The 72,089-nt window shown below is 36.7% G+C and overlaps 1 protein-coding gene across 3 annotated transcripts; it reads right to left on the reverse strand.

Moving 5' to 3' along the window:
• Positions 1–34,732: 34,732 nt before the first annotated feature.
• On the reverse strand, positions 34,733–50,848 carry ARRDC3 (arrestin domain containing 3). 3 transcript variants are annotated; one of them, XM_001362664.5, is made up of 8 exons: positions 50,195–50,848; positions 46,012–46,093; positions 43,892–44,039; positions 42,801–42,903; positions 42,011–42,267; positions 41,275–41,437; positions 40,344–40,498; positions 34,733–37,654 (listed from the first exon to the last, which is right to left on the reverse strand). In XM_001362664.5, the coding sequence occupies exons 1-8, from the start codon at positions 50,472–50,474 to the stop codon at positions 37,598–37,600; spliced, it is 1,245 nt and encodes a 414-aa protein (XP_001362701.1). In that variant the 5' UTR covers positions 50,475–50,848; the 3' UTR covers positions 34,733–37,597. The 3 variants fall into 3 exon arrangements, with proteins under 3 accessions (XP_001362701.1, XP_056680614.1, XP_007487379.1); XM_056824636.1 differs by lacking the exon at positions 43,892–44,039 and having other exon boundaries at positions 50,195–50,239; XM_007487317.3 differs by lacking the exon at positions 34,733–37,654 and having other exon boundaries at positions 40,356–40,536.
• Positions 50,849–72,089: the final 21,241 nt, after the last annotated feature.

Consider the following 72,089-nt stretch of genomic DNA (forward strand, 5'->3'; position numbering starts at 1 on the left):
CCCGATGGCTACCCTCACAAGGTTTAGCCAGCCTGTTGAAGCCGTTGCCCGGGGTGTGGCTGCTGCCACATGCTAGCAGCTACTAGGAGCCACAAGTGAGAGCTGGGTGTCAGGTGAGGATCAGAGGTTGGAGAGCTGCCCTAGAAGGGCACGATAAGCCCTCCATACCAGAGATACTCCTCCTCCCTGAGCACCCCGTACACCCCAGTAATAGTAGTAGTAGTAATAATAGTAGTAGTAGTAGTAGTAGTAACAGCAGTAGTAGTGATGGTGGTAATTCTTCAAAGGCAATAAAATTAAGTCAATTAGGGTGTGTTGGTAGCTTTAGGCCATTTGAAATTAGACATATGATTAGCAAGATGGCAGATTATTCACACTCTGTATAATTCTTCAACCCTCCATAGTCCAAACAGAAGAAGTATACAACTGGTAAAGGTATTTGAGGCTAAATTCTCAAGATAATAAGAGAAAATCTTATTAGAAATCTTATTAATTACCACTGAAGAAATGCAAAATACTTAGAGATTTCTATCTGTAGTCTCATCCTTTCCCTCAAGATTTTGTGAAACCTAGCTCTAGGGGAGGAATTCCCTCCTCTAGCAGTGATTCAGATCAAACATTCTTACTTTTCTCCAAACCAACAAGAACAATGTCCAGCCCCAAGGAAGAAAGAAGGGGACCTGAGAGATGAATAGGTAAAAATGCTGGTAATTGTGGTTAATTTGGGTCAGAACAAAAGGCAACTAGGAGTGAGTGGTAACCAGTTCTCTCCTCTGGAGAATATTCTAACATGGTTTCAGTGGCTTTTCAGTTTTCAGTTTTCTCCCTCCCTCCACCTTTCAAGAAGTAGAAGGTGTTGACTCTACCCACAAGGAGAGCAATATTCTGAGGGAGGCCTGGAAAAACATTTGAAATCAGTCCTGCATCCCAGGTTAGATCACCTTAAATTCTCCATCCAAAGAGGGTGAGACAACCCAGTGGTCATTCTAGCTTTGGAGGTCAGCTGAATCAGTTATGATAGAGGGTACAGAAAGTGAGCATGAATGTGTATATATATATATATATATATATATATATATATTATATATATATATATATATATATATATATATATATATATATATATATATATATATATATGTTGGAGGGAAGTGAGGAGGGGAATGGGGTCCAGATGTGGGAGAGAGAAGACTAAAAAAATCTCAATTAAATCTCCAACAGACAAACCAACAGAAGTTCATAAATGTCTTCAAAAGAGAAACTGAAATATTACAAAATGAAGGAAAATGAAAAAAGAATGCCTGATAGAAGACAGAATTCTATTGATGACAACCCCTAAAAATCTTGGAACAGCAAAAAGAAATATCTGAATACCTAAAAGAGAAATAAAAAACTAAAATAATAAATTTGGGATGAATTTAGGAGATAAACTATAGGTGATAAATCTCAATACAAAAAATAGAGTACTCAGGTAATTATTGAAAAAATTGAATAAGGAAAAAACAAAGTAATGATAGAGAATCTAAAGAAGTGAGAAATTTAAACAGATTTGGAACACAAGAATACTGAAATGGAGGAAAATTTGCAAGAAAAGAGGCGAAAGACAACAATGTTAAAAAGATGCATAAATTCTATACACATCAAAGCCACTCTGAAACTTGGCTGCATAGAAATAACCACAGTATGATGGCATTTGATAAGAACATAACAAATAGTACAAAATACTGTCAATTTCTAAATGCAGTTAGTGAAGTACTGATAGAGAAAACCCAAAAATTACCACCAAAAATTATGTGATTGGTATATAACCACTTAGCAATAATTAGCTTTTTGAAAAAAAATCCTTACATTCCATCTTAGAATCAGTTCTGGGTATTGGTTCCAAGGTAGAAGAACAGTAAGGACTAGGCAATTGGGGTTAAATGACTTTCTCAGCATCACACAGCTAGGAAGTGTCTAAGGCCTTGTTCTTGACAAGTGATTAACCCAACTTCTTTCAGTTTCATACATTTCTTTGATGATGTCATCCATCATTACTTCTTTTGACTTCCTTATTAGCAAAGTTTTACAAGCCTCCTTGTATCTACCATACTCATTTTTATCACCCTTCGATTTGATGGTGATACTCAACTAATTCCTTAAAAAAAACTGTAATGCATTATGATTTATGATTATATAACAACACTAGATAAATACTAATATTAAAATTTAGGGCCATTGAAAGAAAATTTCAATTTTCCAAAGACAATTATCCTAACTTCCCTTTTCCTTTTTGTTCAAATCTGGCCTCACCTCATTATCTATTAACGGTGTCTGTTCAAGATATATTTAACACTTAGTAAGGTCTATAGGCTATTAATCTAATTGTATACCATAGTCTGGACAAAAGACATTCTTCATCCACTTGGTGATTCCTTTGAACATACAAGTAATAGTCAAATGACCACTTGTTAGATATGGTGTAGAGGAAATTCTTACTCAGAATGAGATGATTTCTTTCAATTCTGAGCCCATTATTCTGGGATTATATGTCAAAATATAGTAAGATGCCAAAAAAAGAGGGAGTTAGTTATAAGAAATCTGTAATAACTTAGTAAGCAACTACTGTGTATAATATTGATTTAGTCTTAGAGAAATTCAAAGTTTAGACATCATGTCCCTGATCTCATTAACTAGTTAGCTAGTAAAGAAAGGTTATATCTATGCAAAAATAATATATGATAAATTCATCTGTAATACAAAACAGTATTTTCTGAGGCATCAAGAAAAATTAATCATCATCATCATCATAGCTGGCATTTATATAGCACTTTAAGATTTATGTTATCTCATTTTATCCTCCTCAAACTCTGATAGATAGGTGTTATTATAAACCCCATTTTACAAATGAGGAAATTAAGACAGTAGGGGATTGTGACCCGTCTGGAGTAATAAAACTATTGTCTGAATCAGAATTTGAACTCAGGTCTTCCTGACTAGAGGTCTAAGATCAGAATTCTATCCATTTTTACCACCTGTTATTGACAAAGGGTAAGATGGCATTTGAATTAGACCTTTTGACAGTAAAGTACAGTTAGGAAATGAAATTTGTGAAAGAAAGGGAGAACACATTCCAGGAATTGGAAACAATATAAGAAAGCTCAAAGGGAGAAAAGTAAAGGACATATTTGGGGGATAGAAAGAAATTCAGTTTGGCTGGAGTATAGACTTTGTGAAGAAAGCAACATGAAAAAGGCAGGCTAACACTGAACTGTAATGGCCTCAAATCATAAGCAAAGGAATCTGATCTATATAGGCAATAGGTAGCCTCTGAAGATTTTTTGATGGGGGGTATGACATGATTTTAAGTGTATTTAACAATTCTAAAGACTGTTGGGCCCAATCAATTAGGGTGCTATTCACTTTCCCTCTCCACTGTTCTATGGCTCTATCAATGACTGTTCCATTCTGTAAGTTTAAAAAGTAATATACAATAATTCCAAGTATCATATTTAATAAGATTTATTAAAAATAACTAAAATAAAGAAAGCTAGAATAAAAAGGTAGATAACTCAGCTGCAGTCATGAGAGAAGAGAGAAAAGGGCAGAGTTCCCAAACTTAAAAAAATAAGCATAGGACACTATGTGAACGAAGGGAAAAAGATTCTGGGAGATGAAGTCCAAGGGTTCAAGATTTTCTAATTACACAATTCCTAGAGAAATGAGTCTCTAATAAGAAGCGTTAGGTTCCTTTACGCATTCTCATTTATTCATCATATCACCACTCCTGACAGCATACACACACAAACACACTTCATCACACCTGGGGGTAAAAATGGTTTATATCAAAGAGTAAGTTTTAGTCTTATTTAAAATTTCCCCAAAGGGTGAAATGGAATTTTTAAAATCTTTAATATGAATTGACAATCTGGTTTTATGAAACACCATATTGGCCTTTGTGCCTGACAGCCTGTATTCAAGAAATCCCTTTGCTGATCCTTGTCCCAGACGAAACCACGGACCCTCAAGAACCCTTTGATTACTCTAGATAGAATTAATAGATATAATCAAATCTTAAGTACCCCTTTGTCTTCCAAGTTTCTTACATTATATCTAAGAGAATTCTAGGTTTTCTAGTCCATCTAGAATCCTCCTTCCCTAGCCTTCATGTAGCCAATCAGTTGTCTTTCTTGTCCTATACTCCCTAAAATTTATATAAGACCCCAAGTTCTTCAGTTGGATGGAAAACTCCTATTCATGATACATTTTTCCTAGAGTCCCAGAGCTTGGCTCTCTGTGGTGTTGTGTACATGTATGACTCTGTGTGGTGGCCATAAGAGTATTGTCTCCCTTGTCCTTATTAAAGGTGTGTTCTTTGTACCTGCTTTAGTGGTTTTGTGTTCTTCCAGGTTAATAGAATCAAGTATGAGACAACCAATTATTTTCTACACATAAAAAAGAAAAGGCTCATTACCCAGAAGATACCCACATAGGCAATGACAAAAATATTAATAACAAGTAAAAATAATAAGTACCATTCCACTATTTGAAGAAGCTGAGGCTTAAAAATCAAATCTGGGGTTTAACTAAATAGACATTTTACCTTTTTTCCTAATTCTAAATTGTTCTTCTCAATTCTTCTCTTTTGTCTGCTGTCAAGCCAGGATAAGAATTGAGCACTCCCTCTTGTCTCCTGATGCAGCAAGTTCCCCTGCCACCAGGCAATTTCAGTTAAGAGAGCTAGGTTTTCCAACCCCTGGAACTCCAGGAGAGATGCATCCATCTCAGGAATGTCATTCAATCACCTGTATCAGGAAAGGAGAAACAAAGAGGAAACCAGGGTCTTTGGGCAGTTGTGTGCCTATTTAAACTACTCCTTACATAAAAATAAAATATTTCTACTGGAATTGGGGGAAGTGGAAGGGCTGCTCTTTCACTCCTCACAATATAAATTCAAATAGACTAGGCAGAATCTGTAGACAGGAAGAGAGTAGACAGATATATGATTGTGATGGAATACTAATGTGCCATAAGAATGACCAAGAGGATGGTTTCAGAAAAACCTAGGGAGATTTATATGAACTGATGTAAAGTGAAGTAAGCAGAACCAGTAGACCATGCACCAGGAATAGCAACATGGAAATGACAATCAACAGAGAAAGACTTAGCTACACTTAGCAATTCAGCCAAATTCCAAAGAATTAATGAGGAATGAAAGGAATGACCACCTAGTGTCAGTGTGTCAAAGGCCCATCCTTGGGAGAATGGGTATTCAACAGCCAGTGTTATAAGTGTTACAGCCAGCAAGCAGGTACAAAGAATAGGAGCACACAGACTCCTTTTATCCTAGTTCCTGATGCAAAGATGGTCCCCCTCTCTTGTTCATCATTGGCTAGTTACTTGAAAGTAACAATCAAAGCTAGCTAAAGAGAACACGAAATTTACAAATTATTATTTTGTATATTTATCATAGTTTTTATTCAATCAACTTTTAACCAATCAAAACAAGGACTATTTCAATCCTATCATTATATCTGTTACGGGGCTTAAGTTGGGAACACCAAACTTAACTTATTTTGGCTGAATCTTAGGTGAGGTGGTTTGACTTCTTCCTACTTAGGCTCCATTTTGCATCTTTGTGAAAGGAGTCCACAATATTATAGGTTCATATTTCTCACAATGAAAAATACTATCCACCTTCAAAGTGAAAACCAATGAACTCTGAGTACAGATTGAAACATACTTATTTGACTTTATTTTTCTGGCCCACTTTTTTTGTGTAATTTGGCTAATATGGAAATCCATTTACATGACCTCATGTTATATTTCTTGTCTTTTTAGTGGCAGTAGAAGGGCCTGGAGGGAGAGAATTTGGAACTGAATAAAAATATGAATGTTAAAATGAGTAAATAGATGTTCAAAAATAATTAAAATCCATGAAGTCATCAATTCTTCCTGCTCATTGGCCAGTAAGGCGTTGCTTTGCTATTGAAAAGGAGGAGCCTTTTTGTGCTGTCACACATGTCCCCAGAATCTCCTGGGGAAGGGGGTTCTAGAAGAGCTCTGATGTGTTCTCCTAGAATGTCCCCAGAAGTCCATTCCTACAAATGCTTTCTGAGGTGTAACTTCCAATTCAATCTGAACCATACTTGCATGTGTATTTCGTTTGAGGTGTGTGAAGAGGGTCAAGGTGAGGATAATTCATTCCAAGTTATTTTGCAAATTGCTCAGGCAGGTGCTTATGAGGGCCTGTACTAAGATGCTGTCTGCGTAGGAATAGAAAGTGTATAATGATTCCATTTGTACAGAGGAGGTAGAGTTAGTGAAATTATCAAGCTGAACTTTTCAAATGCAAAAAATTCGGGAGATTGTAATCACTAATTATCTCCAACACGTATTTGCCCTATTTTTCATTTCGAATGTTACAGTTAAAAGAACATTAGAAAGCAGTGAGACTAAGGTACCTCTCACCTTCCCTAATTTTAAAGATGAGGAAACAGATTCAGAGAAGTAAATTATTGACTATCACCAACTAAATGCATGGTAGAGATGTTACTCTTTGGTTTATACTGTAAAACTGAATGGAACATTTTGTACTGTTGCTTTGCATGTTAGCCTAGTGAAAAGCAAATAATTTTCTCCAGGGGTTAATTTACTCTAATTGAATCAACTAGCTACAGAAGGATATAGCACATGTGTTCAAAGTGTTTCCTTTAAAATATTCTGGTTTTCTTACTATTGTATCCTTATCTAAAATCTCGACAATCAATTTCCTTTCTACTATCTACATGTTAGCCAAAAAGAAAGTGTATCCATTTCCAGACTACAAGTATTCCATTATAGAAAAATGATGTATCATTTTGCACACATAGCCAATAGTTACTATAAAATAGAAGGAATAATCACTTTTTCTCCTTAGATCTCATTGACCTCATCTCGAAAATGAAGGAAAAGATTAAATTATTTCTCTCATCCATTCCATTTTATTCTTTTTCAACTACTGGGGTCCCAGAGTTATATAAGATCTAGGTCCTTGGAAGTCAGAGTCCATGAAGATCCTCACTGATTCTGTGATCAGTCATTACAAAACCCTAGTGGGAGAGTAACCCCTATAAACTTGACAGGCAGCATATTCTCAGCTCTCACTTAACTTATCCCTCGACTTCAGAGATATCTACTGAGGCACAAATCTTTTCCTCTTCTTTTCTCTTACAATAATTTCATTGAAATCTACCTCAGCTCTACCTCTCCAGAGCCATTACCTCCCTCTGCTCTCCCAATTCTATTCTACTGGATTAATTTATGGAATCCTTGTTTTTTGGTTAAAGCGTCCACACAAAATATAATATATACATTGTATAATAATAATTGTTCATCTTTAATTTTGAAGAGGACCAATGATATCCTGGGATGATGTCTTGACTTATTAAGTGAGACAGAATTGTACAAATTTATCAGCTTCACTCTCTTTTCCAGTGTCATGAAAGACAAATGACAAGACAAAAGTCAAGATGGTTAGCAGTGGCCCTAGATGCCATGGATGGCCTTGGCTTCTTTGATGTCTGACTAAGTTCTAAGCACTACACAGTGCCTACTTCAGTCACCTTCATGGTAATTGAAACAGACTGTTCTCATCTGCCCATTCCACTGGGAGAAGTTTTCAGATGCTTGGGGTAGACATCCCCCTAACTCACTGACAGGTTTGAAGCCATAGGTTACCTTCAACCTTATTTAGCCTGTCTGCTGATATGACTTCACTGGTGTATGGCTACTGGTGTGATTAGGTGAGACGCGGACACCAAACGTAGATGAGTAAGCCTGAAAAGGTTTGGTACCTCACATCAGAGGTGTTAGTCCTCCCCCCAACACCCCATACTATATCTATATCTAACTATCCACATGCACACATATGTGCACTACGTGACAGATCTATGATTTTGTTGCAATAGGAAACTTTTAAAAGAAGAAATTTCTTCTTCCTTTGTTGGAGTAGATAAGTTGACCAAAGAAGAGAATTAGATTGAGAGAAGGTCCTGGGACATAGTCTTGGGGAAGGTATGCTTTTAAGAGATGGGAAGAAGAAAGAGAGCTAGAAAAAGAGACAAAGTAAAAAATGGGAAAAACTAGTATAGTTCCTAACAGTAGGAAAGAGTGTCAAGAAGACAAAAGGGTTTGGTCAATAATATCAAATGACATAGAGAAGATAAGGAAGAAGAGAACTAAGACCCCTTCACACAAAGCATGAGGCATTTTAACAAAGGTGGGTGGATCATTTTTCACTGTACTAGACTCAGAGCCAACACCTAAATTTCAGTGGTTACCCGTATCCTACTAATCCATCCATATTTTTTTTTTACTTGTCCTATTCAAGTCATGTGTGCTCAATAACTCATATGTATTTAGCCTGTGACAGCCTGTGACAACTACAGAGGCATCTCACTACTCTTCAATGCTGGAAAGATCCTCGCCGGTGTTATACTCAACAGACTCTTGTCATCTGTTTCAGAGCAGAACCTGCCTGAATCACAATGTGGCTTCCAACCAGATCGCAGCACCATCGACATGGTCTTCACGGTGAGGCAAATGCAAGAAAAATGCCTTGAGCAGAACCTGAGTCTCTACATTGTCTTCATAGACCTGACAAAGGCGTTCGACACAGTGAACAGGGACGCATTGTGGGTGATCCTCAGCAAGCTCGGTTGCCCAGCAAAATTTGTCAAACTGATCCAGCTCTTTCATGTCAACATGACAGGGGAAGTCCTATCAAGTGGAGAGACTTCCGATCACTTCAACATCTCCAATGGCATGAAACAAGGCTGTGTCTTCGCTCCGGTACTATTCAACCTATACTTCACCCAGGTATTACGACATGCTGTGATGGATCTAGACCTGGGCGTCTACATCAAATACCGACTGGATGGCTCACTATTTGACCTTCGCCACCTGACTGCAAAAACAAAGACAACAGAGAGACTCATCCTGGAAGCTCTCTTCGCAGATGACTGTGCTCTCATGGCCCACCAAGAAAATCATCTCCAAACCATTGTGGACAGGTTCTCCACTGCAACAAAACTGTTTGGCCTGACTATCAGCCTCAGCAAAACAGAGGTGCTGTTCCAACCTGCACCAGGGAGGCCAACTAACCAGCCGTGCATTACAATCGACAGCACGCACCTTTCTAACATCAACACTTTCAAGTACCTGGGCAGCACCATCGCCAACGACGGGTCCCTAGACCACGAGATTAATGCCAGGATCCAAAAGGCCATCCAGGCACTCGGGCGGCTGCGCTCCAAAGTCCTCCAACACAGCGGTGTAAGCACTGCGACGAAGCTCAAAGTGTACAACGCAGTGGTCCTCAGCTCGCTCCTGTACGGTTGTGAGACATGGACACTGTACCAGAAGCACATGAAGCAGTTGGAGCAATTCCACCAACGCTCCCTCCGGTCAATCATGAGGATCCGATGGCAGGACCGAATCACCAATCAGGAAGTCCTCGACAGAGCCAACTCCACCAGCATCGAAGTCCTGGTCCTCAAAACCCAGCTACGATGGTCTGGACACGCCATCCGCATGGACCCACAGCGAATACCAAGACAGGTATTCTATGGTGAACTGTCAGCTGGACTCAGGAAACAAGGCCGACCAAAGAAAAGATTCAAGGATCCACCAAAGTCAAACTTGAAGTGGGCTGGCATTACACCAAAGCAACTAGAACTCGCTGCCTCTGACAGAAGCAGTTGGCGAACCCACATTCACCATGCCGCCACCACCTTTGAAGAAGAGCGACGTCGACGTCTTGCCGCTGCGCGTGAACGCCGACACCAGGCCACAGTCGCACCTCCCGTAACAACTGGCGTCCCAGGCCCCATGTGCCACAAACTTTGCGCCTCAGCCTTTGGACTTCAAAGCCACATGAGGGTACATCATAGATGAAACTGCACAAAGACAATAGTCATTCTCGGTCACTGAGAGACTACCACTGTTTAGCACTTTACTCTTAAAAACTAGATGTCATTGGACATCTAGCAATTAGTGAATGGCTAAACAAGTGGGGGCATATAGCTATATTGTAATACAGTACTACTGCATTGTAAGAAATGAAGAGCAAAGGGGCAGTATGGTGGCATAGTAAGTTGAGAGTCAAGCTTAGAGATGGGAGGGCCTGAGTTCAAATTTGACCTCAGACACTTCCTAGCTGTGCAACCCTCAGCAAGTCACAACCCATATTGCCTAGTCCTTACTGTTCTACCTTGGAACCAGAACACAGTATTGATTCTAAGATGGAAAGTAAGTGTTTCTTTTTTAAAAGCTAATTATTGCTAAGTGGTTATATAGAACTATGGGTTCTCGCTCTCTGACACTAGGTGGAATACAGCTGGTGAGTGATCTAGATAATGGTATAGCATTGAAGAGATAGATATACCACCACTCTATGGAGTACCCCAGAATTCCAACGGGCTCCTACTATAATCTGCTTGGCTCTGGGAGAGAGACAGAGAATCAACACTACCTCAATATCAGTATTTGGTGCATCATGACTTAGTCTCTCGGTAATACCACCTCAATATCTTCTTAGAACCAAAGCTTATAAGCCCTCAGTGATGCATTTACTTTTTCCTTCTAGTTAGCCAGAGGACCCAAATATATAAGAGGAAAAGCATTTAATGAAATAAAACATTCTTTCCATAAACACCATTTCCCATGAATACATGCACTGTCAATAGGGAAACTGAACATGCTTAGGGCTCATGCATTAAGAGTATGCATATATATGGAGAACATGTGTTCAGAGCACACAAATGAAAAGTACAAGATTACTAATGTTTATATTGCTCTCTGCTTGGCCCCATGTGTTGATTGTCTTGCCAGTGGTCTTGTACTGGTGCTGCTAATTGGGACTGTCTCCACCTACTAGATTGTGAATTCTCTCTCCAGAGTGACCCAAGTCAAGTTTGTTATTGTTGTTTGGTCATTTAAATCATACCCAACTCTTTGTGACCCATTTGGTGTTTTCTTGACAAAGATACTGTGGTGGTTTGCCATTTTCTTCTCCAGCTCATTTTACAGATGAGGAAACTGAGGCAAAGTGGGTTAAGTGACTTGCCCAGGTTCACAGAACTAAGGCCAGATTTGAATTTCTTGATTCCAGGTCCAATACTCTATCCACTCAGGCAAAAGCCCTCATTTGCTAATAAACAGCACATCCTTAGATCTTTAGTCATAGTGGGTTGAACCCAGATAGCAAAAATTAATTCTTTTCAATACCACAGTCTTTATCAAAGGCTTCTAGTTACAGAAAACTAATTCAGTGTTTGATATTTCCAAATATTATCTGGTTTAGGATGTAAATACATTTTAGCCAGAAGAAAAGAAAAGCTAAGGAGGTTAGGTAAGTATTCTTCATTCTCCCATCACAAATTCTTGCTTCATGTCTATCAATAGCGAAGCCTATTTGCTTTGGTCCCATATTTTTGTCAGTAGAAAAAACTCAGTTCCCTCCATTAGTTTATACCATGAATATTTTGAAGGATTGTTGAACTCAATTGTTTAGTGTACTTTCAGGGTATCGCATTGATGTCTTCAAGGATTGTTTCTTTTCTTTTTATTTTTTTCCAAGGATTATTTCTAATCATTCATTGAAGAGACCTTTGGTCCAGGACAAAAGGAATGAAGTAAACAGAGAAATAATGATTAAATTTCAAGTGAGAAGGCCTGTGTTCATGTCCTAGTTTTAGCACTTATTGGCAATATGTCCATGAGCAATTCATTTTCCTTCTAAACTATCATTTTCTTTTTTTTAAAAAGAGGAGGTAGGAATAAATACTCCTTTCAGCCCTGAAACTTTGGGTCAGAGTTTAGAAGCAGCCTTAGAGGTTATCTAGTCCAAACCATGCTTATTATAGCATGGGGGACTTTGAAGTCACTTCATAAGATCATAGTTCTTGTTCTAGAAGGGACCTTGAACATCATCTAGTCCAATCCTCATTTTACAGAAAGAAACTGAGTTTCAAAGGTGAAGTGACAACAGCAATCACTCAAGCCACCAAGGTAGTTAGTAGCAAAATCAAACAGTTAGCAAAGCAGCTATATAGTACAGTATATAGAGCCCTAGACCAGGAAGATCTGAGTTCAAATTTGGTCTCAAGAAAATAGCTGTGTGACCCTTGCAAGTCATTTAACTCTGTTTGACTGAATTTCCTCATCTGTAAAACAAGTTGGAGAAGGAAATGGCAAATCACTCCAGTATCTTTGCCAAGAAAACCCCCAATGTGGTCCAGAAGAGTTGACATGACTGAGCAAAATTCAAACCCCAAACTCCAACTCTTTTCCCCTAAATACAGGAGAATCCCCTCATTCCAAGCCATCTCCTGGCTCTCTGTCCTATTTGAATTGTAGACTTCGGACCCAGATGCAGAGTTTTGGAAGAATACTCCACCTATAAGTACAATGTTATTAATGTCTTGGCCCCTATAGCACACTATATTCCATACTTCACAGATCTGTGAATTTATTCATGTGGGTAGTCCCTCCACTGACCCAAGTCAAACTTCCTCTTTGATTTAGTTGGCTGGTCTTGTAAACAAAAAGTTCACCACTTGGTGATAATCCTACTGTTGAACCTCTCCAAACTGAGGCAGGCTGACCTTCAATTAATGGATTTATACAGTTTGGGACCTGAACAGAAAGACTTTCCAGCTGCAATAGTCTTCATTGGCTGAGCCTTTAAGATCAAAGGTCACCTGCATACCTGGATGAGGTTTTAGGGTATGAATTTTCTGAAGGACAATAACAACAAAAATAATTGGACATTTAAATGCCTCCCAGCCTCATTTCATTACACATCATATGTCTTATGGACTGTGTGTTCCAGTCAAATTGGCCCAATAGCTAGTTGTTTGCCAGCGTTGGCATTCTGTCTCCCACATCTCTGCAGGGGCTGACTCCATTGGTTGAAATGTTCTCTCTCCTCACCTCATTTCTTGGAATCCTTGGATTCCAGTAAAGCTTAGTTCATTAGTTACTTCCTCCCAGAAGTCCTTCCTGATCCTCTTAGTTGCTGGTGCTGCTCTTTCTTCTCAAATTATGATGTAAACATACTTTTCTTTTTACAGGTTCTTCCTTTCTCCTAGTAGAATGAAGCTAAGCTTCTTGAAAGCAGAGACTTGTTTGGGGGGAATTGTTTTGTCTTGTCTTTCTCTCTGCAGGGTTTAACAAAGTGTTCTATACACAGTAGTTGCTTAATAAATGTTCACTGGACTGAATTCTCAAATCTGTCTTGTTTTTCCACTCTACTCATTTCAGGCTTTTTCCACTGTTGATTTTGTTGTTGTTGTTCCTTTGTTTTGTTTTAATCAAGTAGGGAGATAACTACTTGTGCTCAAGTGAGCACATTCAAAAGGTATCTGTAAGGGTGGAGGATTGCAATTACCCTAACCCCACTTAACATTGATATTTTTAATCATGTGAGAACATATAAAGCATCTAATTGATGAACCAGGGATATGAACTGTGAATAAGTGAGTCCCAGGAGTGAATAAGACAAGTCCCAGAGAAGGAATCATTTGGTGGGAGGGGAATAGGACCCCCAGCATTGACCTTGGCCTAAGTCTCCTCACTTCCATACTCAACTCTTGGCCAGAGAAAGACCTCATGGATTTTTTTTTTAACTCTTACTTTCTGTCTTAGTAACAACTCGAGGCTAGGCAGAATTGCGGTCAAATTTGAACCCAGGTCATCCTGATTTCAAGCCTGGCACTCTCTCCATTGACTCTCTTGACTGTCCCTTCATGTATTTTAGAAGAGTGGAAGATGGAAGTGGAAGAAGAAGACTTTTTCATTCATATCCTAGTAGTATCCCCACAAGACAGCAAAGACCAATTACACTCTTTACATTGGGAGAAAATGACAGACTGGACACAGAAGAAAGGCAGATTTCATGTTCTACAAGGAGTTCAGCAAACAGACTATAATGTAGGTAATGGGAAAATCTCAGACTGCAGGTGCTGTGAATGACCCCTTTCTCACGTGTGCTGTCAGCATGAGCCTACTTTTCCCTTGACTCTTGTCACAGATTTTGGGGGTAATGCTTTGTACTCAATGTTCCTATTATGTCACCTTAGCAAATACCCCTTTCTACAAATTAATTAGATATCAAATGAAAATCAAGGCAAGAAGCACACAAGTTGGGATTCCTGAGCATTAGCTCTCTCCCTACTCTTTAAAGCTACCCCTCGAGCCCTGAGGGGAGATGGAACAACTTTGCTTTGGGTATCTTTTCTGACCTTTCTTCAATCACCTTTGCTAACTCTTTATGTAGGTCATGCCCATTAATAGTGGGTGGTCCCCCAGAGTCTATTCTTGGTCCTCTGTTTCTTCTTCCTCTTTACTCTCTCCCTTACAGATCTCAGCAGCTGAAGTAAACTGAATTATCATCTCTGTTCAGATGATTCTCAGAACCACTTATCTAGTTCTAATCTTTCTCCTGGACTCTAGTTTGGCCTTAATCTTTTATTAGCTATAAGACCTGAATAAGTCACTTGACCTTTGTCTACCTTGATTTCCTCAACTTTATTATTTTTTTTTTAATTAAACCCTTCCCTTCCCTCTTGGAATCAATACTGGGTATTGGTTCCAAGGCAGAAGAGTGGTAAGGGCTAGACAATGGGGGTTAAATGACTTGCCCAGGGTCACACAGCTGGGAAGTGTCTGAGGTCAGACTTGAACCCAGGACCTCCCGTCTCTAGGCCTGGCTCTCAATCCACTGAGCTACCCAACTGCCCCCAACTCCCTCAACTTTAAAAACCTCCCAGGGTTGTTATGAGGATCAAATGAAATAATGTTTGTGAAAGTGCTCAGTACAATGCCTGGCAGATAGTAGAAGCTATGTCAATGTTTATTTTCTTCAGCTGTTAATAATGATGGTTATCACGATAGAATAGTTCCAGAACTTTGGCAACATATAAGAAATAATATGAAAAAGAGAGCACTTAGAACTGGGAAGATTCAGATAGTCTTCATCTTGGAGAAAGCATCAGTTGTATTTGCCCTGAACACGATGAAGAGCCAGGAAGCAAATCTCTCTGCTGTATGAAAGAGAGAGAAACAGAGAGACAAAGACAGAGACTGAGACACACACAGAAAGAGACAGAAAGATGTGTGGTGGGAAAAAGAACCAGGAAAGGTGTTCTGCACAAGGTAGGATTTGAGTTGTCTGGAAAGAGCGCAAGGAAGCAGTCATATGTGAGAAAAGGAAGAATCCCAGCCTCAAGAGATAGTCAGCATAAAGGTAATGTCTGGAGAGAGAGTCATGTAAGAGGGATAACCAGAAGGATAGTGTCATAAAAATATTAAGTATATATGAAGGGGAGGAAAGCCTTAAGGAGCCTAGAAAGGTGAAAAGGAGCTAGTCTAAGAGATGTTATAAATGCCAAATGGAGGGGTTTACATTTGATTCTGGAAATAATAGGAAACCCACTGGAGAGAACTGACTTATTTACTTGTATTTTAAGTTAACAAAAGTTAAATTATATGGGCATTTCCATATACATAGTAGAACAGAAAGTAAAGATTGCACATGAAACTGTATATCTTTATCATGTACAGATTGCTTTCCTTTTTTAAGCATATAACAAATTCAATGTTTAGCTTTCAAAACTGTCTGGTTCTTCCTGACATAAATCATCACGCTGCTCTTTTGATTTTACCAGACTTCCATATTCTACTCTATAAGCCTTTCCCAGCTTTTTTCTTGTTTTCCTTTAAAAAAAAAAGAGGAAAAATCTTATTGTTGTTCTTGTTATTTTACCATGGTCATTTCTGGGAGAAAAATATCCTCTCCAGATGAGCCCTTCCTGGTCACAAAGAAAAGTAATTAGGCAAAACCATCCAATACAATGACAACTGAATCTGACAATGCAGATAACATCTTTCCCTCCCAGTTCCTTGCCTCTTTGTGGTAAGGAGGGGATGTTTTATTTTCTGTTTTTTGAAACTATCAATAGTTTATTTTCATGTAATTAGAGCTGCAACTTCCTTTTAGTGACCTTTTAATTCATATCATTTAAGTCATTGTGTATTCTGTTCTTTTGGTGCTACATAGTTTGCCTTGAATCAATTCATATATATCTTCCCATGTTTCCTTGAATTCTTTACATGACAGGGACTACATGGCTAAGTGGACGGATGGGGATATTGATGCCAGATCCACACCCTGGCTTGGTCCTCTGCTTTCTGCCATTTAAAGAGAGAGCAGGCTGTCACATAATTAATTAATGAATTAATCAACAAGGGGGTGTGGTATATATCTTGGCCATTAGAGGGTGTGCTTACTACACATGAGTAGACCATGCCCCTCCTCCCACTGTCTCCAGTTCTCTTGTGTACATAGGCAGTTGGCCCAGGGTTCAGGATAGATCTAGAGGCACCACCTAGAATATGCTCGAAATTACACAAATAGAAAATTCTCTCATCTCTGCTCTAAGTCACCATGTCCCACTTTGGGAATCTCCCCATCTCGTTCCAAACAAACTTCATTCTTAGAACTGGGAAAATTTGCTTTTTAATGGTCATGTGACTTAATGACACAGTAAGTTTGCAAAACAAAACAGAACTGCAAAGCTTTCAAATGAAAACTTCAATAAAACTAGTGCATAGGCTCAATTTTATTCCTTCCCTCCCTCCCTCTAAGTCAATAAATAGGGGAGGGAGGGAAGAATGAGAGAAAGGATTACATGTTTTTGGAACTTACTCACTTTGCCTTACCAAGCAATCTGAGGGAGAAAGAGAAGAAACTCAGGAGTTGGCATTGTCCCCTGGTCAATCTCACCATAGTGGCTGTGTGAGGAATTCATAGAATGGTTACTTCCTTAAGTCTCATTCCAACCTGGTTCAGTCTATATTATCTGTCCCTCTCTGCCCTAGGGCGAAAGACACACAGGCTTCTACTAATTCTCCTACCCTGGGTGATAAGATCAGACTCAGTTTTTGCATAGGTAGAAGTTTAGGATATGACTGCAGTGACCATGCTCTAAAACATCTATCTGAGCATAGTACCTGATTATTTTCTGGGGCTGGCATGGCCAAGAGAGCCTGTAGTATGATTTTTTTCCTTATCTCTCTTGTATCCCCAAACTTGTGACTGGAGATCTCTTGAAGGAAAAAGGAAACTGAAAATTAGGAATTTGGGGAAAGGTACAATTCACACCTTTCCTTTGTTTGCTGACATATTAGCCCCAATCACTTTTTTTTTCAAGCCCTCACCTTCCATTTTGGAAGTAATACTGTGCATTGGTTCTAAGGTAGAAGAGTGGTGAGGGCGAAGCAAGTGGTGTTAAATGATTTGCCCAGGATCACATTGCTAGGAAGTGTCTAAACCCTAGTCACTTTTAATAGAACTTAATATGGCAAACTAATATTTCTAATATTTTAGTGCACAATCATATTCTAGTTCATCTATGTGCCTTAGATATTTTTTTAGCCATTTGTCAATTGATATACACACTTGGTTTCCAGTTCTTTGCTAACAAAGAGAGTACTGCTGTGGACATTGTAGCATAGATTGCATCTTTGACTTGCCTGGGGTGTATGCCTAGCATTGGAATAGCTGAATCAAAAGAATGAATATTTCAGCCACTTTTCCACATAATTCTAGATTATTTTCTTGAACTTTTATACCTCCATAGCTCTGCCAAAGATCCTTATATGGAAGAATCATATAGAAAACACTTCAGTGGACATGGAATATGATATTCTGGAAAGCAAGGGAACTAGGTCTACAACCAAGAATCAACTACCCAGAAAAACTGACTATATTCTTATAGGAGAAAGTGTGGTCATTTAACAAAATAGAAGAATTCCAAGCATTTGTAAAGAAAAGACGAGACCTGAACAGAAAATTTGATGCCCAAGCACAGAACTCAAGAGAATCATCAAAAGGTAATTAAGAAAGAGGGGAAAAAAGGAAAACAAAACAAAAGGGAAAAAAACCCTTTTTTAAAAGAGACCCAATAAGTTAAAATGATATGTATCCCTATAAGAAAATAGGTAATTGGTAACTCTTAAAAATTGTTATTAGTACCTGGGCAGCTAGAAGAATTACACTTAGAAGGAACAGTGACAAACTGTATAGAATGAAATGCCAAGACATAAATATGTATATAGATATATGTATGCATAAATACATAAGTCTATTTTTAGATCTTAATACAAAGAGGTGTTAAGTAACTAGGAAGGTTAAATTAATCACAAAAAGATCAAGTAACTCACAAAAGGTGAACTTAAAGAAGTGTTAAGTAACTCTAAAGATATAATCAAATCAAAGAAGATGAAAACTAAAAGTATGGGCAGTCCTAGAGAAAAGCCTTTGATATGATCGGTAGACATGAAAATTTAGAGGAGGAGACATAAGGGTGAAAGGTCTATATATTTGCTCTCTCTGGCACCTTATTGGTGGTGGAGAACTAGCTGAGAGCAGCGTGCTGAGCCTTCCAGCATCTTAGTGTGGCAACAAGCTATTTGTCTGTTTCGGTGGTGAGTTTCTGGCTGAGTTTCCTCCTTTACTTTTCCAACTTTATCCCCTAAGAAGCCTCTAATCTTCTTCAGAGACCTAGAGGTGGAAATTTTAAAACTCCCCTGGCATAGGCCAGGCAGGAGAAATCCTATATCCTTTATCCTTCTTCTCCTTAAGTTCCTTCCCTCTATATTAATTAAATTACCATAAATTTCCAGACTGACTTGGGTATTTTATTTGGGATTTTCCCCAGCAACCAATTAAATCTAGATTTTAAATCACAACCCTAAAATTATCTTGACAGTCTGCAACAAATGGCATAGCATCCAAATCTCTAAAGAAGAAACTAGTGGAGCTCAAGGATGAAATAGAAAAACCATACTAGTGGGAGACCTGAACCTTCCTCTATCAGAACTAGATAAATCAAACCAAAAAATAAATAAGAAAGAGGTAAGAGAAGTGAATGAAATATTATAAAAATTAGAGTTAGTAGACATGTGGAGAAAAATAAATAGGGACAAAAAGGAATAAACCTTCTTTTCAGCAGCACATGGTACATTCACAAAAATTGAGCATGTATTAGGGCATAAAAACAATGTAAAAAAGTGCAAAAGAGCAGAAATAAAAAATGCAACCTTCTCAGATCACAACACAATGAAAATAATACTTAGTAAGGGTACATGGAGAGGCAAATCAAAAATTAATTGGAAATTAAACAAATGATTCTCCAAAATCTGTTAGTTAAAGAACAAATCATAGAAAGAAATAATAACTTGATTGAAGAAAATGACAATGATGAGACATCCTTTCAAAATCTATGGGATGCAGCCAAAACAATACTCAAGGGGAAATTTATATCCTTTAGTCCATATATTAACAAATTAGAGAGGGTAGAGGTCAATGAATTGGACATGCAAATTAAAAAACTAGAAAGTGAACGAATTAAAAATCTTCAGATGAAGACTAAATTAGAGATCCTAAAAATCAAATGAGAAATTAATAAAATTGAAAGTCAAAGAACTATTGATTTAATAAATAAGACTAGAAGCTGGTACTTTGAGAAAACAAATAAAATAGACAAGGTACTGGTCAATCTAATTTAAAAAAAGGAAAGAAGAAAATCAAATTGATAGTATTCAAGATGAAAAGAGAGACCTCACCTCTAATGAAGAGGAAATTAAGGCAATCATTAAAAACTATTATGCCCAATTATATGGCAACAAATATGGCAATCTAGGAGATATGGATGAATATTTTTAAAAATATATAAATTGCCTAGACTAACAGAGGAAGAAATAGATTACCTAAACAACCCCATATCAGAAAAAGCAATTGAACAAGCCATCAAAGAACTCCCTAAGAAAAAATCCCCAGGTACAAATGGATTCACAAATGAATTCTATCAAACATTCAAAGAACAACTAATACCAATATTATCCAAACTAAATGCCAGAATAAGCAAAGAAGCAGTTCTACCAAATTCCTTTCATGACACTAATATGGTACTGATTCCAAAGCCAGGCAGGTCAAAAACAGAAAAAGAAAACTATAGACCAATCTCCTAAATGAACATAGATGCAAAAATCTTAAATAGGATACTTGCAAAAAGACTCCTGCAAGTGATCATGAGGGTTATTAACTATGACCAGGTAGGATTTATACCAGGAATGCAAAATTGGTTCAATGGAAAACCATCCACATCATTGACCATATTAATAAGCAAACCTACAAAAATCATATGATTATCTCAATAGATACAGAAAAAGTGTTTGACAAAATACAACACTCCTTCCCATTGAAAACACTAGAAAGAATAGTAATAGAAGGGCCTTTCCTAAAAATAATAAACAATATATATCTAAAACCATTAGCAAACATCATCTGCAATGGAGACAAACTATCAGCCTTCTCAATAAGATAAAGAGTGAAACAAGGATGCCCATTATCACCTCTAAAACCAAGCAAGAGCTAGAAAAAAATCACAAAATGTAAAATCAATAATTTTGATCACATCAAATTAAAAAGTTTTTTACCAACAAAACCAATGCAACCAAAATTAGAAGGGAACTGTACTAGAAACACTAGCTGTAGCAATTAGAGAAGAAAAAGAAATTGAAGGTATTAAAATAGTCAATGAGGAGACTAAGCTATCACTCTTTGAGGATAATATGATGTTCTACTTAAAGAACCCCAGAGAATCAAACAAAAAGCTAGTCAAAATAATCAATAACTTTAGCAAAATGGCACGATACAAAATAAACCCATATAAGTCTTCAGCATTTCTATATACATCCAACACATCTCAGCAGCAAGAATTAGAAAGAGAAATTCTATTTAAAATCATCCTAGACAATATAAAATACTTAGGAATCTATCTGCTGAGACAAACACAGGAAGTATATTAACACAACTAAAAAGCACTCTCCACACAATTAAAACTAGATTTAAACAGTTGGAAAAACATTGATTGCTCATGGGTAGGATGAGCTAACATAATAAAAATGACAATTCTACCCAGATTAATTTACTTATTTATTGCCATACCCATTGAACTACCAAAAAAGTTTTTTACTGATTTAGAAAAAAACATAACAAAGTTCATTTGGAAGAACAAAGGATCAAGGATATCCAGGGAAATCATGAAAAAAAAAATGTGAAGGAAGGAGGCCTTACAGTCCCAAATTTCAAATTATACTATAAAGCAGTGGCCATCAAAATAATTTGGTACTGGAAAAGAGGATCAGTGGAACAGACTTGGGGTAAGTGACCTCAGCAAGACAGTCTATGATAAGCACAAAGATTCTAGGTTTGGGGACCAAAACCCACTATTTGATAAAAACTTCTGGGAAAATTGGAAGACAGTATGGGGGAGATTAGGTTTAGATCAACATCTCACACCCTACACCAAGATAATCTCAGAATGGGTAAATGATCTGAATATAAAGAAAGAAACTATAAGCAAATTAGGTGAACACAGAATAGTATACATGGCAGATCTTTGGGAAAGGAAAGACTTTAAAACCAAGCAAGAGCTAGAAAAAAATCACAAAATGTAAAATCAATAATTTTGATCACATCAAATTAAAAAGTTTTTTACCAACAAAACCAATGCAACCAAAATTAGAAGGGAAGCAACAAATTGGGAAACAATCTTCATTACAAAAACCTCTGTCAAAGGTCTAATTACTTAAATTTATAAAGAGCTAAACCAATTGTACAAAAAATCAAGCCATTCTCCAATTGATAAGTGGACAAGGGACATGAATAGGCAATTTTCAGTTAAAGAAATCAAAACTATTAATAAGCACATGAAAAAGTGTTCTAAATCTCTTATAATCAGAGAGATGCAAATCAAAACAACTCTGAGGTATCACTTCACACCTAGCAGATTGGCTAATGTGACAGCAAAGGAAAGTAATGAATGCTGGAAAGGATGTGGCAAAGTCGGGACATTAATGCACTGCTGGTGGAGTTGTGAATTGATCCAACCATTCTGGAGGGCAATTTGGAACTATGCCCAAAGGGTGCTAACAGACAGTCGTCTGCCCTTTGATCCAGTCATAGCATTGCTGGGTTTGTACCCCAAAGAGATAATAAGAAAACGACGTGTACAAGAATATTCATAGCTGCGCTCTTTGTGGTGGCAAAAAATTGGAAAATGAGGGAATGCTCTTCAGTTGGGGAATGGCTGAACAAATTGTGGTATCTGTTGGTGATGGAATACTATTTTGCTCAAAGGAATAATAAAGTGGAGGAATTCCATGGGGACTAGAACAACCTCCAGGAAGTGATGCAGATTGAGAGGAGCAGAACCAGGAAAACATTGTACACAGAGACTGGTACACTGTGGTACAATCAAATGTAATGGACTTCATTAGTGGCAATGCAGTGATCCTGAACAACTTGGAGGAATCTATGAGAAAAACCACCATCCACATCCAGAGTAAGAACTGTGGGAGTAGAAACACAGAAGAAAAACAACTGCTTGAAAACATGGGTCGAAGGGATATGGTTGGGGATGTAGACTCTAAATCAGCATCCTAGTGTAAACCACAACATGGAAATAGGTTCTGATCAAGGACACATGTAATACCCAATGAAATTGCACATCGACTATGGGAAGGGTTGGGAAATGGGAGGGAGGGAAATAATGTGATTCTTGTAACCAAGGAATAATGTTCCTTTAGACTAAATAAATTAATTCAAAAAAATAAAAATTAAAAAGGATCCAGATCCCATACTCATGATCTGGTCTATCTTTTCCTAGTCTTTCATTTATATGAAAAAGTATTTAACTTTGGTTTGGTCAGTTTGCATTCTTTTGAAGGAATTCTTAATTTGAATTGAGAATCCAATTATTTTCTTTGAGAATTGGACTTAGTTTTTTAGGCTTATCATAATAGTGAATCCTTAATTTTTTTAAAATTTCTTTTAAACAAGGAATAACCCTCTCCCATTTTGATTGATTGTCCTTAGAATGGGAAATATTTTTTCCTCTCTCTGACTGCAAAAATGTGTTAATTAATGTTATAATTATAGTATTTAGCTACATAGTTGGTTAGAGAGTTAAACTCTTGGCTTCTCATTGTTGGTGTATATAGCAGGCACTTAATAAATGTTTATAGAATTGCATTCTATTGGCTTTTTATCATCTGTATTTTGCCATCTGCTTCTAGCATTTCTTGCCAGTTTTCCTGTATGATATTCAGGATTTCTTTTTATGATCTTTTTCTGGAAGACTTATAGAATATCTCTTAATCTCCAATCTACTAACCTTCTTAAGTTATAGACCCTATGGATCTTCTCTAGGGAGATCCCTAGTACCAAGACTAAGGAGAGAATGAAATACAGAAACACTGCTTTGATCTAGTTTTTGCCATTGGTGAGATTATTGAATTAACAAGAGGAAAAAAACTTCCTGAACCTTCCTAGAAATGGACTCTCATAAGGAAAAGGTATTCCAAAGAGTTTGAGAGTCCCAGAAGCAGGAGGGCCAGCTCAAAATGGAAGAGCAAATGAATTATAGCAAGCCCAAAGAGATGCTAATGAGCAAAAACAAGTCCTGGCTTTGGGGAGACTTAGAAGTTTGGCTGTCTCTGGTGGCAATGTAGTTGTTATAACTACATCATCAAAATCATCATATATCATCAAATATCATCAAAACAGAAAAATAAAAGTAGTACCTGCACCAGTCAGGTTTCCAGCCCCAAAAAAGGTTTTCAAGCTCAGAGCCAAGGAGAAAAGAGTAGAACATTTTGTAGACAGTCTGGCATAGCAGTTGGAAATTGGCCTTGGAGCCATGAAGATATGAGTTCAAGTCCTTCCCCTTATATATTGTAGGACCTTGGAAAAATTACTAAATCTCTCAAAACCTTAGGAAACCCTGCAGAATAATACCTTTAAAAATATTGTATTTTTTTCCAGTGAACAAAAACCTATTTTCTTTCCTTTTCTTTCCTCCTGATATTGAAAAAAGAATATATTAAATAAATATGCTCTTAAAAATTATTGAGGACCCCAAAGAGCTATGGTTTATATGCCTCATAACTATTAATATTTGGCATATAAGAAGTTAAAATGTGTTAGTATTATTTTGAAATTAGTTTTGAGTAGTCGTCAGACCTCCAGCAGTCATCATTCCATACTTTGAGAACTGCTGTACAACCTCATCCTACTACTTTCTCTCTATAATACAGTGTATGCAAATGTATTACTCCATAAGAAGGGGAAGATATTATTAAACCAGGGTAGGTCCACTAAAGGAAAAGTTCTTTAAATTCTCCCATATGAAGAAAAAGTTTTGTTCTGGGGTGCTAGACTTGTCTTTTATTCTCCTTTTGTCTGCCAAACTAGTCTTCTCAGTAGCTAATCGATCTTATATAAGGAAGAAATGCTTTGATATGATGGTTCTTTTCTTCTAGTTTCCAGGAATTTCATGGTTAATGATGGCCTTCTTGAAAAAGGGGGGAAATAGTGTTTTCTTCTGCCAAATTCTATATTTGGACTTCTGGAATAATTTTTTTCTACTAAGGGGTAAAGTCAATAGTAACCAGAGAAATCCCACCATGCTTTACAGGGAGATTTTTTTTTCCTCTGGGTAGTTCTGACACATCTCTTGGTGTAAGTCCCTGGGACATCAATTTCAGGGCAGAAGAGACTTAGAAATTATTTAGTTGGGCAACAAGGTAGCTCATTAGGTAGAGAGCCAGGCCTAGAGATTGGAAGTCCTGGGTTCAAATTTGACTTCAGATACTTCCTAGCTGGGTGATTCTGGCCAAATCCCTTAACCCCAATTGCAATTCTAAGATAGAAAGTAAGGGAAAGAAAGAAAGAAAGAAAGAAAGAAAGAAAGAAAGAAAGAAAGAAAGAAAGAAAGAAAGAAAGAAAGAAAGAAAGAAAGAAAGAAAGAAAGAAAGAAAGAAAGAAAGAAAGAAAGAAAGAAAGAAAGAAAGAAAGAAAGAAAGAAAGAAAGAAAGAAAGAAAGAAAGAAAGAAAGAAAGAAAGAAAGAAAGAAAGAAAGAAGAAAGGAAGGAAGGAAGGAAGGAAGGAAGAAAGAAAGAAAGAAAGAAAGAAAGGAAGAAAGGAAGGAAGGAAGAAAGGAAGGAAGAAAAAAGAAAAGGAAAAAGAAAAGGAAAAAGAAAAGAAGTTACTTAGTTGACTACCCACATTTTAAAAACAGAAGACCCTTAGTTCACGATAATGAAATGCCTTTCCCCAGGTCACATAGGTAAGAAGGCACCAGAGCTAGAATTTGAACCTATTTCCTTCTTTTACTCATGCTTATAGATCTTTCTAATAGGAGCCCCAAAAAGCAGCTAGAATGAAACAAGGTATTGATTACTTTGTGTCATGGCCAGAACAGATATTTTGCAAGCAGGCTGAGACTATCATATGAACTTAATGCCAGTCTTCAAGGAATTCAAGATTTAAAATAGAAGTTTATAATTTACAATTCATAGTTGATAAGTCAGGGTCATTTGGAAACCAGATAACTTTCCCATCCACATAAAGCACTATTTAATATTCTCTTTTGAGCACTCCATATTCAGTAGTCACCTATTGAAGTAATGATTGACTAAATGATAACCAGCTCCCTAGAGGTATGAAGGAGTGGCAGTTACATAGAGAATAAAATTTACCTCCTAGAAAGAAAAACAAGTCAAGGTGCATCCAATAGAGCCATTCCAGTGGCCACACACTAAGGGAAGGGGGTAAAGGACAGAACACTAAAGGAAGAACAGATTTGGTGTCAGGAAGACTGGGGTGTGAAATCTAGCTCTGCCAGCCTTGGGCAAATTATTTCTTTTTCCTTGCTAAATTCACTCTTGCTGGGCATTGCCTCACTATGGCCCTTGTGCAGATCCTTATAGAATATTGTGAAGGAGAGGTAAGGAACTTGTCTTCCAAGACCTCTTCCTGTCCTCCTTCAGGGGCCTTGAATTTTCCACTGTTTTACTCCACACAAGCCAGGCCTCCTCAGGACTACCTTTTCTAAGCATTTTCTGGCAATTATTAATTCCTTCCTTCACTGGGAATGAAATGAAAAAATTAGATAATGTAGATGCAGCTTTTTCAAACCATAAAGCACTATGTGCATGTCATCATTGTTATCTCTTTTCCTGAGTCCTATACTCTGAGTAAAATTCTTTAAGATATTTACAATTTTAATAATGATCCTCAAGAGACAATACTTTAACATCAAAGGAGGAATGAGAAAACAGTTTCTCTTGGGTCAAATGAGGGACAACTAGGTGGTGCACTGGATTGAATGTTGGTCCTGGAGTCACATCTTTTTGAGGTCAAATTTATTCTCAGACACATACCAGCTGTGTGACCCTAGATAAGTCATTTCACCTCATTTGCCTCTGTTTCCTCATCTTAAAAATGAGCTGGAGAAGGAAATGGAAAACCACTCTAGTATCTCTGCCAAGAAAACCCCAAATGTTGTAAGAGATAAGACTATTTTTTTTACAATGATGGTATACATGGAAAATTCTAGAGATTCAGTTAAAGGCTAGTTGAAACTATTAGTAATTTTAATAAAGTAGAAGGATATAAAATAAACCCACATAAATCATCAGCATTGTTAATACATTACTAATAAAGTCCTATAAGGAGAGATGGAAAGACATATTCCATTTAAAATAACTACAGATAGAATAAAATACTTGGAAATATATCTGCCAAAACAAACCCCAAAGCTACTTCAAAATTATAAAACACTTTTTATACAAATTAAGTCAGATCTAAATAATTGGAGAAATGTTCATTGTTCATGGAAGGGCAGAGCCAATATAATTAAAATGCCAGTCCTACCTAAACTAATCTACTTATTCAATGCCATTCCAGTCAAATTACCAAAAAAAAATTTTATTGATAGAAAAAATCATAAAATTCATTTGGAAGAACAAGAGATCAAGAATAACAAAAGTATTAATAAAAATGTAAAGGAAGGAGTTCTAATAATACCAGATTTTAAATCATATTATAAAACAATAATTATCAAAATTACTTGGTATTAGTTAAGAAAAGGGTAGATCAGTGGAACAGGAAAGACATACAATGAACAGTAATAAAAGATTATAGTAACTTTCTTTTTGAAAAAAAATCCAAGGCATTGAGGATAAAAAATCACTATTTAGTAAAAATTACTAGGACAACTGTAAAGTAGTTTGGCAGAAACAATTGGCAGAACAATATCTTGCATCATTCATTGAGATAAGATCGAAATGGATGCATGACCTAGACATAAAAGGAGATACCATAAGCAAATTAGAACAGGGAAGATATTACTTTTCAAGGTTATGGATAGGAGAGCGATTTATGAATAAACAAGAGATGAAAAGCACTGTGAGATGTAAAATGGATAATTTTGAGTACAATAAACTGAAAAGGTTTGTACCAATAAAACAAATATTGCCAAGATTAAAAGGAAAGGAGAAAATTGGGGGGAAATGTTCATAGTTTCTCAGATAGAGGTCTCATTGAAAATATATAAGGGCAGCTAGATGACTCAGTGGATTGAGAGCCAGGCCCAGAGATGGGAAGTCCTGGGTTCAAATCTGAACTTTGAATACTTCCTAACTATGTGACCCTGAGCAAGCCACTTAACCACCATTGCTTAGCCTCTACTGTTCTTGGTCTTGGAACCAATACACAGTTTTGAGTCTTAGGTGGAAGGTAAGGTTTTTTAAAAATGAGCAGATTAATTTTTTTTTAAACTTAGAAGGAACTACATGAAATAATGAAAAGTGAAATGAGTGGAACCAAGAAAATATTATAGACAGTTATAGATAGAATATTTGAAGAATAACTTGTAAATGTTCACCTCTAGAGAATGAACAGAAAAATGGAAACACAAAAGGCATAATCTCTACTTTTTGTCAAATGACAAATTCTATAATATGAGAGTCTGAATAAAAAAATTAAAATACACATCTGAGGGAGAAAAAAAATCCTAGCTGGTACCTGTAAGCAGTAAGTTGTAGTTGATATATATGGAGTTAGGGCAAATCAAGAGAAAAAGTTGACCCTTTCTGGGGACATGCTGCTAGCCATCCCAGCCCCCACAGTATGTAGGCCAAAATCATCATTAGCAGCACCTTTAGCATAAATCACAAGAGCAGGCAGGTGGCTTACTTTGCAGCTGCTCCTGAGTGTCAGCCAACTCTGTCTGCCATAGATGAAACTCTGGTGGAAGTTCTACTTCATTTTCACTCTTATTCTAGTTAAATATTGAATCTTCTTTTTTAGATAAATTATGATGCTCTCTACAGTAGGTATAATTGATGACTATTCCCTTTAATAGCTATGTTCCTGAAGAGATGTGCATAGTGCTTTATGTTGGTTCTGGGGATGCTTAAATATCCTGAAGAGTGTGTCTAGGATTCTCCATGGACAACTAAACTACTCCTCTACAATCCATGATTTATTTTATGGAAATCAAAAGGATAAGCTTAGTTTGAATTTTTTTGCTAGTTCAGATCTATTATCTTGAAATCAAATGGAATCTTACACAGTAAGCAACCACTCATTTTTCATTTTGTAAATATGAATTTGATTTGTGGGGGGTAATATGAGCTAGAACATCATTGGTTCAGGCAATTCCCTCAACTAGTATGGATTACCACCTGCTCTGCTACTTGTAGTCTTTGATAATTAACTGGAGCTCTGAGATAGCTATATAACAGGATTTGAAACCGAGTCCTCCTGATGACAAGGCCAGCTCCCTAGATGATGCTGCCTCCTTGAAAATGGAGTATTTGTTACATAAAATGTACTGGTGTTACCAGAGGAAAGATTTGGAATCAGACAACCTGATTAAAGGCATGAAAAAATTAATAAAGTTTCCACAAGGTATAGTCATTCTCTTTTCCTTTATTCTATCAAGAAAGACGAGGTCTATAGAGTGTTTGGGTAAGACTACCTCTGGTGTGAAGGTTTGCTGAGCCCTTTTCAAGGCTGCTTCTACTCCTTTGGAGTCCATTTGCCACCCAGTTCTCACCTGTGGCTCCCCAAAGCTGTAACTTGCACAGCAGCCATACCCTCGTAAATGGTCTTGGCAAGTGGGCTTGAGGTTGAGGGTAACCATCTGGCCTCACACATGTTGGTAGGTTTGGGTAGTTTCTACATGAGACATATATGAAGACTTCCTCCAGTGGAAAGGGTGGATGAGAAAAATTTGTTCCAATAGTCACAAAGAGACAGAAACAGGCACTGTGGAGCTCTTAGAGTGGGGTTAGATGTGGAAGATGCCAAGATCAGCTGCTATGTCCTAGGCTACCTCCAGCAGTCTTGATTTCTTCTTGTTTTGCCACTGGACGTTGATGACTCTGAAAGAGAGGGTGAGGATGATGACTTTGTGTAATTCTGCCTCACTTAAATCCAATTTATAAGTGAGACATCATCCAGTGATGTCATTTTGGTCCTCTTCAAGCATGGACATCAATCAACCAATCAAGAAATTTGCTGAGGAGTAGGGCTGAGGAAATATCCACAGTTTAAAGTATCTTGATTGTATTGTTTTCGACGAGTTGTTACACCAAGAGCATTCATGAACCAAGCCTAACTCACTGTATTATAAAAAACAGTGAACACTATTTGAAATGCCTGTGTTGGAATACCTGACACTTACTACCTGTGCTCTCTATGGCAAACCACTTCACTGAGTCTCTGAGTGTGAGATTCCTCATCTGTAAAATGAAAGGGCTGGGACTTGGTGACTTCAAAGCTGGTACTCTAGTTAGATTAGAATTTCAACCCAGCACTAGGGGTGAGTTGTGAAGTTGCAGCTCAGCTACATTAAACATTATCACTATCCAGTGTAATTGATGCATTAGTTATCCATTAGCTATGAATAGACACCCTCAGGAATTACTATCTATTACACCAGGCAAAAAGAAAATCAGGGAGCCAGATTCTAGGAGCTTTGCCTGGAGTTAGGTCATTCCCTAAGAATGGAAGAAATCCCTCTGGTCTTAAGTAGGGAAAGAAGAAAGATCCCAGATTAAGGAATGAGCTTCATAGGAAAAGTGAATTATGGTTAGTTAGAGACTACAACTCCCAGAATGCCACCCACTTGAATCCATCTAAATCGTTTCCTGGCTAAAACATTCTCATTGAATCCTGGAAGGATTTGTCCTTACTCTTTTCTTTCAGAAAAGGAAATCAATTGCAAAATTAGAAACATTTTACATAGCTTTACTTTATCTTTAAATTATCTGGAATGTGTCAGTTCTAAAAAATAAAGAATATTAATTGTGTCTATTTTATCTAGGTTGAGAATTTTCCCTTAAAGATATTGCATTCTTTCTCTTCCTTTTTCTCTTCCTTCTTGCCCTTCTTCTTTTAGGGGAGTTAAGGGTCTACAGTTTTCCTTCTCCATTAATTATCAGCCTACTATGTCTCCCAAGCTAGGCTTAAGAATATTTAGGATTCTTGAGGCATTTGTGTTCACATGTATTGATCTCCGTGGGCTGCCCTAGGAGACCAACTCTCCCTGCTTCCAGAAGAGACACAGAAGGGAGGCACAGTCTTCTCTCTGTTCCTGTCAGTTCAAAGTGACAGCCCTGTTGTATGTGACAACTGGACAGGGTAGGGTGAGTTAGTTAATTTCAAGCCTGCCACCATAGACAAGGAGTTTGTCTGTAGTAAAAGGCCTGAAATAAATTGGCAGGAGCCATCAATTTCAACTGGGTGGGAAAAGACTGGCATCTTAGGGGTTCGGAAACATATCCTTATTGGCTTTGTGTCTGACCTTTCTTTTCCCCTCACCCCTAATGCACTAGTAACTATCTTTTGGGGACCAAACTTATCTAAAAATAAAGCCTAGATTCTAACATTTTCATTTGCATAAAGTTGTTTGCTAAATATTTGTTGTCTTGATTTGAAATTATTTTGCTGGCTAAAACTTAAAATTTAAATTCATTAATTAATTTATCTAGTATTTATTATTTGTTACATACAAATAAATAAATAAATATCAAGTTGTTTTTGCCTGTAGGGGGGAAAATTCATGTTATTTAGAAGAAATTCCATATAATGCTTTGAATCTTCTTATCAATGATGAATGCAAAGTTGGAAATATCTGTGTTAGTGAAGTCAACCATCTCATAAGGTTAAAATTATATTACATGTGTCTTTAGCATTTTTCCTTTAATTGGTCAAAACTATTTATTAAACTAGTAGACTATTAAATTAAATAAAATGATGCTCTAATCCCAAATCTATAGTAACTTCTACATTCTTTCCCAGAGCTCTACATGTGAGAGATAATTAATCATTCCCTTCAGATGCAAAGAGTTTGCTAATAGTGAGTTTAGAACCAGCAAAGTTGTTTCTGTTTTATTTCTTTTTCAGTATAACCTATTAATATTTATTTTCCCACATCAGATTCTGCTATTATTTTAAAAATATACACACATAATATGTGATGTCATCAGTGTGTGGTATTGCATTTAGGATAACTCTTCCTACCAATTCAGGTCACAACCTGCCTAGGACTCAATAAAAAAAGCTTAGTAAATAGCCTTAGAGATTAAGAGACTTGTTCAGTGTCAAACAGCCAGTAATTATCCGAGGCTGGATTTAAACTTGGTGTTTCTAACTTTCTTTTTTTTAAATGATTTTTTATTCAAATCTGTGTAAAAATTTTAACATTTGTTTTTAAATTTTTGAGTTTCAAAATCTTTTCCTCCCTTTCCATCCCCCTCATTGAGAAGGCAAGCAATTTGATATGGGTTCTATGCACATACAGACTGACTTTCATTTTAGCATTATCTAGTAGACCTTACTGTCTCTGCTTTCAAAATATGAATTTGAAAAAAAACAACCCTAAAATAGCTTTCATTGCTTCTTGGTGGTCATAATTTGTGTACATATTTTAAAGAACAGTTATTACACCTAAATCTAGGCTTAGACTAGCAACCACTTTAACCCCAAAATGTTTCACATGATAAAATATTGTCTACCTTTGACCCATTATGTCTCAGGTTGTTTGGAGATAGAGTGGAAAAGGCCCTGGACTAGGAGTCAGGAAAACCTGAGTTCAAATCCTCCCTTACATATGGACTAGTGATCTTAGCAGGGGGCAAGTCCTTATCTGTAAAATGAAGGAGTTGGCTTCATTGGCCTCCAAGATCCACTTTTAGTTCCAAGTATATTATGACCAATACTTTCATACACACTCTTTTACCCAATCTCATGTGGATTTAGTTACATATGAGAAGACCGGTTAAATAAAATTCACTCATAGCCAAATCATTCTTCAAACCATAGAGTCACATTGCTTAATAATATATGGAATAGGGGAAAGCAAATGCTACCAAATTCATAGATTTGTGACTTGGTAGCCAATTTTGATTCCTTTTATGCCTAACCCCAAATTGTAATACTTAAAAAGTGAAACTAGTGGCATGCCACTTTATTGTCTATTTTTAAAAAGAAGTGGTGATTCTTTGTGCCACAAATGTCAAAATGAGCAAAGATCTGGTTTGGCTATGAATTTCCTTCTCTGTTTAAGGATCTGAATAATTGGCTACCACTTAAGAAATGGTGATTTTCTTTCATTATGTTCTTGTTTTCTTCTTTGTTCACTGGGTATTAATTATATAGTTCTTCTTTTTCATTTTCTGAGTTCATTTATTTTCTTTTCCATTTCCTTGTAACTTTTCTAAAGATTAAGATATTTATGTATTGAAGCTTAAAAAAAGTTATTTGGTGTTGTCCTACATATTGCAAGTTTTGGATCCGTCTCTGCTCCTTCTCAATTATGAAGTTAATCAGTTGAAAGATACAGAGTCCTACCAGAAGTTTATGTGAAATGTGAGCTGTTGTACAAATTCAGGCTTTGCATTAATTGTCCACTATTTCAGGAGTTACAAGGATCTAGCTCTAAAAATAGTAGGCTATAAATTTTCTTTTGAGTTTCAGAATGGCATGATTACTTTCCACTCACTGAATACCATATAGCTATCAGATACACATTTGTTTATAGCACAAGACTCATGAGGTTCAGTTTGGATCCTATCCTGTGACCTGCGGACTGGTATACTGACTAGCCTGGTCTTCTGTTGTTGACAAAAGGGTAGCATGGTACATTGGAAAAATGCTGAATTTGTAGAATGGGGACCAGATTTAGAATATAAACCCAGATGTTGTTGACCACCTGTGGGCCTTTGCACAAATCACTTAAATCATTCTTGCTTCCTTTTCCTCATCTCCTAAATGAGTTGGGCCAAGAAGATAATTTTTAGTCTACCTAAATGAAATCCTATAACTATGGTTGGATCAATATAACTGCCACTTTTGAAGATGAAAAATAGGATTTGTCAATTGTTATAATAGGCATTTTTCTATTTTTAGTATCAAAAGATAACCCAAAGAATTTAGTAAAGCTTTTGAGTTATTCAAGAGGTATTTTTTCTCAGTATCTTCAAGCCATTTAGAGTATGCCATAGCTTACATATATAACTTTGGAATTCTATTTCCATTTTTAGGAAGGAAAAATATGTATTTAATTTTAATGATTTTCCTAAGCATATGAAATGTTTTTCATGATGAAAGCTTTATCATTGAAATTAGTTTCATCTCTTGTTAAGCAATCCATCAGGTAATCCTGACATTTTTATTAGATTTCCAGGTTTTTCCTCATAAAAATAATTGGTTGTTTGGTCTAACTTTATTTTATAGATGACAAAACCGAAATTCAAAAAAGTTGTGATTTGTTCAACGCTACACAGTTTGTGTCAGAGAGATGCTCAGGACTCTTCTAATTCTTTCCATTTCCCCACACCATCTCTTTCTGCTTATTATGGCTGGCTATTTTTGTGTTGTTCTTTGCTGCTATGAATAAAGACAACAGAGGGCTTTGGTTACAAATTTGGTGGTGCATGCTGGAATTTCTCGGCATCAAAGGAACTAAGAATATGCAAGTTATCTATATAATGTGGCAGTCCCTTTGATCAGCACCAACACTAAAAAACCAAACATGAGAATTGAAAAAAAAAAACATTAGCTAAATGTAAGCTATTGAAAGTAATTTCTTTTTCAAATTTAAAGAAAAATATTCATGGGACATAAAGACTTGGTAGTCTTTATTTGAGCTTCCTAGACTTGCATTATCACTTAAATAAAATTTATCCTAAGTTTAAGAAAGATTAATTTTTCCATTTGGATAAAAAATTTTGCTAATCATAAATATATAAATTCTCTTAAAACGGCCTGTTTCTTCCTTAAAAGGGGTATTTTAATAATACTGCAAAAACACAAATGAAAGCATTCTTTATTCATACCCCTTTTGAGATACTAGAAATTCAGACATAATAGCAACATGAAATGAAAATCAGGAAAGAAAAAGCAACCCTAGTTAAATTCATACAAAGTCCTGAAATGTAGAATTAAATGGGGGAAAGGGATGGGGAGGGTGTTGACTTGAAAGATTAAATCTCAAATTTGACAGCCTAGCAGTTTACAAAGGAAATAGAATTTTAGTTAAAAATAAATGACAGTTACTTTAAAATTTCAAATTCTCTTTTAAACAGGCCACGATGAAGTAATTCTGGAATAGTCTCTCTAGTTGAAATATGGCTTTAATCATGATGACTGAAGTGTCTAGTGTGAACCTAGCAAATGGGATTGTGAGAGATAACCTCATGGAGGATGATGTAGCTTTCTTTTGCAAGTACTAGTGAATAACAAAATACTCAGTTTCTTAAGACCTACAAAGAAGAACTCTAAACACAATTTTACAAAAAAAACCCAAAACAAAAACTTTATTTTCCACAAGGAAGAGCAATAGGAAAAATTATCATTCCCCATGTATTCTTAAAACAGAGCCTACAAGGACATGTTCAGCACCAAAATAAAAAAAAGGGAAAAGGAAAAAAGTACAAATGACCATAGAATATATTCTATAAAGCAAACATTTAATATTGCACTTTGTTTCTTTAACATTTTGGATTTAACTTGTCTTTCCTAATTGGAAAATCAGGAATCTCAAACACTGGAATACATTTATGATTATAATGCTTTATGTCAGGAACTGACCAATACCTAGGAAATAAAATAGTAAAGTAATGCCTCTAAACAACAGAGTATAGAAATACTTTCATGGAAAAGAAACAAAAACAATAAAAACTTTATTTGATAAAGTTTTCAAAATTTAAAGTGATCACATATCTTCATGTGGTCTGGAGCCAATTCCTATTGGTCATCCCTGCTGTCTGTGTAACTTAAGGATTACATCATGTTAAGTATTCCAATGCTATGCATATCAGTAATTGTTCCCTAGTCAGTGAGACATAAGAGGAAGAAAAAAATAACAAAATAACGGGGGTCATTTGACAACCCCTCCCCCCAACAAAAAAACAAAACAAAACAAAAAACCACCAAATGCCCTTTGTGCCAAATAATCCATCAGCTTTTTTTTTTTTTTGGGGGGGGGAGGGTGTGTGGTGGGACATTCACAAAATTATTTAACAAGAATAAAAAAATATTTCACCCCCCATTTCCTTGTTATCTAATATTCATTTTCTTACTGGAAAACCCTTTAACTGAATCACTTAAAACGTGATTCATTTTTATGCTGGGCTTTCTTCACCCTGTCAGCATTTTTCAAACATGAATTTTCTTCCATGTTTTCTTAAAGGCCACTTATGGAAAAGCCTATTTTATTTTTTTGTATGAAGTTTTAAGACAGTATTTTACCAGGTCAAGCACCATACCAGAGTCTCTAAGGTTTATAGCCACTTCACTAAGTCATGGGTTAAGATGGCAGGAGAGCTAAAACACACCCTTTTCCACTCATCAAAAATGTTGATTTTGGTAGAAAAAAATGACTATTAAATTCTTTCTGAAATGAAAAGTTGCTATATATATGTACACATATACTCTGAAAATGTACAGTTATCAATGATTTTACAAATGCTGGTAATATGTTTTAAGAGAGCTAACCAAAATGGTCAATAAATTATGCTACTGATTTGATTACTAGTCCTTGTTTGTGGAAGATAAGAGGCTTCCTTTGTACAGGTTCTTTGAAGTTTTGTTCCAACTTCTTAAAAAAAAAAACAACAAAAAGATGTATCACTGGTATAGGTTCCCCAGTTCCTGGAAACATACCTTCAAAGAGAGTGAATTCTGCCAGCAATTAATGTTCCGGTTCTGGACATTTTGGTGGGTTTTAATCGCTCATTTTTATCAATTTGTATTTGTTTATTTAATCATTAAAAAAAGCCAAACCTCAAGCCTGCCAAACCTCAACAGACCATAATGTGCATGGTCTGAGCCCTGTTAGCATAACAGTATTTTCTTGCACTTTTTAAAATATACTTTCTACCAAAGACTTACAACATATATTCATTTTTTGGTGATTCAGTTACTATGTATAAAAATAAATTTACTTTCCCTTCCTATCCCTAGTGGCTGCGATACTTCCATACTGTCTGGACGGTAAAAGATGCTATTTCTTAAAGAGCCCTAGCCCATAACTCTTCGCTGGTGCCGGCTGATACTGGCTGATACTGCCTTTCATTATTATTCCATTTTCAGCTCTGTTCATTTCTTCTTCCATGTATAATGATAAAAAGGGAATGTGGGTGAGTTTTTAACTTTTGTGTATGTCCCTTTTCCAAATCTCCCTCCCCCCAAAACCAACCAAATAAACAAAGAACAAAAAAAATTAAAAACAGAAAATAACAACAACAAAAAATTCAACAGTGCAATAAAACACAAATAGCATTCCAACAGTTTGGCAAGTGATGCGTTCACCTGAGATTAAGTGATTTTAGGCAGTCTGTAACAAAATGCTGCTTTGCTATAATAGTAGAAAGGCAACACATTCTCAAAAGAAATCAAGAAAGTTATACAATCTTGACCATCTCATGAGTTTTCTCCTCCTCTTCCCCCCCACCCCACATTGGTGTTTGCTTATCTACTACAGTAGGCTGCAAAACATACAGCAAGAAGGATTGGCTTGAAGGCATTTGATGTTTGTAAATAAATCCACAATAGGATCCAAGCTGAAGAGGTGATACATGGTCAGCCTAGAAGGACAATTCTGAGCATGTGCTACACAGGTAAAGTCCAGGCTACATTAAATTAAAAAAAAAATGTCAGTGCATTTGTCATCATAAAGTTTTTCAAAGCTTTCTTTTTGCTCCTTGTTGTGTTGACCACAAGCAAGTTTTAAAAGAGCATCAAGAGTCCGGCATAAATGGGAAAAAAAAAAAAGCTGTAGTGACACTGAACCGCACAATGTAAGCATTGAGCATGTGCAAAATTTTCAAATCAAAAGAAGGAAATTTTCCTTCTTTTACAACGTGGTGTCTTGACACGTACGACCATAGGCTAGAATAAGGCTGCTCCATGTATGTGCCAGTTTTAAGGGAAAAAAAGCTCACATCTTCAAGCATGTGGGAGCAGTCCTGTGATGTTGCTATAAGGCTTCAAAAAGCATGATCACTGGTTGTTTCATGTATTTGCCATTTTCTGGGCAAGAGTAATACCACTTCCTCTGAAAACGTGTCTCCAAGATACTTCCTCTATCCACAGCAGGGCAGAGAGATACAGTTCCGAACCAAGGTCAACTTATTTCAATCAAGCTTTCCTTCAACGGGAGGGGCAAGATGGTCTGTCATCTGTTTGCTGATCTGGATTGGGATCGATCTAGAAAACAAAAAAAAGGAACTTTTAAATTATTTTGAAAGTATTTTTTTCAATGGTGAAAAGGTTTGGAATTCTATTGATTACTGTCATCTAAAAGCCTGGGAAATCAGAGCGAAGAACATGAAAAAAGGAACTGTTAAATTATTTTGAAAATATTTTTTTAAATGATGAAGAGGTTTGGAATGTTATTGATTATTGTCATCTAAAAGCCTGGGAAATCAGAGCGAAGAACATGCACTTAAAACATCTGGAAAAGACAGATAGTCTTTCCAGAATACCAAATGTGAATTTTGGGGTAAAGGAGGGGGGAAACTGTTCCTCTTCTAACAGATGTCCAGTGGGATGAAGCATGACATTAATGTGTTTGTGAAGATACACCTGCTGAAATTTCTAGTCTAGAAAACTGTATTTAATAAAGATAAGGGATTTCCTTCCAACATTCAGTTTTATTATTATTATTGCTATTATATATGTATATTATTTATATGTTATATATATACTAATATACTATTAAATGCAAAAATGAAGTACATTTAGAACGTGAAACATTTTCATAGATATTATATCCTCTGCTAAAAGAGGGGGCGTTAGGAACAATGGACTTGCGTACAGAATCCCTGGGCAAGCATAAGGGTACCAGAACAATCAGTGTGTGTACAATCCCAGAGAGGGGCAAGGGACCATGTACTCCCACTCTGATTTTCCCCAGCTTCTGGGGGTTTAGCTAAATAATTTAGCTATAAACATTTAAGAGTGTTCAACTAGCTGACCTGATAGACCCAGGAATGTAGCTAAAGTGTTTTATATTTCTTTCTTTCTTTGGGTCTGAATGTGGGATCTTATTGATGTAGGAACTCCAGGTGAAGAAACTTCCTACAAAGATGGGTTGGAAACCAAAGGTTGATTGGAATAGACTCAGGTCTTTGTCATTTTGAGATAAAACTCTTTATCCACTAGGCTATACTCTTGGATCTTTTGGGGGCAGACCTGGCTCTAATTCAGGATGCCTTCCCAGTTACGGAGAAAACTAAGGAAATCTGTATAGCAAGATGGCAGAGGGAAGGCATACAACCAGTCATTTCTTTTAATGAAGGCCTTCAAGGTCGAGTTCTGTCCTACTTTATTTTAATTTGGGACAATCACAAAAGTTCAAAAAAAGAACCAAGATGCTGAAGATAAAATGAACTAGTCTATTATTCTCTTTATGTGACTACACTTTAGCAAAGAATAAAAAGGGAAGCAATTCTAACTTAAGATATCCTATTCTTTTCTATTATAAAAAAATCTTAATTCTTAGGCATTTTATATAGGTTATGGCCAAAAAAAAAAGAGAAAGGATAACAAAAATTTGCTCCAAAACCTGTATGAGGAGGCCACTGTTACTTAAGTCATGTAAAAGTGTGAATGAAACTCTTGAATTCAACAAAAATAAAAGAAATCTGGCTAAAATCTGACCCAATTTTAAAAAAGGGTTTGATGAAATATGCTCAGAATGTACCAGAAAACAACAAAGTAGACCCAATATTAATTTTGAACAATAGTAAGTACAATCAACCTAGTTCATTTAAGAACCACAATTCACTGATGACTAAAAATTAAAAAACCAAGCTGTAAAAAGGCCCTAAATATCAGTGGCTATTAAGGATTTAGGCAAAATCTTTCAAAATCCTCAAGAGGGACTCATTCTATCATGACTTAAGATATTCCCATTTTGACATAGCAGAATGGACAGTTAAAAAGAATTACTGGGGGGGGGGGGGGGGGAGGGGAGGCAGTTAAGTGGCTCAGAGAAAAGAAAACCGGTCCTAGGGATGCTAGGTGCCGAGTTCAAATTTGAAGTCAAGACATTTTCTAGGCTTTGTGACCCCAAGCAAATCACTTAACCCCAATTACCTAGCCTTATTGCTCTTCTGTCTTGGAACTGAGAGTATCCATTTTAAGATAGAGGGGAAGAGTTTAAAAAAATAAATGACTTTAAGTACCAACATTTTTTGAACATGAGACTGACAATGCCAAGTAATGGCATTTAAAAAACAAAAAAGAACAAATGCAATAGAGCAAGAAATTGATGTGCCAGCATTATTGAAAGACGTTGAGGCCATTAGAATAGCTGGATTTTTTTCCTTAGGAAAAAAATACCTGTTCATTTTTACTATTTATAATTTTTAGAATATATTATTTATTTATATTTAAAATTTGACTTACTGCAAAGATTTTTTCCAAAGTTGTTTCCTTTCTAATTTCAGATGGATTTTATGGAATAATCAAAACTATCCATTCTGTCTTCTGTACTCTGGCATCCCTTTTTTGGGGGGATCAGGAACTATTTCCCCATCCATAAATCTGAAAGGCAATTTCTTCTTTGCTCCTTTCATCTTTTAGGGTGTCACCCTTCAGACCTCAGTCACTTGGAGCTTTTGGTCCAACAGTAGCTGATGTGTGGTCTGTCTACACAGGCTATGCTTTTTTAGCTCATGTGTGGGCTTGGGAAAATGAATTACAATTTTAGTCTAAAAGGAATATAATTAGGAATATTATATTTCTTGCAGAAGAATTATTGTTCCACTCTAAAACCCAAAGAAAAGACACTGGATGAGGTGCTGCTTGGGGAATTCTTTGTGCCTCTGGCACCGGGGGAGGGGGGGGAGGAGAGCCGAAGCCCCTGGGCAGCAGCCGGCAGGGCGCTTACCTCTGAATAAAGAGGAGGTGGCAGAAACCGAAACTCTTGAATGTACGCAAACAGTGGTCCTTGGAGAGCCCGCTCGAAATCGTCATAGGCACTCATGGGCGCAAGATGGCTCTGTCTCTGTTCCTCAGTGACAACTTCCGCATAGCTGGGTGGTGCTAAAGGAAAAAGATACACGCAATTCGAACAGCAAGTTCTTATGCATGTCAAAATACAAAGCATTATAGATATTATAGATGTTAAAGAGGAAAACTGGGGGGTAAACTAGGTAAGTAAAAGAATTGGTGGCTAAAACTTGACACTAGTCACTAACTCCCACCCCCAAAACTTTTTTTTTTAACCAAAAAGTTTTGCTTTAAACTTAAATGCTTGGGATAGATCTTTATAAAGAATAATAAATAATTAATTCAAGTTTACAAAGTCCTTTCCCCACCCCTTGGAACCACTTTTTAAAGTAGGGTCATACAAGTATTATTTTTAACCCGTAGGAAAATGAGACTCTAGGCAGTTGTGATATAATAATAATAATGATAATAATAATGATGATGATAATAGTATTTATAAGTATTACCTCATTGGAAACTTATAATGACCCTAGGAGGTTAAGTCCCATTATCAGCCCCATTTTACAGCTGGGGAAACTGAGGCAAAGAGTTAATTAAGTAACTTGCCCAAGGCCACAGCTGATAAGTATCCGAGGCTGGGTTTGAACTTGGATCTTCCTGACTCCAGATCAGGGGCTCTAAATACCATGACACAGATAATACAATAACACAATAATGACACATCTAGCAAGGGGGTAAAGCCAGGGTAGTTTGAATCCTGAGCTTCCATTTCCTAGTCTGGTCCCCTCCTTTCTACTATACCACCAAAGACTCTGTCCTAGAGAAATTAAGATTGCACCAAAAGCTTAGAAATGTACTGATCAAATTACCTTCAGGTCTTTCAGGCAGGGATAGACCAAGCCAGTTCATATTGATGCTACACTGGCTGCTGACACTGGACGTCCTGCTACCAAATGGATGGAGGGGAATAGTACCGATGACGAGTGGCAAATTAAGAAATAAGTCCATGGCTCCAGGAATATCCACATAGACCTAAGATGCAAAAAGCAAAGGCAAAGGCATCCTTGAAGTGAAATACTGTTATATATCCATGGTTGTATGCTGCAATTCAAGTGAAATTGACGTCTACTTTATTTTTATTATAATATAGCTTAAATTTCCCTATTTGTTATTCATTTGTTATTTTCATATTCATATTATTATTTATAATATTATATCATTATTTATAATACAATTTGCTTATATATTGTTTTATTATATTATAAGAGATAAAATTTTTATCAACTACTAAATCAATGGTGTCAGACACCTTTCCCCTTGTTGAACCAGATTAAAATGCAATTAAGAAATGTTTAACAAAATACCTAAAAATGCAATGCAACATAATGCTAACTCTGTACATTTCTATTTCCACATGTGACCTACAGGAATCCTTATATATGGTTTAGTGGCTTCCCTTTCTAACACATGATTAAAAAAAGTCATTAAAATAGAAGATATTTTAAAAGTCTGTAGGCCTCATCTAAGAAAACCTTAAAATCTGTGGTCTCTCTTGTAAAAAAATTCCTTTAAACAGGGCAATAGAAATCCCAAATCAGTACATACCATTAGTGAATATTCCACACGGATTATACTACAGTCCAAAATAGAAGGTGAAACTGGTGGAATTTTCAGAAGTCTTCCATTCCAAGTCTCTGTCTTTCCAGATGACAAAGATTCCCCTCGTAAATTGGCCACAAGTTGTTTTACTTCCTTCATTTTCCCTTTGGCATAGAAGGCCTGTGTTTGGTAAATGGCTGCCTTTGGCACCACCATTCGGGAAGAGCAGTTCTCAATCTCAGCAAATATCTGAATTGATTCACCTAGAGTAAAAAACAAATAAACAAAACCCCCAAGTTCTATTACTGATAAGTTAGCTAAGAGAAATCTTAAAAAAAAAAATGAATTTCCTTGACATTTAAATGCTTTAAAATTTTTATATTCCATCAAATGAGAAATCTGTCCCCAAATTGGCAAATCTGAGAGCTGACAAATTTGTACTAATATCTAGTATTTATATATTCCTCTAAGTTTTGCATATCTTTTTTTTACATGTTATCTCACTTGATTTTCATAATTCTGAGAATTAGGTGCCATTATTATTCCCATCTTACAGAGGAGGACATGGAGGCCAAGAGTTTAAAAGTTCCTTGCATAAGGTCACACAGCTAAGTATCCAGTCAATAAGATTATTTGAGAAAACTATATTTTTTGATGGAAATTCTGATAAGTATAAAATATGCTATTTCCCTCAACAGAATTAGGATTTTTGTTGGGTTATAATCACTGCAACTATATACCACAAAAACAACTTAAGAGAAAATATTCTTTCATGGGATAATTCCTGAAAACGTACCTGGGGTGTAGCCCTTCCTTTCAATTTTGGCACTTAAGGATATTGGGCCTGAGGTACAGAACCAGCAACACAGAGTCTTTTCTTTTGTGCCTGCCTGGGGTGACTGTAAGAAATAAAAGAAAGAAAAATTTAGGGGTTGGTTCAATGCCACTTTTTCCAATATGGCAGATTTGGCTTAAATAACAAAAAAATGGTATTTTTTAATTGCCGAGAAATAGACTTTTTCTACTATTAAACTTCTTCTATACTGTGATGATTCTTTTTTATTGAGGCAATACCAATTAATTAAAATTAAGGTAGATGATTTATTAAGATCATGTAATTTTATACATGATTTTGGCATTTTGATGTATTGTTAGAAATTTAAAAAAAAAACCCTTTCCATAGTCTATGTAAACATTTTTCTTTTCAAGGAAAACAATTTGATTATATTCTCAAAGATGAAAGTCGTTTCTCTCTGAGAATTTCCTTTTTCAATTGATATCTTAAAGCAAAAAATTCAACTCATTCAACTTGGTCTTAATTGCTTTAAAGATGTTATTAATTTGGTAAACCAAATGAAGGTTTTGGAGTCAAAATGGAATTTAGGTCTCATATAAAAAAACATCATTAAGATGCTTACTTTTCAAAAATTGTTATGAGACTTAATGATCTTCCTATTTTTACAACTATCCCCACACATTAATTAATAATGCAATGCAGTACAAATTCTTAAATTTGGTTCTGTTAAGTTAGCAGTCTCTTTTTATAAGAAACTCTGATCCTCTTCCAATAAAATAACTGGTCAGGGAGCAGTTCAAAGGTTTGTTTTTTATTTGTTTTTCCCTCTGGAATGACATATTTTATACAAAGTACTGGTTGTCCATTTCTTTTAAATTGATTAAAAAAAACAAAAACAAAACAACCAAGAGCACCTAGAGAATACACTCATCATTTCTGAGTTTTGGTGCTCTAATTATATGTCATTAGTATTAACAGCATTGGTTTTCTAAATATATCGATTAAATTAAAAGATTTTGTAGTTTTAGGTGTTTTATGCTTTCGTATTTGTATGCCAAAAACCAGGAATGAAGAATTCAGTCCATTCTTACCAGTAATGAAGGAGTGTTGATATCTATATGCTCAAAGACTGTAAATTCCTTCTTTAATTTTACTGGTAGAAGCCAAGGCCTGTGCAATTCGGCTTTCACCCAATAGCGCACACTACCATGTCGGCCTTCGAATGAGGTAGCAAGTGGTCTGTGCAGAACACAAAGGTCAAAATATATTATTTTTTATTTCTCTTTCTAATAATTATACATTTGGTCAGAGCATAAGTAAAAATATATTGTACTGTATTGTTTATGCATCATAATATGTGAAACATTATTTTCTGGTAAGAATACCAGAGGGAAGTCTTTTGGGGGGGGAGGCGGGGACTGGTGGGAGGTATAAAAAAAATTTCCTGTTATTGAATATGAGTGTTTTAATGTAATAACAGGGATTTTTCTAAAACATGCCATAAGAACACAGTTCTTTTAAACATGTAAGAGGCTATTTTAATTATCAGCAAAGTTATGAAACAGGAGAATAAGCAATTCTGAATAAAGTCATTTCCTTGAAAATGGCTTTTAATAAATACCACCATTTTAAAATTGTGGTTTATTCTGTATGCCAACTAACATAAGGATATTTAGTCCAAATGTTTCCAATGCCAGACTTCATTAGCTAAGGGTTATGACCCCCATTGTGGTTATTAGTTAAATAGTCAGTGTGGCAAACCTATCTTGGGGGCATTTTTTTCCTTCACTGAGGTTTCTGTTTCATGTCTTTCTGATCATTAAATCTAGTTAAAATTTCCTCCAAAAAAAATTTAAATAAAAGTTCCAATGGCAATTTAAAAGCTCAACTGCTGATTTATCATCTCAATTTCTGCATCTCAGAACCACACAAGAAAATATACCTTGATATTGTTTTAACATCTTTAAATATCTTTGCACTTTCTATTTTATTTCTACTATCAAACTATTTGGATAGACATATAATACACAGAATTATCTATCTTCTCATCCTTACTTTATCTTTTCGCATTAATGCAATATTGGATTTTTCCTTTAATTGTATTCTTTCAAAACATCAACAGTTAAATTGTTTCATGTTCATTTATACAGAAAATACAAAACAATGCTTCTAAATTGTAATCTTTGCAATGATATTCTAAAGTAATTTTAGTTTATTATGCATGACCATTGGTTTTAATTCTACTAAACTTATTTGGCCTAGATCATCTTTATTCTAATTATACTTGAATTATTGTTTTTCTCTTTGAAGAGAAGTGCAATACTCAAATGTTCAAGAAACATTCTCAATTATTTTTATGAATTCTCTTTACATGTAGCAATTCAAATATTAAATTTTAGTATGCAGAGATGGGAGTTAAATATTATGGACACCTGATCAACTTTTATATCAGATTCGTTTTTACTCTAGTGCAATCAGTACAGGTGCCATTTTGCAATATCTGTGAAATGCAATACTCCATTCCTAGTAAGCCAAAAAATTATAAAATTCTATCACATCCCCCAATAGTTTTTTTTCCCATTAATAAGAAAAAAAATTAAAATTCAATTATTTTCTACTCTTATTGGGATGTGAATATCTTCTCCCCACTTAACCCTTAGTGCCTTTCTGCTTAACTGTTTCTTCTTAAGTCTGAGTTCTTATATGTATAGTCATCATTTAATTTTTTTCTCCAAGTCTTTAGGGCTTTTTTCTTGACTTATAACACCTTTACAGAGCCATATAAGATTAAAAAAAAAATAAGTCTAAGTATCACAGTAATTCTAGATGATCATTCAGTATTTATCTAGCATGAAGCTAGGCCCTACCCAATCCTACTCTTATTCTCCTGAAATAAAACTACATATTGTATTCTATACTCAAGCACTGTAACCTCTTGACAGGTACAAGGAATTGAGTTTTAAAATTTCCATAATCTTGTCATTGTAAAGAAAAAATAGCCTCTTATGTTTAATAGGCTGTTTTCCTATATCAGGTTTTAGTCTATTCCTTCAGTAATGAAAAGGGTTTTTTTTTTTGTTTGTTTGTTAAATGTGTTGTGGTGTTTTTAGCAACTATTGATGTAAAAATGTAGATTATTGAGAATTAAAAAAAATTTTAAAGAATGCTTTTGACTATTTGGTGAAACATGGGAATTATATGTAATACTTACGTCTGTGGAAGCTCAAAGCTGAATGCATATTCATGCCTTCCTGAATGAATAGTGTTGAGGCCTTCTTCTGAATTGTCATCATCTAGAGAAAGGAAAATATGCCATTTTGTCTTTAAGTATTATGTATGTTGTTCTGAATTATAAAGCAGTGTTTACTGGTTCTATAAGGCAAAATGTTAATATAATTCTCCCCCAAAAAGGTCTTCTAATTTACCAAATTAAGGACATACAAAGAAAATATTATTTAAGAGTTTTGCCTCTTTTGTACAATGGAAAAATATGTGAATATAAACTTCCCTACTGCAAAATTATTTTAAGAGCATAAACAAGTAGGATGGTCTTTTATAGCATAGTGAATTTTTAAGTGCTTCTCCCCACATCTTTAAAATGTGACTTTTTCTAAACAAAAACATTATTCACCCTCAGTAGCTGTTTTTCCTTTATTTCTATTAACAGCATTAATTTCCCTGCAAGTAATAAGAACTACCTTTTAATGCTGACACTATCAAATCATGGAGTTTAGGGAGGAGGCAACTTATTATAAAACAACTAGCATTGTTGAAAGGGAAGGGTCTGGTAGAGTTCCACCCTTGTGAAAGATGAGACCCAGGGAGGTGTTTGTAACTGAGAGAATAAGCAAAGTAGACCCTTCCTTCCCCCAGATCCATAGGATCTTATTTGTTGAAAAACCTTTCACCCAAAATGGAGGGGATTCAGTCTTTGGCCAAACTATTCCCTCTATACTGACTGGATGATGGCCATAAAGGCCACTTTCCTTCTCACAGCCTGTAATGCTGGTGGCTAGGTCCCTTGTTCTTACTGCATTCCCTTAAATGAACTCATTTTCTCCCCCTCAGCTATCTTTAGGAGCACTCATACATGGTGTTTCTATTTCTTCACTATATCAAAATGGAAGATTAACCCCCCCCCCCCTGCACTTTTCATACAAAATGCAAGAATGTTGACGGTTTGTACATTTCATCCCCACGACGATTTTCATCACAGCTCCCTGGCTAGCTAAAATGGCCATTTCTGGTCTTCCAGCAGCACAAAGTTTCTCTGTTTCTCCCCCACCCCTTTCTTCCTCCCTTTCCTTTCTTCCCATCTCTCGCCGCTCTCTTTTTTGTGCCAGCTCAGCAGTCTTAGGGAAGCTCAGCACAGCGGCAGCGGCGGCAGCAGCAGCAGAAGCCCAAGCCCAGTGGTAAACAAGTGCTGAGCTGTCAATCAAAGACTCGACTCAAGCAGGAGAGGACCGGCCTAAACCGGCGCGAGCTGAGTTCCAGCCAGCCAGCCAGCCAGCCACTCATATACATACAGTATACATTACACTAGCGCATTCGCTCACGCGCAACCTAGCCTGCTAGATAGACCCAAAGGGGGAGGGGAAGCCTGGGGGAAGGGAGGAAGGGGGTGTCTTCGGTGCGTGCAAAGACACCCTCTCCTCCCATGCTTCCGGTTTTGCACACCCAGGCCGGTGTCCTGGGGTTTTTGCCTACGTTTGGCCCAGACACCTTTAGGTCTTGAGCTGCTTCCGGCTGTGGAAATTGGGACAAAGGAAAAAGGGTAGGGGGTGGGGTGTAGAATTACCCAAGACAAAAAAATAATAATGCCGTGTAAGACGAAACGTAAAGGGTCCCATGGATGGGAAAGGGTGTGTGTGTGTGAGAGATCAAGAGATGAGGCACACACAAGCACTAGAAACCCAGATGTAATTAATCTGTACTGCCTTTTATCATTTTTCTTTCCCTCCCCCACAATCTTTGACACTCTCCTAGTATATAGGTGATTTGCTATCTTGGGTCCTGGATAGCCTGTCAGTTGGGTCACCACAAGGTAACAGGCTTTGTTATCGAATTACAAGGTGGGTGGGAAACACCCTTCCTTTTCAACAAAATTGACACTTTTAGATCTTCCTCCACGCCTCTGCAGAGGAAAGGATTTCCCCCAAAACCTGCCTAGTCCGGTTATTTCCCAGTTAAAAACGGGAGGCTACAGGGCAATCCCGGCATCCATAAGGCCGAGGGGGAAGTGGGAAAGAGAAATTAGCATTTCATTCCACGAAAGTCCGATTAGTTCAGGCCGGGCCCCCGAACAAGGGGGGTTGGGGGGTTGTGCAGAGGGGTAGGAGATAAGATTAGAAAAGCAGAGTCCGGAGAGGACAGCGAGGGGCTACATAGGGACAAGGACAGGGACCTCAGACCGACTGATTGACGGACTGCCCTGGAGGAACCTTTTACCGGCGCGCGGCGGAATCCAGGAACTGGAATCCTCAAGCCTCGCCCCCTCCCTGCCCAAACTCTCTCTCCCCACCGGGACAGGCACCCAATCCAATCAGCAGCTGGCATCGCCCTAGCAACAGGCTAACAAACCAAACTCCGCCTATTGCTGCCGGCACGGGGCGTGGCCTCGGTCACCAGGCTAGTTTGAGAGGTCCCTGGTCTAAGTCATTGAAACTATTCCAGGTTACTGTCGGTCCATGTTGGGCTGGACTGGGGGTGGTGAGTGGGTGGGGGTGTAGGAGGTGATAACAGGTTCTTGTTAATGAAATCCTGCAAACGAACATTAACGCGGAGTCAGCTCTCTATTTTTCCATTCTCCCCATCCCCCATAGCGAGGCTCTCTTAACTACATCATGTCTTTTGTGTTTTACTTAACAATCCTCCCCCCCAAAAGGAGACTTAATAGATTGGTTGCAAACTCCAGAGGCTGCTTTTGAACAAGCACAAGGAACGTGACTAGGCATTTGCTCTTTATGGTGTGGTTTAATGATTGAGGAACTTAATAATTAATGGATGCAAATCATGGGCGAATGGTTTTTAAATGTTTTATTCTTTTATGGAAATGTCAGTTTCCCCTTAACGCTTTGACATGCTGCATCATGGATGCAAGTAATACCCTTCATTTATTCCTACACTTGACTGAGACTCGAGATAGCATAACTTAGTAAGAATATTTGTGTGCATATTATATGTTTAAAAGAGGAAATAAAATTTCTCAAATTATTCTATCTGCAAAATCGTCAATGCCAGTCTGAACTAAATACTGCATTAAAAAGGAGAAGGACCAAGAATTACATAACCAGTTTTAACATTATAGTCTTCTGGTGCTAGGAATTAAGTCATCGCCACCACCTGACGCGTGTAACCAATCTGCTGAGAGCTGAACAGGCGCCCCTCCTCACCCCCCCCAGTACTGGTCCGAAACAGGATTGAACCGCTTCTAACAAAGGGTGGAAACTTAGAAAAACAAGCTTAGAGTCTGCTATATTTCCACAATGTATCCATTCAAACAATAGATTAGCAATCTCAGGACCCCTTCCCCCTTAGACAATCCTTTTATCTTCTTTTTTCTAACCAAAATCAGACCTAGGGTGAGAAATCCTTTACATATCCTTTTGACTGGCACTGGTTTCATTGAATGTATGTTCCAAAGTTAGAAATGATGCTCTCAAAGGAAAAGAATTGACCCTAAATGGACTCTTGGTCAAAATTTAAACCTACAATGATGATAGTTTTTTTTAATTTATTTTTTAAAGGAAGGACGAAAAAGGTAGTTTGATGTAAATTTTTAACTGAATTGAAAGAAGAGAAATGTAACACGTGGGGTGTTTGATAGCATATGTCAAAATAAGTCACGAGAAACCCTTTATCAAGGAACAACGATTAATTCTGAAATTATCCCATGTCGTATTAAAATCTAAAATCCACCTCCAAGCATTCGTTAAAAGATGCTACTCCATGCTTTTATTGAAACTCATTTTGTGGAACCAAGGTTGCAAAGTAAAAAGAGAAAAATGAAACGTTTGAGATCGACTCCAGTTTCTGGCAATGCATTTGGAAACCATATTATTAAAATGATTAAATATGATGGAAGGAGTTATTAGAAATAAGGTGCACATGAATTGCAAGTGCGTATTGCAAGAGGCTGATAGAGGTGTTAGAGGTAGTTCAGCAAAGTGCTCTATACAGTCACTTTGCAGATGGCTTGAATGCATTGCTGCCTAACCCTCGATAAATGTACACAAAATCCAAATTTTCAAGTTTGAAAAAAGATTATCTCCCACAAACGTTCAGATTTTCAACTGTAAAAGCGAGGAGTTAAAATGCATCAATTCATTAAAAAATGAGGCAAGCTACAGAAAAAAATCATATTTTATGACTTCTGAATAATACAAGAAACTTACCTCTTTCATGCCCAATTAAGATGTCTTTATGGTTGAAATATTCTACTTCTTCAGTGTAATTCTGTGTATAGGCAGTGTTGGATCCAGCATTTCTAGATTCAGTCCAGCGTACTTTCGCATGTCCTCTTGCATGAATTTTGAGAGATTTTACTCTGATTTCTCCAGTAACTTCTAAATTTACTCTTCCTGAGACTGTATCCCCACTAGAATATACGGGGACATTGCTGTCATTAAGACAGTCAAAGCTTATTGTCAAACTCTTAACCTTCCCCAGCACCATGTTTATAACAAAAATCTATAAAAATATAATGTGAGACAAAAAAAAAGTCAAGATCACATATAAAATGCGATCTTCACTGAACACTGATCGATGTCTTTGCCGTGCAAAAGGCTTGCAGGCAGGATCAGTGCATTCTTTACAAATAGTTCATTGAGATTTCTTAAAAAGTCACAGCACTGGATGCTGCTCGCTGCTACTTCTCAGATCAGTGGTCTCTGTACAAAGACGGGTGGCTACAGCTTGCCAGCTCACTTTAAAACCAGCTTTGTGAAAAACAACCCCACAGAGCATGCGCACGGCTCTGCTGCTTTTTCTTCCCCCTCCCTCGCGTCCCTCTTCCTTTCTGGTACAGTAGGTGTAGAACCGAGGGAAGAAGACTGCTGTAGACGGAGAGCTGAACCTGACTTCTCTTCATCGTGTGTTCCTATTGGTGGGCAGGCTACCGTAAAACTCCAGAAGTGGGCTAGGAGCCTTTGCTACCGAGCAGATTCTAATAGCCGGGATAGAACGAGGATGGCTGAGCAGGGGACACGAGCTGGGGCCCTGGTGGCTGCTGCTGAGCCATTCGCCCAAGGCGTGCTTTAAGGGCTGGGCTGAAATGTGCCCACCGGGAATTCCCGGAGAAAGGAGAGTAAATGAGGGGTGGGGGAGAGACGGGGAGAAACCGATAGGACGGCCCGGTATAAGCTAGATTTAATGAATTTCAAGAGAAATTGCAATAAAAGCACATACACGCGCACACACAAACCAATCCAGACCGAAGGAATATGGTTAATAGACAAATCTGTGGAGGGTGGGTTGGAAACTTTGCAAGTATTTGATGCTGCCCTGGGTGGGGTGGAAATCAACTCGGTGGAGGTCGGAGGAATCTTATCTTTCCATTGAGAAGAAAGAGAGAGCCCAGCATAATCTAAGCAGTGCTGTGTGCTGTCCCCAGCAGCTGTCCTCTCCATCTCTTAACTCCATTGCAATGAAAAACAACCAACAACCAAGTCATTTCTATGGTGACAGTAGGGGGAAAAAGGGCTGACCACTTCCTTAAAACAGAGTCCTCTTTAAAAGGAACCACCTACAGCCCAATTTTAAGGGTTTGGCATGATGTCCGGAAAGGGCTCTAAGAATTGAGTCTGGCTTAAAAAAAAATGAAACCTTGGAAAAGACTGGTTTATTTAGACGTACTGTTTACAAGAAGGACCAAACAGGGAAGGGGAAAATAGTATGGCTAATGGTTTTTTAAAAACCTAATTCTGGATTAGATGACAAACCTCTTTATAAAAAGCCCAGGTGTAAAGATCTTGAATTATTCAGCAATTGTATTCATTTTCATTATGTATCTTTAAAGTACATATTATTGTTCCCATTTTCAGAGGTTCAGGTGTACATTTGAGCTACCAAGACTTTCCTTCAGAATCTAGAATTCTTGATTCCCTGATCTCTCAGACTAAAATAAATTGCTAAAAAAAAAAAAGTCTCCAAAACTAAAGTTTTAAGGAAGGAATAAGCTACTGAGGAAATTGACTGAACATACAGGTAAGTTTTAAAGGTGAAAGTGTCTCCAAGTTATGAATAATGTTAGTCTGCCTCCCTTTTTCTTATGTTTTGTATCTTAAAAAAGTGTGACTAGAGAGGCAATAGTACCATGATCATCTTTTCTACATCTCTATTTCTCCATTTTAGATTTTTCATTACTAGATATATTGAGTAGATAAATTACAATGAAGTCACTTTTGGTTCTGCTGACCAGTTCTTTCTGAAATACAGAAACAACCTGCTTTTGGGGGGCAGCTTACCTATTGCTTGTCACTAGACCTTGGCTATGCATATATTAGTATTTTTGTCAAGCATAAACCATATAAGAGCCAGAGACTAGGACTTACTACCATGATGTGGAGAGAGCACTGGTTTTGAAGTAAAAAATTTGAATTCCAGTTTTTCACTTTTCCTACTTTGTGACTTCAGGCCAATCTTTTAACTACTCCAAGCCTCAAATTTCTAGTCTGCAAAACAAGAGATTTGAACTAGATAACCTTTAAATTCCCAGGCAGTTCTAGATCTTTGACTTTATGGTTTCTATGACTAAACATCTCCTCTGACCTAGGACAGGACATAATGTATTGATGGGGGAAATTACAGGGTATAGTGGAACCAATGTACTAGATGGAGTCAAGACACCTAGGTCAGACTGCTGGCTTCTATGCTCATTAACAGTGTGACCATGTATATGTCACTTAACCTTACTGAGCCTGTAAAATGGGATCAACATATCTGCATTCTGCTTCACAGGTTTTTTTTAATGAAGAAAGTAGTTCATAAACCTCAAAGTTCCACGTTTTCAGTAGATTTTTAATAAATGTTTGTTGAACTGTTGTTAATTTAGGCAGTTATGTTCAGAATGATGAGTCTGTTTTTGATAGGGGAAAAAAAAAATATCTTCTCTTGGTTGACACCTGGTGGAAATTCTACTGTTCTCATAAAATACTTGGAAGGCTAGCCTAGGCTTGGCATATAATAATACTTGTGTTTCTCCGCCACCTAGTGGTCAAGTTGTTGAACTTGATAAAATGCTTACTTTTCCAGTTTCTAGATATTAAATGCTATTTAGTTCAATAATGACTAAATATGCAGCTAAGTTTTAAAGGTGAAATTGTATTTCCAAGTTATAAATAATGTTAGGCTTCCTCACCCTTTTTTCTTATATTTGACATTTAACTAAGAAAAAAAACCCACAGTGACAAGACAAATAATAATACTCTACACCCTGAGAAAGACGCTAATGCTCGTCTGAGTTTTACATGATTAAATATCATTTATCAATGGCTGGATGTTTCAGAGCTTGTAGAGAAATTGCCTCTGGGAAAATACAAATATTTGTGAAAACCAAGCAATGTAAGGCTATGGTTAAAATAAATTAAAAGATAATCAAAGATATCAATATGTGGTACAGTAAACTGTCTTTAATGTGTATTTACAGTTTATAAATGTAAAGATTGTAATTGGTTCTTTCAGTTGTGTCCATCTCTCTGTGACCCTGGTTTAGTTTTTGTTGTTGCAAATATCCTGGATTGGTTTGCCATTTCTTTCTCTAGCTCATTTTACAGAAGAAGAAATCGAGGCAAACAGTTACTTGACATGCCTAGGGTCACATAGCTATTAAGTGTCATTTGAACTCACAAAGAGGAGTTTTTCCTGATTCCTGACCTGGTACTCTATTCACTGCGCCACCTAGCTGTCTCTTGTGATTTTATACAATACCTAATACTTGGTACTTTTAAGGTTCAAGAAATTGCTAATATTTATTTTTTTTAAATGTATTTGTTACATATTTCTTTTTAAAATATGTTGGGTTAAGGTTTAATTTTGTTAACCTTTTCAAACAATAATCTTTAGTTTTATTTATCAGTTTTATATTATTTTGGTTTCTGGTTTATTTCTCCTCTATTTTTTATTCTGTACTTATTTAGGATTTATTTATTTGTTGGGTTTGTTAATATCTGGTTGCTTGTCTTTTGTTGTGAGTTTTTGTTTCTTTGTAAAAAATACTTTTAGTAATGCTGAGGAAATACTAAATTACTATTTATTACTATCCCATTAATACTTTATTACCTTCTCTTTCTTGAGAGGATTTTCTCTTGAATGTTTTTCAAGTAAGAGACCTTGAATTAATTATAGGTTCACTTTTGCTTCTCTCTTTCCACTTATTCTCAGGTCCAAAACGACAAAATCCTGCTGCTTTTTTCAGAACCTCTTTAAAATCCATGTCTGCTTTTCCATTTCTTGTGAAAAAATATTTGTCCAAGGTTTGGCTGTCTTCTCTCATGATTATGGCAGTTTTTTCCTTTCAGAACTTCTTGCCCAAATTATCCACCCAGTTTAAAATTCCACAGACAAAATAGTCTTCCTTTCCTTTATTATAATCATTATGTTATCCTTCTCAAATAGCCTTACTTGGTACTTTTTGTCTTTTGCATAAATTTAAGCTGTTCAGACTCACCACCAAGGCTTTTTCCTGACTACACCCCAACCTACAACCGGTGGGTCATCTCCTCCTACTCAAATGCTAACTCTGGGTAGTCCTGAGAAGTACATCTTTCTGCCCCTTTGTTACTTTGTCCCACTGTTGCCTCTGTACCTAACTATATATACTGTTTTCTGCCCTTAAGACAAGCTAAGACTTCTGTAAGTTTCCTTGATGAAAAGCCCTCCCCAGACTCACTTTTGGCCAACAAGCTGAAAAAGTAGAGGATCCAACGAGATAGTATTTGCAAAGCACTTAACACAGTACCTGGTACATAGTAGGATGTGTATTCCCTTCCTCTCTTCTCAGACTAGTTTGCAAACCTGCATACAGTTCCATTTAGACAAAGTAACAATGTTTTTACATTTTTTTCTGCTCATTCAGAGTCTAATAAGGAACAAACTTAATACATTTTATTTTAAACTGCCTTGGTAGAACTGATTTTTATAACCAGAGTTGAAATATTTATAAAATTATTAATAAAAAAATACAATTTATTATTATCTTGGGTCTGATTCTATGTGACCCTCAAATAGGGTGTTCTTGGCAAAGATACTGGAATGGTTTGCATTTCCTTCTCCAGTTCTTTTTGCAGGTGAGGAACTGAACCTAAGGGGTTTAAGTGACTTGGCCAGAGGCACACAACTAATAAGTGTTCAAGGCCAGATTTGGACTCAGGACAATTGGGCTTCCTGACTCCAGGCCCAGCAGTTCTATGCGTTGCACCACCTAGCTGGCCTAGAATTACGAAGATCTGAGTTTAAATGTGGTCTCAGACACTAGCTCAGCCACTTTGGCCAAGTCCCTGAACCTCTGTCTCAGTTTCTCATCTGTAAAATGAGGCTAATATTAGCTCTTACCTCCCAGAGTTGTTGTGAGGATGAAGTAAATTGTAATGTACTTGGTACAATGTCTGACATAATGAGTGCCATAGACTGGGATTTGGCCCCAAGTGCTTTCACTCTTCTCTCTCCTTCAGTTCCTCTATCCAAGGCTACCAAATCCTGCTGATTCTGTCCCCACATAATTTATTGAATCTCCATCCCAATAGCCATCATCCTACTTCAGATCTTCATCTCTTTATTTCTTATATCTGAATAATTAATAGAATATGAAATATCTGTGAGGTATACCTTCCCCTAAACTTGAATTTTCTTTACCAAGAATTTGGGCTTATTTTAAGATAATTGTATGGACATTCCAAAGGTTGCTATGAGTTACGTTTGGTTAGTGTCAGTCAAATAGTATACATATGCCCTCCAAGTAAATTCATAGAGGAAGAAGAAAAAATGCTTATTTCAAAATAACATACAGGCAAGTATCAGAATAAGTAGTAAAGCCTCCAATACATGTTCATACACACTCATCTCATTTCATCCTTTTGGCTGGACCGGCAGAGTGGGAAGAACAATAGATGTGTAGTCCATCAGAACTGGCTTTGAATCTCGGCTCTACCACTCTCTAGGCATGAACTCCTGACTTCTCTGAGCCTCCATTTCCCCCTCTGTAAAATAGGGTTCACCATCTTCACTAAGCTGTTGCAGAGAAAATGCTTTGCTAATGTCAAAGTGCTAAAGAAATATAAATTACCTATTATTTCATGTAATGGAGATACACATGATATCTTCTTCAAAAGCCAGTTTAGGTAGGTGAAACATATGAAGACTTCCTGAGGCCAAATGGGAAGATGTGAGCAGTTTGTTCCAATGGCCACTAAGACATGGAAGCAGGTACTGTGGAGTGCTTGGAACTTGGTCAGATATTTAAGACTCCGAGGTTATCTGCTGCGTCCCTCGGCATCACTAGGTGTCCTGACTTTTGTCCTGCCACTGGATGTGGATGGCTTTGGAAGAGAGAGTGAGGCTGATGACTTTGTGCAACTCTGTCTTGACTTGCTCATCCAATTCATGAACAAGCCAAGACATTGCCCATTGATGTCGCTGGTTCTCTTAGAAAGAAAGGATGAGCAACAATTGCTAGGTCTACCTTTTGGCTGGTCTTATGGCTAGATTTTTCATGACTCCACCGATCCACATTTATCTACCAACCCAAGATAACTAACTGGAGCAGATTTAAAAGGTGACAGGTAAGTGATAGGAAGAGATTGAAGGTATTAGGCACTGAAGGAATTTATTTGTTTCCCTTGTCCTCCCTTCTTGTGAACTAATCCACATCCCTGAGGATATTTGTGAGTACAAAAACTACATACCAATAAAGCTAATATAAATTGAGAAGTAAAGGAACATCAACGTAAACATGGTGATTCATCTATTCATCTCCTCATATTTCAGACATTTGCTTAGAGAGAAGATTGGAACAAACTACAAGATGGCTAAATCAGAGGAGGTGGGAAATTTGTGGCACTAACTTTGTTTCTAGGACTAAAAGAAATAGGATTTTATTTAGGGAATTAAAAATTATAATGTTCTATTGCTTTTTATCTTGTTGTTTAAAAATGTGAATCTGTATTTTTATCTCTAAGAATATCTACTATGTGGAGAGTCTTGTAAACATTTTAACTGTAGTAAGATTTCAGAGAGTGTAAGTAGAAGGACCCTAAGTGGTACAACAACAAAATTTTATTTTAAATTTTAACACACAAAAAAGAAAGCATTTCCATATAAACAGCAAAACAGAAAGAGGATATTCTGCAAAACAAGGAATTTTTTCATGCCATCTGTTTTTCTTTTTAAAAATAGATAACAAATTCAACCTATTAATTTTAAAAGTATCCAGCTTCTATATGCTTCCTTCTGAACTTTCTCATTATTCTTTTCTGTGCATTAAAAAAATGTTGCAGTGACTTTTTTATATTACTTTTACTAACCCTCCCCCCAATTAAAAACAGAGAGAAGGAAAAAAAAAACACTTATAATAAACACATCTAAGAAAAACAAATCCATATGGTGGCCATGTCCAAAAATGAATGTCTCTTCATTTTATGTCTGTCCCTTTCTGTTAGGGTGTGGGTTACTGAGACGATTCTTCTTCTGAACACTCAGCCCTCCCTGGACCACATCGTCAACAAGCTTTTATTAAGCACCTATTATGCATCTAGAACATAAGATGTAAGATCTGAGGATTCCCAGAAAGGCAAAAGCAACCCAAAACAAAACAAAAAAATCAAGTCTATCCTCAAGAAGCTCACACTCTAAAGGGGGAAAACAACATGTAAATAACTATATACAGAAGAATTATACAGGATAAACTGGAGATAATATCAGATGAAATGCATTAAGATTAAAGAATATTGGGAAGGACATCTTTTAGAAGGCAATATACTTTAGTTGATACTAGAAGGAAGCTGGTGAATCCAGATGGTGGAGCTGAGGAGGAAGAGATGAGATGAGGGGGAAGGGGGGAAGAGTTTCAGATATGGGGACACAGAAATGCCAGAGTTGGGAGAGAAGGTGACATATTTGGGAAGCAGCAAGGAAGCAAGTGTTACTGAATCATAGATTACATGGTGTGGAGTAAGGTATAAGAAGACTGGAAGGGTAAGAAGGGACCAAACAGTTTTATATTTGCTTCTAGAGGTAATAGGGAGTTAATGGAATGGGGAAATTATATGATCAGACTTGTGCTTTAGGAAGATCAATTTTAAAATATGTATATATATATATATATAATTTTTTTATACCCATTATATATAATAACAAATTTCCACATAACTTTCCTCCCTGCATCCCTTCCTTTCCAACTCGCAGTCCGGGTAGACAATTTGATCTGGGTTCTGTATGTATTATCATGCACAAAATATTTCTATATTGTTCATTTTTGTGAGTAATTTTATAAAACCAAACCCCCCAAACATATACCCAAATAAACAAGAGGATAACTGTGTGCTTTCCTCTGTATTCCATCATCTGCATTCCTACGCCAACAGATCTCTCTCTGGAGGTAGAGAACATTCTTTGTCATAAGTCTTTCAAAATTGTCTTGGGTCATTGAATCTTTCACAGTTGATCATCGATATTGCTGTTATATGTTTACAATGTTTTCATGATACTGCTTATTTCACTGCATCAGGCCATGAAGGTCTTTCTAGCTCTTTCTGAAATCATCTTGTTTATTATTCTTTACAGAATGATAGTATTCATTATCATATACCCAGATTTGTTCAGCCGTTCCCCAATTGAAGGGCACCTCCTCAGTTTCCAATTCCTTGCCACAAAAAGAGCAGCTATACATATTTTTGTATAAATAAGTCCTTTCCCCTCTTTTTGAAATCTCTCCAGTATTCAGACCTAATAATCAAAGGGTATATATTTTTTAAATGACCCTTTCATTATAATTCATTATAATTTCATTATAATTCCAAATTGCACCCCAGAATGGATAGATCAGTTCACAACTCTACCAGCAATGCATTAATATCCCAATTTTGCCAAATTCCCTCCAATATTTATTGCTTTCCTTTATTGTTATATTGGCCAATCTGATAGGCATGAGGTGGTACCTCAGAGTTGTTTTAATTTGCATTTCTCTAATTAAGAGAAATTTAGAACATATTTTTCATATGATACCTTTGATTTCTTCATCTGAAAACTGCTTATTCATATCCTTTGACCATTTGTCAATTGGAGAATGACTTGTATTCTTATGAATTTTATTTAGTTCTTTATAAATTTGAGAATTTAGACCTTTATCAGAGAAACTTGTTATAAAGTCCCCCCCTTCCCCCCCCCGCCTGTTTGGTGTTTTCTTTCTAATCTTGGTTAGTTTTGTTTGTGTATGATCTTTTTGACTTAATATAATCAAAATTCAAAATTATTCATTTCATATCTTGTAATCTTCTATATCTCTTGTTTGGTCTTACATTCTTCCCTTCTCCATAGATCTGACAGGTAAACTATTCTTTGTTCCTCTAATTTACTTATATTGTCACCTTTTATGTCTAAATTATATACCCATTTTGATGTTATCTTGATATACAGTATGAGTTACTGATCTAAACCTAATTTTTGTCATACTGTTTTCCAATTTACCCAAGTATTAATCAAATAGTTTTATCTTCTAAATACTTTCTGTGTTATTGCTTTGTAGATTTTGTTCCCTCCTTATTTTTTTTTGTTTTGTTTTGTTTTGTTTTGTTTCATTCAGTATCAAATCCTGTAGAAGGTAGTGAGAATATGAGCATTACCCTATGGTGGACATTTCCGCAAGTTCCTGATTGTGTGGTACATTTCTATCTCTTGCCCTTCCTGTAATCATTTTCTTTCTTCTTTGCCGTGGAGCCTCCTCTCTTGGTTCATGTCTTTCTCACCTTCTGGATGTCAGTTGCCCCCTAGGTGTTCCAGTTCTTTTCTCTTAAGGCAGAGATATTATCCATGGAGGTACAACATTCTCTCAGAAGAAGGAATCCAGTGATTCTTAAATTATTATTCCTTGACCTTTTTTCTAGGGACATTATTATTGATATTTTATTTTTTCCTCTTTTTTCCATCTTTTTATTTTATTCTAATATTTGCTATCTCATGAAATCTTTGGTTTCTGTTAATTATTTTCTTTTCCCCCCAAAGAGCCTATGTCTTAGATAAGGTTTACTCCTTTTAGTTCTTAGTTATTCTTCTAATTCTTTCCTCCAGAGTTTTTATTTTATTTTTCAGCTCTTACTTCATTTCTTCCATTTATGTAATCCTTATATCCACTTTTTCTTTAGGCCTTTGTACTTGTTATAAAACAATTTTTTGGAAAATCTCCAGATTTGCAATAATTTTTGGTATTATTTGGCATTTTCATTTATTTACTTATGTCTAGCCAGAGCCAGTGTCTGCTTCTTGTTGTTTCTTTGAGTTTGTGGTCAGCCTTGCTTTGTCTCACCCTTAGTCCCTTAGGTTCTTGCCACACAGGCAACTAATACTTTTAAGGCATTAGTTTTCAGAGAAGGTGCCAATCTGCACTAATAGAGGAAATTTATTATTGGGAGTTGAGTGCAATGATAAAATCATAAGGAAGTCAAGGTACGTATGCATGTGAATTATACATATTGTGAGAGAGAAAGAAAGAAAGACTTTGCACAAGAGACTAAAGGCAAGAGGGTCTTACCGTACGCACAGAACTTCATCGTCTCTATTCTAGAGCTTGGTATAGAGATAAAACTGGACACAGTGAGGCAGTTGGGCACTGGTTTCCTGTCCCTGAAGTTGATCAGACAGGTTACTTCCTGTGGTTTGGTTGGTCTGAGCCAAGTGGGAGTTGGCCTCCCTGTTCCCTGGGGAGCCAAAGGTTCCTACTTTCCTGAGATTCTGTCAACCCTGTCTCCACAATTTCATCTACCTGCATTCCTGTGAGATCCTGTGTCCTGAGTGTTTTCTGACTGCTGGAAAGAGAACTGCCAGTATCCAGTAAAGCTTGACTACGGGAAAGGCCTGGAGCCATCTTGGCTTAGGCCTGGGCGGGTGAACTCACTAAGAGTTCAGAGCTATCATAATTTGATGAACTATAAACTTGTCTGCCATTAATTTGGAGGACCAGTTAGGTCAGGTAGCTAAATAGTGTGGGTTTATAGATAGAGAGTAGAGTGAAAGGCAGCTGGAAGATCTTGAAGACAGCCTCTCGCAAGGCCTGTAGAAAGGGGGGAAGAGTATCCAGAGTTTAGAGCTTAGGGACTCCTTTGGGCCTGGTCCTCCCTTCCTCTTTTACATGAATATTAATGAACTTCGTCATTGATGTTTTTACCTTTTTGTCAACTAGTCAGATAGTTTTGTCCTACAAGCTGCCTGTTGGGCCTACTCTCTGAGTGGTGTATCCAAACTTGATACAGCGCTTACACAAACCTTTCCATTTCCACCCATTTCAATATAGGTCATCTGTATATTTGTTTACTTTTTTAAATTAAGAACTAGAAAATGATCAATAAACCCAAATATTTACAGATATAAAGAAGGCCAGAAAATAGGAATTATACATGAAGCCATGAATTAAATTTCATATACATATATGCATACATACATATATTTGTTAATAGTTCTTTTATGTATATAATTCTTTTTAGTGTACACTTTAATAATATTAACTCACTGTTTACATAGTGCTTACTAGGATTTAGGTACTGTGTCAATTACTATACATTTATTACTTCATTTGATCATCACAACAACCACTTTATTCTGGTAGTACCAACATTGCCTTGTTTGTCTGTGTCCTTCTTTGAACCCTCTCCCTGGGTTCAGGGTCTCTTCTGTGTATTTTTTAAGTGTTTAATAGCTACCCTTTTCTTTCTTTTCTGGCTCTTGTTTTACATCACTGTCTGTTCATTGTCTTTTTTAGCAGAGGTTTTAACCTTGGAGTCCATGAATTAAAACAATTTTTAAATAATTATATTTCAGTATAATTGTTTTATTTGTAATCTTTTATATTTTATTTTTATACATTTAGAAACATTTTTCTGTGAAGGGATCCACAGGCTTCTTCTCATTGCTTGTAGGGTCTGTGACACACAAAAAAGTGCCAAGAACCCTACCCTGATTTTTTCAGGTAAATCATAATCCACTAAAGAATGCTTTAATGGAAATTTGATTCAGCAAACATTTATTAAATACTGTGTTTAAGGTACTACATGAAGTATTGGAGATGAAAAGACATACAAAAAAGAAAAAGTCTCCTTTTAAGGAACTCTCGTTTTACTGAAGTAGGATATAGTAAATAGAAGGGAGGAGTGGGGGAAAAGAGGAAGAGGAAGAGCACAAGTCAGTGAGAGAGGAAGAGGAAGAGGAGGAAGGAGAAGACAAAGAAAATGGTGGTAGTGACTCAGTAGAATACATTCTCTGTTCATCATATCTATCTATCTGTCTGCCTATCTGTCTATAACTACCTACATATCTTTACTTCCCTACCTGCTTATCAGAACTGAGCTTTGAAGAAAGGTAAGAATTCTGGTAGAGACAGCTAGGTGACACAGTGGATAGAATGCCAAGTATGGAGTCAGGAAGACATCTTCCTGAGTTCAAATTTGGCCTTTGACATTCACTAATTGTGTAGCCCTAGGCAAGTCATTTAACCCTATTTGTCTCAGTTTCCCCATCTGTAAAATGAGCTAGAGAAAGAAATGGCCAACCTCTTCAGTATCTTTGCCAAGAAAACCCTAAATGGGGTCATGAAAAGTAGAATGTGACTGAAAATGACCGAACTTTTATTGAAGAATCAAGGATGATACCATGTTTGTGAGCATGACTGATTAGAGAGGGGTCCGGCCAAACAATCACTCTATGTATGGCAAGCAAGTTGGACCAGGTAAAACAACAAGGCACATTGAGGAAGAGACAGGAAGTAGTGTGTGCCAAACAAATCAAATCACCACAACTATCTTAATGATCATCTCCTCTCTGACTCAAATGTGGACAGTCCAGGACCTTGAACCCAAAAGCCTTGGGAATAACAGTGCTTCCAGCTCTCAGTTATAATCCTGGGAAACACGCCTTGTGAAGGTGCAGGCTGGTCACTGCTCCTGTAGGTGCTGCACCCACAGCTGCTGAAGACTGATAAATAAAAGTTCTTGTCATCAGAATCCTTGGCCCTGCCAAATGGTTCAACATCAGAAACATATGATTTTTATCAATGGAAATAACATTAAAGGAGAGTTATTACCATCTGTTCTGCTGCACCTTAAGGACCATGGGAACTTTCCATTTGATTTGCAGCTGAAACCTTCCATATATGTGACTTCCTTCAGTAGAATGGGAGTTCCTTGAGGTCAGAGACTTTCTGTTTGTATCTCCAGTCCTTAGCACAGTGTTTTTTCATATTTTATAAATCATTTTATTTATATTTTTTATAAATTTATAAATTTTTATAAATTTATAAATCATTCGTTCATTCATTCACCAAACTGCCAAAGAGGTCCCTGATAAAAAAAAAGGTGAAAGATACCTAATATAGAGGGAAAAGAGGAAAGAGCCAAGTACAAAGCCTTGAGGGATATCTACTTTAGTGAGTATGATATAGATGAAAAAGCAACAAAGGAGACTGAGCAGTAATAGTCAGGGGAAAATCAGAAGAAGGCAGCATCAAAAAAAACAAAAAACAACCCAAGTGGGGAAATGAGATGAAATTCAGGAGGAGATAAAATCAAGTGCATCAGAGTTGGGATGGGGGAGAAAAGGATGGCTTATATGAATGTATAAAGGTGACAAAGGAAATATTGATGTGTGACACATTCCAGTTTGTTTGAAACGAGGAATGTCTGGAAAACATATTACAAGACCATTGTTGACTTTATTGAGGTTTTTCTGTTGGAATATATTTAAGTTGTCTAAATATGTGATGGCTTTAAAAATTAATATATAAAATGGATATTCTCAGACTTCTATTCTTAAATACTATTAAATTTAGCAAACTGCCTTTATGGTGATTCTATTAAGATTTTTAAAAGAAGACATGCTTGTTAGATACAGATGGAATTAAATATTTACATCATTGTTTATGAAATATATACATTTGCTTCAGGCAGTATGACCATCATTTTCTGAATAATAGTAACAGATTTTGCCCTTTAATAAAAAAGAGGCTATTTTAGGGGCAGAGATGGCTCAGTGGAGTGAGAGCCAGGCTTAGAGATAGAAGAGCCTGGGTTCAAATCTGGCCTCAGACACTTCTAGCTATGTGTGGCCCTGGGCAAATAACTTAATTAATCCTCATTGCCTAGCCCTACCACGCTTCTGCCTTGGAACCAACACATAATATTGATTCTATGCTGTGGGGGTCCAGCCTCCCACAGGGGATGGGGTCTTGGAGGTGGGCTGGTGTTGGCAGAATGATGAATAGGACACAATTTTCATATTCAACCTGTAGCACAGGTTTCACAGGAAAAGCTGCTTGGCTGAGACTTGGGTTTATTATTTTTTTAAATAATATTTTATTTGATCATTTCCAAGCATTATTCATTAGAGACAAAGATCATTTTCTTTTCCTCCCCCCCCTCCCCATAACCGATGCGTGATTCCACTGGGTATCACATGTGTTCTTGATTCTAACCCATTGCCATGTTGTTAGTATTTGCATCAGCGTGTTCGTTTAGAGTCTCTCCTCAGACACGTCCCCTCAACTGCTGTAGTCAAGCAGTTGCTTTTCCTTGGTGTTTCCACTCCCACAGTTTGCCCTCTGCTTGTGGATAGTGTTTTTCTCCTAGATCCCTGCAGATTGTGCAGGGGCATTACACCGCCACTAATGGAGAAGTCCATTACGTTCAATTATGCCACAGTGTATCAGTCTCTGTGTACAATGTTCTCCTGGTTCTGCTCCTCTTGCTCTGCATCACTTCCTGTAGGTCTTTCTAGTCTCCACTTTATTGTTCCTTTTTGCACAATAGTATTCCATCACCAACATATACCACAATTTGTTCAGCCATTCCCCAATTGATGGGCATCCCCTCGTTTTCCAATTTTTGGCCACCATAAAGAGTGCAGCTATGAATATTTTTGTACAAGTCTTTTTGTCCATTATCTCTTTGGGGTACAGACCCAGCAGTGCTATAGCTGGATCAAAGGGCAGACAGTCCTTTATCGCCCTTTGGGCCTAGTTCCAAATTGCCCTCCAGAATGGTTAGATCAGTTCACAACTCCACCAGCAATGAATCAATGTCCCTACTTTGCCACATCCCCTCCAGTATTCACTGCTTTCCTCTGCTGTCACATTGGCCAATCTGCTAGGTGTGAGGTGATACCTCAGAGTTGTTTTGATTTGCATCTCTCCGATTATAAGAGATTTAGAACACTTTTTCATGTGCTTATTTATAGTTTTGGTTTCTTTATCGGAAAACTGCCTATTCATGTCCCTTGTCCATTTATCAATTGGAGAATGGCTTGATTTTTTGTACAATTGATTTAGCTCTTTATAAATTTGAGTAATTAAACCTTTGTCAGAGGTTTTTATGAAGATTTTTTCCCCAATTTGTTGCTTCCCTTCTGATTTTAGTTATATTGGTTTTGTTTGTACAAAAGCTTTTTAATTTTGATGTAGTTGAAATTATTTATTTTACATTTTGTGACTCTTTCTATGTCTTGCTTGATTTTAAAGTCTTTCCCTTCCCAAAGGTCTGACATGTATACTATTCTGTGTTTACCTAATTTACTTATGGTTTCCTTCTTTATGTTCAAGTCATTCACCCATTTTGAATTTATCTTTGTGTAGGGTGTGAGGTGTTGATCCAGTCCTAATCTCTCCCACACTGTCTTCTAATTTTCCCAGCCGTTTTTATCGAATAGTGGATTTTTGTCCCAAAAGCTGGGATCTTTGGGTTTATCATATATTGTCTTGCTGAGGTCACTTGCCCCAAGTCTATTCCACTGATCCTCCTTTCTGTCTCTTAGTCAGTACCAAAATTTTTTTGATGACTGCTGCTTTGTAATATAGTTTGAGACCTGGGACTGCAAGGCCCCCTTCCTTTGTATTTTTTTTCATCATTTCCCTGGATATCCTTGATCTTTTGTTATTCCAAATGAACTTTGTTATGGTTTTTTCTAAATCAGTAAAGAAATTTTTTGGCAATTCAATGGGTATGGCACTATATAGATAAATAAGTTTGAGTAAGATGTTCATTTTTATTATATTGGCTCTTCCTATCCATGAGCAGTTAATGTTTTTCCAATTCCTCAAGTCTAGTTTTAGTTGTGTGGAGAGTGTTTTGTATTTGTGTTCATATAGTTCCTGTGTTTGTCTCGGAAGATAGATTCCTAGGTATTTTATTTTGTCTAAGGTGATTTTGAATGGGATTTCTCTTTCTAGTTTTTGCTGCTGAGCTGTGTTGGAGATGTATAGAAATGCTGATGGCTTATGCAGGTTTATTTTGTATCCTGCAACTTTACTAAAGTTGTTGATTATTTCAATTAGCTTTTTGGTTGAATCTCTAGGATTCTTTAAGTAGACCATCAAGTCATCTGCAAAGAGTGATAACTTGGTCTCCTCCTTGCCTATTTTGATGCCTTCAATTTCTTTTTCTTCTCTAATTGCTACTGCTAGTGTTTCTAGTACAATGTCAAATAGTAGAGGTGATAATGGGCATCCTTGTTTCACTCCTGATCTTATTGGGAATGCATCTAGTTTATCCCCATTGCAGATGATATTAGCTGATGGTTTTAGATATATACTGTTTATTATTTTTAGGAACAACCCTTCTTTCCTATGCTTTCTAGTGTTTTTAATAAGAATAGATGCTGTATTTTATCAAAAGCTTTTTCTGCATCTATTGAGATAATCATGTGATTTTTGTTGGTTTGCTTGTTGATATGGTCAATTATGTGGATGGTTTTCCTAATATTGAACCAGCCCTGAATCCCTGGTATAAATCCTACTTGATCATGGTGGATGATCCTTCTGATCACTTGCTGGAGTCTTTTTGCTAGTATCCTATTTAAGATTTTTGCATCTATATTCATTTAGGAGATTGGTCTATAATTTTCTTTCTCTGTTTTTGACCTGCCTGGTTTTGGAATCAGTACCATGTTTGTGTCATAAAAGGACTTTGGTAAAACTCCCTCTTTGCTTATTATGTAAAATAGTTTGTATAGTATTGGGATTAACTGTTCTCTGAATGTTTGATAGAATTCACTTGTGAATCCGTCGGGCCCTGGGGATTTTTTCTTAGGGAAGTTCTTTGATGGCCTGTTGGATTTCATTTTCTGATATGGGATTATTTAAGAATTCTATTTATTCTTCTGTTGGTCTAGGCAGTTTGTATTTTTGTATATATTCATCCATATCACATAAATTGGTGTATTTATTGCCATATAATTGGGCAAAGTACTTTTTAATGATTGCCTTAATTTCCTCTTCATCAGAGGTGATGCTGTTAATTTGCTTTTCTTCTTTTCTTTTTTAAATTAGATTGACCAGTACTTTGTCTATTTTGTTTGTTTTTTTTCAAAGTACCAGCTTCTTGTCTTATTTATTAAATCAATAGTTCTATCACTTTTGATTTTATTAATTTCCCCTTAATTTTTAGGATTTCTAGTTTGGTTTTCTTCTGGGGAGTTTTAATTTGGTCACTTTAGAGTTTTTTTATTTGCATTTCCAATTCATTGGTCTCTGCTCACCCTAGTTTGTTAATATATGCACTCAGGGATATGAATTTACCTCTGATTACTGCTTTGGCTGCATCCCAAAAGGTTTGAAGGATGTTTTGCCATTGTCATTTTCCTCGATAAAATTATTAATTGTTTCTATGATTTCTTCTCTAACTAACCGATTTTGGAGTATCATATTGTTTAATTTCCAATTAATTTTTGATTTGGTTTTCCATGTACCATTATTGATCATTATTTTTATCGCCTTGTGCTGCATTTATTATTTCTGCTTTTCTGCATTTGTATGCCATGTTTCTGTGACCTAGTGTATGGTCAATCTTTGTGAATGTGCCATGTGGTGCTGAGAAGAAGGTGTATTCCTTTTTGTCCCTATTTATTTTTCTCCATATGTCTATTAATCCTAAATTTTTCTAAGATTTCATTCACTTCTTTTACCTCTTTCTTATTTTTTTTTAATTTATCTAAATTTGATAATGGTTGGTTCTAGTCTTCCACTAATATGGTTTTACTGTCTATTTCTTCCTTCAATTCTCCTAGTTTCTCCATTAGAAATTTGGGTGCTATATTATTTGGTGCATACATGTTGTTTAGTGATATTTCCTCATTATGTAAAGTCCTTTTTAACCAAATATAATTACCTTCCCTATCCCTTTTAATCAGGTCTATTTTTGCTTTGGCTTTATTAGATATCATGATTGCAACTCCTGCCTTCTTTCTGTCAGTTGAGGCCCAGAAGGTCTTACTCCATCCTTTAATTCTGATCTTGTGGGTGTCTACCCTCCTCATGTGTGTTTCTTAAAGACAACATATGGTAGGGTTTTGGATTCTAATCCATTGTGCTATTCGTCTACATTTTATGGGTGAGTTCATCCCATTCACGTTCAAAGTTATGATTGTCACTTGTGGACTCCCTGGCATTTTGATATCCTTCCCTAATTCTAACCTTTCTTCTTCAGCTCTACCTTTTAATCCAGTGATTTACTTTAAATCAGCTCCCCTTGTCCCCTCCCTTGATATGTTTCCCTTTTTAGTCCCTCCCTTTTTGTTCCCTCTCCCTCCCCCCTCTTCTTCCCTCCTTTTTTTGTGTTCCCTCCCGCCTACCCCCTAGGTTTTCCCTTCTCCAGACCCTTGTTGGGTAAGATAGAATTCAAGATCCCAATGGATCTGGATGTTCTTCCCTCTCAGAGTTGATTTCCCTGAGGGTAAGGTTTAAGTAAAAACTCTCTTCCTCTCCTTCTTATAGGAGTTTTCTTCCCCTCCCCTTCCCGTGTGAATCTTTGTGTGAGAAAGATTATTCTATTTGGTTTTTCTTTTCCCCCTATTTACACATTACATTTCCCCCACATATTAATATACATAGATTGATATAAATGTAGTCCTTATAGAAGAGAGTTTGAATGAAAGAAAAAGATAACATTTTTCTCCTTTTCCCTTTCCATCATATTTCCCTTTTCAGGTATTCCATGCTCTTTGTTTTTCAATATCAAACTTTCCACAGAGCTCTGGTCTTTTCTTTGCAAAAACTTGGAAATCTTCTATTTTGTTGAATGCCCATACTTTCCCTTGGAAGTATATAGTCAGTTTTGATGGATAGCTGATTCTTGGTTGAAGGCCCAGCTCTCTTGCCTTTCTGAAAATCATGTTCCATGCCTTACGGTCATTCAGAGTGGCACTTGCAAGGTCTTGTGTGACCCTGATTGGCATTCCTTTATATCTAAATTGTCTTTTTCTGGCTTCTTGTAAGATTTTTTTCTTTTGCTTGAAAGCTTTGGAATTTGGCAATTACATTCCTAGGAGTTGTCTTTTGGGGATTTAGTGTAGAGGGTGCTCTGTGAGCTCTGTCAGTGGCTATATTGCCCCCTTGTTCTAGAATCTCTGGGCAATTTTCTTTGATTATATCTTGTATTATGATGTCGAGTTTGCGGTTTATTTCTGGCTTTTCTGGTAGTCCAATTATTCTTAAATTGTCTCTTCTCCCTCTATTTTCCAAGTCTATGACCTTGTCAGTGAGATATTTTATGTTCTCTTCTAATTTCTTGGTCTTTTGGCTTTGCTTTATTAATTCTTGCTTTTTTACATGCTTGTTGTCTTCCAGTTGCCTGATTCTGACTTTTAAAGCCTGGTTTTCCTTTTCAGTTTGGTTAAACTGGTTTTGTAGATGCATGAATTTCTTTTGCATTATTTCCCACTTTTCCTGCCAGAAGGCTTCCATCTTTTTTTATCATTCCTGATTCAAATTCTTCCTGATTTTGTGGAGAGTTTCCATTTCCTTTGGAAGGTTTCGGGGCATTTGCTTGTGTTTCCTCTTCTATCTCCTCTGTATTTTGTATTTTTGCTCCATAAAATGTGTCCAAAGTCGCCCCCTTCTTCTTGTTTTTCTTGGCATTTTGAAGCTTTTCTGTGCTGTTTTCCATCTCTATCTGAGTGGGGAGGACTAGCTTTTCTTATCTCTGTCTGGTGTTCAGAGGAATTAGCCCTAGGCAAATTGTCTGTTCTATGCAGCTGTTGTTCTGTCTTCCCGGGGAAGCCCGGGGTTTGGGGTGTTACTGCTCTCAGTTCCCTCCTGATGCTTCTTCATTGTCTTACTTCCACGCTCTGAGCCTGGCTTGGCACTGTCTGCAAGGTATCTCAGTGCCTTTGCGGGCCAGAAGAGCCTGCACTCTGAGGGGGGAGGGGCCGTGGCTTCCCAGAGCTCCTAGGGCTTCTGATAGGATTAACTTCAGCTGGGTTGGACTGAGTATGCCTGGAGGCAGGGACCTTTTGTGAGACTCAGATGGAAGGATCCAGCCAGGGGGCTACAGGCTTCCCCCTCACCCACCCCCGTCTCTCTCTGTTTCCCTGCTGTCTGTGTTTGGTGCCCCCAAGTCTGGTTTAGGTTGTTTTCAGGGTGCGGCCTTCAGAATAGCCAGCCCTGAGGCCTTTTTGCTGGTTCTGAGGTTCCTGCTGCTGCCTCCAACTCAGAGCTCTGGGTTGGGGGGGATGGGTCCTGGGACCTTCCTTCTGCCTACTCCTTAGATCCGAGTGATCTTGGGTTCTGGCTTTTGGGGGGGTGTACCTTTTGATCCAGGTCCAGGAGGAGGGTTCCCGGAATCTATCCTGTTGTTCGTTTTGAATTTCGGTGCCCTAGGAGCATACAGTTTGAGATCGGTAAGGAATATCTTCCTTGACCCATGTAATCAAGTAGTAGTTTTTCTTCTGTGTTTCTACTCCCACAGATCTTCCTCTGAATGTGGATAGTGTTCTTTCTCATAAGTCCTTCAGAATTGTTCTGGATCATTGCATTGCCACTAATGAAGAAGTCCATTACATACATAGTGTATCAGCCTCTGTGTACAATGTTCTCATGGTTCTGCTCCTTTCACTCTGCATCAGTTCCAGTTCACATGGAATCCCTCCAGTTTATTATTCATTTGAGTACAATAGTATTTCATCACCAACAGATACCCAGTTTGTTCAGCCATTCCCCAATTGGAGAGTATCCCTCATTTTCTAATTTTTTGCCACCACAAAGAGCGCAGCTATAAATATTCTTGTACAAGTCTTTTCCCTCATTATCTCTTTGGGGTATAAACCCAGCAGTGCTATGGCTGGATCAAAGGGCAGGCTGTCTTTTAGTGCCCTTTGGGCATAGTTCTAGATTACCCTCCAGAATGGTTGGATCAATTCACAACTCCACCAGCAATGCATTAATGTTCCTAGGCAACTTTTTAAGACCATAAATTACAGTATCGATCTGCATGGGTGAGGAGAATTTCCACACAATTTCCTTAATTGATGAAATAACATGTTTGGGAGGAAAATGTAAAGATGGAGATTTTCACTTTATTGCTAAAACATATTTCAAAAAATTCCCATCATTTATTTTTTCATTGGTTAGGTAAATTTTTTAGATAGATGATGATAACAATTGATATTTATAAAGAGTTTTTCATTTTTTAAAACTACTTTCTACATATTACTTCATTTGAGTCGCTAACATAAACTTTTTTAGTAAGAGACATTAAATTCTGGTCTAATATTTGTATTTTAAAATGGTATGTTTTTGTTAAGTAATTTAGACTTCACTGAATTATAAGAAATTATTTAAAATGGGTTCATTATTTTTTTAATGAACCATATCTTGATAATTTCTAGTAGCATAATTTTTTGGACACTTGCAAAATTTCTTTAAAAGTTTATCATTCCCTATGTTCAGTTCTGAAGAAAATGTGTTTGTTTTAATTTAGTTCGTTGGAAAGTTTGCCTTTTTTATTTTAGAATTTTTAAAAGCACAGATGATATATTTGGTATTAGATATCTCATATTATTGAAATTTAGAAACATAGATGACTTATATAATAGAGTAAAATTTTGGAATTTCTTCATTCATATAACACAAATCCAGCCCTTTTTTAAATCTGAAAGATGGTTTAAATACTATAATAAAAAACAAGGAAAGGTGGCAAAAATAATTAGCAGATATCTGAAATTTTCAAAATAATTTACTTTAATTTACCAAAGGAGCTAAATTTTTTTAAATGTGTTATCTTACATAATGACAGGCTACATAATCTCGGGAAACATGTAAAACAAAACCAG

The sequence above is a fragment of the Monodelphis domestica genome, chromosome 3, assembly GCF_027887165.1.
Source record: "Monodelphis domestica isolate mMonDom1 chromosome 3, mMonDom1.pri, whole genome shotgun sequence".
NCBI classification, from domain to species: domain Eukaryota; kingdom Metazoa; phylum Chordata; class Mammalia; order Didelphimorphia; family Didelphidae; genus Monodelphis; species Monodelphis domestica.

Excerpts from the sequence above, each read along its gene's own strand:
- ARRDC3 (XM_001362664.5), bottom strand. The coding sequence starts at position 50,474 with ATGGTGCTGGGGAAGGTTAAGAGTTTGACAATAAGCTTTGACTGTCTT. Across the intron at positions 42,268-42,800 it reads AAGGAAGGGCTACACCCCAG|GTGAATCAATTCAGATATTT; the intron begins GTACGTTTTCAG and ends TTTTTACTCTAG. Across the intron at positions 40,499-41,274 it reads CCTGCCTGAAAGACCTGAAG|CACCACCCAGCTATGCGGAA; the intron begins GTAATTTGATCA and ends TTTTTCCTTTAG.